The sequence below is a fragment of the Salmo salar genome, chromosome ssa15 (assembly GCF_905237065.1).
Source record: "Salmo salar chromosome ssa15, Ssal_v3.1, whole genome shotgun sequence".
NCBI classification, from domain to species: domain Eukaryota; kingdom Metazoa; phylum Chordata; class Actinopteri; order Salmoniformes; family Salmonidae; genus Salmo; species Salmo salar.
The window spans coordinates 91,763,340-91,824,287 of NC_059456.1; the positions used below are offsets into that span (position 1 = coordinate 91,763,340).

Here is a 60,948-nt window from a genome sequence, read left to right on the forward strand (position 1 = left end):
GCAAAATGACCGCAGAAACCTACCCACATCCTAATTTACTCTCTCCACCTGCCCGTTACTCTCGGGGTGAAAACCTGAGGTAAGGCTGACCGAGACCCCCAGACGTTCCATGAACGCTCTCCAGACCCTGGACGTGAACTGGGGACCCCGATCAGAGACTATGTCCTCAGGCACCCCGTAGTGCCGGAAGACGTGATTGAATAGGGCCTCCGCAGTCTGTAGGGCTGTAGAGAGACCGGGCAAAGGGAGGAGACGGGAGGACTTAGAAAACCGATCCACAAGGTCCAGGATCGTGGTGTTGCCCTGTGAGGGAGGAAGATCCGTCAGGAAGTCCACCGACAGGTGCGACCACGGCCGTTGTGGAATGGGTAGGGGTTGTAATTTCCCTCTGGGCAGGTGCCTGGGAGCCTTGCACTGGGCGCACACCGAGCAGGAGGAAACATAAACCCTTACGTCCTTGGCCAAGGTGGGCCACCAGTACTTCCCACTTAGGCCTCCCTGTGGCTCAGTTGGTAGAGCATGGTGTTTGCAATGGTGTTTGCAACGCCAGGGTTGTGGGTTTGATTCCCATGGGGGGCCAGTACGAGAAAAAAAAAATGTATGAAATGAATTGAGATGTATGCATTCACTACTGTAAGTCGCTCTGGATAAGAGTGTCTGCTAAATGACTAAAATGTAAAAAATGCACAGTCCGACCTATGCCAGGATGACCAGAGGAGGGTGACGTATGGGCCCAATAGAACAAACGGTCGCGGACAGCAGACGGAACGTACATGAGCCCAGCTGGACACTGGGGGGGAGTGGGCTCTGTGCGTAATGCCTGCTCGATGTCTGCGTCCAGCTCCCACACCACCGGTGCCACCAGGCAAGACGACTGAAGTATGGGAATGTGATCCATGGACCGCTCCTCTGTGTCATACATCCGGGACAGTGCATCTGCCTTAGCATTCTGGGAACCTGGTCTGTATGACAGAGTGAAATCAAAATGGGTAAAGAACATAGCCCACCTTGCCTGGCGAGGGTTCAGTCTCCTCGCCGCCCGGATATACTCCAGATTGCGGTGGTCAGTCCAGATGAGAAAAGGGTGTTTAGCCCCCTCAAGCCAATGTCTCCACGCCTTCAGAGCCTTGCCAGCAGCTCTCGGTCTCCCACATTATAGTTTCACTCCGCCGGGCTGAGCTTCTTCGAGAAGACATCACAGAGGCGGAGCTTTGGTGGCGTGCCCGAGTGTTGAGAGAGCACGGCTCCTATCCCAGCCTCGGACGCATCCACCTCCACTATGAATGCCAAAGAGGGATCCGGATGAGCCAGCACGGGAGCTGAGGTAAACAGAGCCTTCAGGTGACCAAAAGCCCTGTCCGCCTCAGCTGACCACTGCAGCCGCACCGGTCCCCCCTTCAGCAGTGAGGTAATGGGAGCTGCTACCTGACCAAACTCCGGATAAACCTCCGGTAGTAGTTGGCAAACCCTAGAAACCGCTGCACTTCCTTACCGTGGTGGGTGTCGGCCAATTACGCACAGCTGAAATGTGGTCACTCTCCATCTTCACGTCTGACGTGGAAATGTGGTACCCTAGGAAGGAGATGGACTGTTGGAAGAACAGACATTTCTCAGCCTTGACGTACAGGTCATGCTCCAACCAAGCACCCTGCGCACCAGGGACACATGCTCGGCGCGTGTAGCAGAGTATATCAGAATGTCGTCGATATACACCACTACACCCTGCCCGTGCAGGTCCCGGAAAATCTCGCCAACAAAGACCTGGAAAACTGATGGAGCATTCTTCAACCCGTACGGCATGACGAGGTACTCAAAGTGCCCTGAGGTGGTACTAAATGCCATCTTCCACTCGTCCCCTTCCCGGATACGCACCAGGTTGTAAGCGCTTCTGAGATCCAATTTTGTGAAGAAGCGCGTCCCATGCATTGACTCGATCGCACTGGCGATGAGAGGCAGCGGATAGCTGTTTCTCACAGTGATCTGATTGATACCTCGATAGTCAATACACGGGCGCAGACCCCCATCCTTCTTCACAAAAAAGAAACTCGAGGAGGCAGGTGAAGTGGAGGGCCGAATGTATCCCTGCCCCAGGGATTCGGAGACATATGTTTCCATAGCCACCGTCTCCTTCTGTGATAGAGGATACACCTGACTCCTGGGAAGTGTTGCGTCTACCAGGAGATTTATCGCACAATCCCCCTGTCGATGAGGTGGTAATTTAGTCGCCCTCTTCTTACAGAAGGCGAGAGCCAAATCGGCATATTCTGAGGGGATGCACACGGTGGAGACCTGGTCTGGACTTTCCACCGTAGTCGCACTGATGGAAACCCTCACACACCTCCCTGAGCACTCTCGTGACCACCCCTTCAGAGCCCTCTGTTGCCACAAAATAGTGGGGTCATGACGGGCCAACCAGGGTAAGCCCAGCACCACAGGAAACGCAGGAGAATCAATAAGGAAGAGACTGATTCTCTCCTTATGACCCTCCTGCGTAACCATGTCAAGTGGAGCGGTGGCCTCCCTAATCAGCCCTGACCCTAATGGTCGACTATCTAGGGCATGCACAGGGAAAGGCATATCCACAGGAACAAGGGGAATCCCTAAACTAAGAGCAAATGAACGGTCAATAAAATTCCCAGCTGCGCCTGAATCGACTAGCGCCTTATGCTGGGAATGCGGGGAAAACTCAGGAAATGAAAGAAACACATACATGTGAGCAAAAGGGGGCTCTGGGTGAGCCTGGTGCTGACTCACCTGGGGTGACATGATAGTGCCCTGCCTGCTGCCTCGACTCCCTGAGGAACCCCCCCAGCACCGACCAGCAGTGTGCCCTCTGCGGCCACAGATGGTGCAGGGAATGGCCCCTCCTTTGGTCGTCCTAGGTGCAGCACCTCCGAGCTCCATGGGCGTCGGAGCGGAGGTGTTGGGGGATGGAACCGACAGGTCCTGATCCGGACGTCCGTGGGCAGTCAGCAGGTTGTCCAGCTGGATGGACATGTCCACCAGCTGGTCCAATGTGAGGGTGGTGCCTCGGCAGGCCAACTCCCGACGGACGTCCTCGCGCAGACTGCACCTGTAGTGATCGATCAGGGCCCTGTTGTTCCATCCCGCGCTGGCGGCCAGGGTCCGGAAGTCCAAGGCGAAATCATGCACGCTCCTCGTCCCCTGCCTCAGGTGGAACAGACGTTCACCCGCCGCTCGACCCTTAGGCGGGTGGTCGAACACTGCCCGAAAGCAGCGGGTGAACTCTGCGTAATGGTCCAACGCCGCGTCTCCCTCACTCCATACGGCGTTGGCCCACTCCAGGGCTTTGCCTGAGAGGCAGGAGATGAGGGCGGGCACACTCTCACGCCCCGAAGGAGCCGGGTGGACGGTTGCCAGGTAGTGCTCCAGCTGTAGTAGAAACCCCTGGCATCCAGCAGACATCCCATCATACTCCCTCGGGAGCGCGAGTCAAATCCCGCTGGGACCAGGTGGAAGAGGGGTGGACAGTGGGACCTGTTGTAGTGGAGCTGGTGGAGGCGCTGGATAACCTCCTGCTCTCTCCCAACGATCCATCGTTTGCAGCACGCGATCCATGGCTGTGCCCAGACGTTGCAACATGGTCGCGTGCTGCTGAATGCGCTCCTCCACTGCAACTGGGAGGGCGTCTGCTCCTGCTGACTCCATTCTTCGGTTGAGTGATTCTGTAAAGGCGTCTGTGTGTAGCTGGTGAGATGAGTCAGGCGCAGGACAGCAGATATGAGTAATAAAATACTTCAAAAAATACCTCAAAAATTCAAACATAACACGTAATATACACGGCCAAAACAATACGGACCACAATACAACAAACAATCACTCACAAATACAACATGTAGAACAGGGGATAAAATAATACACAAGTAATTGATTAAGTGAAGCCAGGTGTGATAAGACAAAGACAGAACAAATGGAAAATGAAAAGTGGATCGGCGGTGGCTAGAAAGCCGGTGACGTCGACCTTCGAACGCCGCCCGAACAAGGAGAGGGACCGACTTTGGCGGAAGTCGTGACAACCTCAGCATTCTGCAGCAGTAGGCCATCCCATCAGGTTTGCACTTAGTGGGACTATCATTTGTTTTTCAACAGGACAATGAACCAAAAAAAATTCCAGACTGTGTAAGAGCTATTTGACCAAGAAGGAGTGTGATGGAATGCTGCATCAGATGACCTGGCTTCCACAATCACCTGACCTCAACCCAATTGAGATGGTTTGGGATGAGTTGAACCACAGAGTGAAGGAAAAGCAGCTGACAAATGCTCAGCATATGTGGGAACTCCTTCAAGACTGTTGGAAAAGCTGGTTGAGAGAATGCGAAGAGTGTACAAAGCTGTCATCAAAGTCAAAGGGCAGCTACTTTGAAGAATCTGAAATATAAAATATATTTTGATTTGTTTAACACTTTTTTGGTTACTAAATGATTCCGTATGTGTTATTTCATAGTTTTGATGTCTTCACTATTATTCTACAATGTAGAAAATAGTCAAAATTAAGAAAAACCCTTAATGAGTAGGTGTGTCCAAACTTTTGACTGGTAGTGTATATAGCCAAGCTATCATTGCTCATTGTCTATTTATGCCTCCTGTTACTATTTGTTTATATTATTATATATATTTTTTATTGTATTCATTATTTTTGGGAAGGGCCCGTAAGTAAGGGTTTCGCTGTTGTTTACGACACATGTGACAATGAATATTTGATTTGATTTGAGAGGGCTTACTATGCTGCTTTTCTGATGGACTATCGTCACCATCAGGCCTTTGTTTTCTCTCAAATTCATTGTTTGATTGAGTTACTTATTGGTGGGGGGGGGGGGTGTTGCACATTTGGGACTATTCCATTGGTTCCATTGTGCCAGGTAGGCTCAATCGAGCATAGAAAAAAATTAATTCAATACTATTTGAACCCCGGTCATGATCACCATAGGCTAATTAAAGAAGGGACCGGGCTGATCTCCTGCGGCCCCTCTCCCTACCCAGCACCAGCACCACCCACCCAGTAAACGTTTATAGCTCTCTGGCCCCAGATTGCATCTCAGATTTGAAGGATTGGCCCCCTGTTGACTCACAGCTTGATGGTGACTGCCTGGCTCTGTGTGTTTGCTGTGTCTCAATTTCTCTAGCACTTTTTTTCTCTCAGTATCCGACACCACATCAACCAATGCCAAGGTAGCTAGCGACACACCAAAGGAAAATGGCTTTATTTCAGTGATCACTATATCGGTGATACATTGTGAAGGCATTCACAAGAGCACTTAATATGTACTCTTTACTGTTTTTAAGTCTAATGAATGAGTATGCTTTTTCATTTTCTGAATGGAAAGACAGAAAATGGATCTCACATCCCATGCAGCCAGTCCATTCATGTTTTACTATTGGCTTGTAAATATAGACTCATAAATAATCTGTGGTCAATCATCCACTGGAGGTGAGAAGTAGGCACAGCAGGGAACCCTCCATACATACAGTAAGTCCTTGTTCCTTCAACACTTTATTGTTTGTTGATGGAAGTAGTTGTCATAGTCGTGCAATAACAAAAGCCTGATTATTAGTGTGTTTTTCTCTGGACAGGAACCTGGTGGGCAATTCTCCATTAAATTACAGCCATGTGTGGGATCCTGCGCTGATCACTCTCCCCCCACCTACCCCCTCCTCCTGTTCCCTCCATCACACGGTCACACTACCGACACACATTCACACACTCATGGGTGAGCTAGGTGGATACATGACTACTAACAGCACTGTAAATAAAAAGATAACAAATCACAAAGATCTTTTCCTTCTTTCACACGTGATATGACCTCAACCACTGAGAGAAAATTATGTCATAAAGTTTGTAGTTTTGTACTGTCCACACCCACTTACAATACTCAGACAGACAACTCAAAAGACAAAAGCCCAAGAGGTTACTGCTGAGTTGTTTGTGGAATGCTGTGGCACATACTTTCCTCTTGGAGCCCAACCCCCACATCCACCTCCCATTCAGTGGTGTGAGACAAATAAGCAGTCATCTTGTTATCTTTGAAGACTCACATCTCTATCTGAAGGCCTGTGTAAATTGCACTTCCTGTGTGGGACTCAGTTCACATCATGTTTCACCCAGGTGTTGGAACCATGTCTGCATTTATTAACTAGTTAACTATGCTATTGATCTAAAATGTTCCCTGTATTATGAATGTTTTGTATAACTCTCTGAAACTAGTCTTCCTTAGACCAGTGTTTCCCAAACACGGTCTTCAATGATGTGAAGAACAATACTATTCCACTAAGAAATACTGTGGTTCTATACAACAAATTCATACTTGAAACTATTTGGAAATCATTTAGACTTCCCTCCATGCCTCACAACAATGACATAGTACTGTTTTTTCAAACAATAGACAACATCCGAGCCTTTACACCTCAATGCCCTCAATCTCGATTCTGAAGTTGACCAACAAAATAACAAAATAGACCTACATGTGTTAAGGTTAAAGGGAAAAGTTACAAAGGGTGTTTTATGATCGATTGAAAACAACCTAACACTATGGATTGGTTGATGAAAGCCTTTGGATTTGCTGGATGGCACTTTTTTAAATATTTTTTTTTATTTCACCTTTATTTAACCAGGTAGGCCAGTTGAGAACAAGTTCTCATTTACAACTGCGACCTGGCCAAGATAAAGCAAAGCAGTGCGACAAAAACAACAACACAGAGTTACACATGGGATAAACAAACGTACAGTCAATAACATAATAGAAAATCTGTATGCAGTGGGTGCAAATGAAGTAACGAGGTAAGGCAATAAATAGGCCATAGTGGCGAAGTAATTACAATTTAGCAATTAACACTGGGGGGATAGATGTGCAGATGTGCAAGTAGAAATACTGGCGTGCAAAAGAGCTAAACATTTTTTTATTTTTTAAATATGGGGATGAGGTAGGTAGTTGGTTTAATAGGCTATTTACAGACGGGCTGTGTACAGCTGCAGCGATCGGTAAGCTGCTCTGACAGCTGATGCTTGAAGTTAATGAGGGAGATATAAGTCTCCAACTTTAGTGATTTTTGCAATTCGTTCCAGTCATTGGCAGCAGAGAACTGGAAGGAAAGGCGGCCAAAGGAGGTGTTGGCTTTGGGGATGACCAGTGAAATATACCTACTGGAGCGCGTGCTACGGCTGGGTGTTGCTATGGTGACCAGTGAGCTGAGATAAGGCGGTGTTGCACTATGTGTATAGATGGTTACACAATCATGGAGAACAGTCTTTCTTCAACATTGCCCGTTCGTTTCATGGAAATCAATTTTTGCATGTAAACTGTTGCTCTCTCCTTTCTGTGTTCTTAAAGGAAAACTCCACCTAAAAACAATAACTTGGTATTTGTTTCATTAGTCCTTTGGGACAATGCCAACAATGGACTAATGAAACAAATATCAAAAGATAGTTTTTGGGCAGAGTTTTCCTTTAATGATGTTATTTGTGTTTCTTGTGGGGAGGAAGGATTTCAGATGCAACCAAAGAAGGTACACCAAGAAAGGAGAAAATAATCAAAATACGATCTGGGAAAACACTCAAAACGGCAAGAAGAAAATCTGAAGTACGCCTCTGTAGTTTCCGGCACAGCTCCAGGAATCTAAGCATAACTGGTGAAATGGTCAGATGATCCTGGTAACTATGGATGTCTCAGTACTTCACACAAGGTCACTCGTCAGGAGAATGCTACTTTTCTTCATTTTTCTACACAATAATAAACTGCCATTTGACAGGCAACTTTCTGCATTCAATCACTCATCAAAGTATGTGATTAGAGTGCAGGAACTATGGACACAAAGAGACAACTTATTTAAAGAAATGTATAAAGCAGGCTGCTAGATTAACATTTTGATTATAAAGTGGGATTTTTAAAATACCACAGATACATCAACAAATGTATGGGCATACGTCAATAACACCCTATTGTACCTCAAGTAAACACGCTTTATTACAATACAAAATGAAGATGAATTACAAGTAATGCATTGTTTCCTAACATAAGAGGAAACATTCTTTACTTGGTTCACCTCTTGATGAAACCGTTTACAGTAACAAAACTGTAATGTGGTCAAAGAATAATCGTTAAAGTCATTTCAGTAGATGTATTTATTTCCGCTGTCATTATTTTGTATATCCTAGTCAAATAAGTACATCAAATATTGAGCTAAAGAAAGTTTTACTTTTCTTATGGTGTTGATGCTTCCGGTGCTTACAGTTGAGAGCAATACAATGCCTTAGTGATGCATGTTTATTGTTAAATTCATACTGGCACTAATGAAATGTTGTATTTTTTGTTAGCGTCCCTTTGGTTCCCACCCTGTCAGATTTATGGCACAAAAGCCAACAGTTTGAATTGTTTCATTTGAACGCAACAGAAACAGAGTGTATTCAAGCATAGTTTTCTTATTGGGGCTATAAAGCGTCTAGACAACACTCCCTTCTTTTTCACCTTCAGTCAGTCCCTAAGTAAAATACTTTGGTTTTTCTGGATATACCTGTATGGACTTTTCTTTGTCTCACAGTCATCGACAAAGACATTTTTTTTTCTCCCGTTCATCAGAAAGTTGTTACAGAAACAGCAAATAACCATAGACTTAGTGAATTTCTATGGTCTCCCTCAAATTCAAATTTCACTCTGATTACCATTGTTATTTACTGTAAATCAACTTTACTATCCTTCAAGGAAAAATGCATTGCTTTGGATGTAAAATTAACCTATTTCTCTCTGCCATGGCTAAAGTTTGTATGTGTCTTTTAGCTGTTTGATTTCTTGTCATCTTTCTACTGAATGGAATTAATTCCATGTCCACAGTGCATGGAAACCTTGAACACCTCCCACCATACCCAACGATATGGAGGGTAATGGGGTGGTCTGAAATCTGGGACAGAGTTACTTACTCATGTCAATTCTTATTTAAGCATGTTTGCTTTGAATACCCCCATCCCATTTTATTTTAGGGCAGTCCCCTTTTTGGCTGACAGTGGAAAGGGGGGTTGAGTAGGTAAAATAGGTTGGCCTATCCTTTTATGAGTTCAGTGGGCAATACATTCTTTACCACCTTGACATTTTACCAGAACTCACATGGTCTAATGACAAAGAGAAATATGTTAATTTAACATCCAAAGCTATGCATTTTTCCTTGAAGGATAATAAAGTTGAATTACAGTAAATAACGTGTAAATCAGAGTGAATCTTGAATTTGAGGGAGACCATAGAAATCTCCAGTCAATGGTTATTTGTTGTTGGAAAGAGCTTCAAGGATTGCAGCTCTGACAATGTGTTTGAGTTTTTGAAAGGGGATTGTAGATCACATGTATTTTTTTCCATCTGGATCACAGGAGGTTGGTGGCACTTTAATTAGGGAGGACGGGCTCGTGGTAAAGGCTGGAGCGGAATTAGTGGAATGGTATCAAACATGGTTTCTATGTGTTTGTTACCATTCCATAAGCCCTGTTCCAGACATTATTATGAGCCGTCCTCCCCTCAGCTGCCTGATCTGGATATCCTCTCATTGGATTGTACATCTATCTATATGCTATCTGAATTGTGGCACTGAACTGACATATGGCACACAAACAAAGTATATGCTGCTCAAAGACTTCTCCCAAAAATACTGTACTATAAAAAATACTGTATTATAGCATTTTAGTCATCATAGCAGTATGGTTCACCACACCTACAATGATATTACAGTTTCTGGATAGTATGGGTCTTGACCCTGACTATTATGATGGAAAGTCAGAGTGATTGGACTCTGGGCCAAAGGTGTCTCTCTTGAGGAAGAGTCTGTTGTCTGTCTGTACTTCTCTTGCATGTGATTTAAACCAATTTTAATGATAAGAACTATATTTTCAGTAACCAGAAATACTTTCCCTAAAGTTATTGGTATTTAAAAAAATCTATTTAACCTTTATTTAACTAGGCAAGTCAGTCAAGAACAAATTCTTATTTACATTGACAGCCTACCCCAGCCAAACCCTAACTCAGACGATGCTGTGCCAATTATGCGCCGCTCTATGGGACTCCCAATCACGGGCGTTTGTGATACAGCCTGGAATTGAACCAGGGTCTGTAGTGACGCGTCTAGCACTGAGATGCAGTGCCTTCTTGAACTGCACTGCTGGTTAAGGGCTTGTAAGTAAGCATTTCACGGTAAGGTCTACGCTTGTTGTATTCGGCGCATGTAGCAAATAAAGTTTGATTTGATTTTCATTTAGACTGCCACGCCACTCGGGAGCCCATGGGAGTAATTGGTAAATCAATGAAAAAAAATGATAATGTAAATACTTTAATGAATGATCTTAATACATTTTTTGGGGGACATTTTCACAATCATTTTATATTTAGCTCAACTAGATCACATTGCAAAGGATAGTGTGCAGAGTTAATGGATCAGAAATAATATATTTGACTGCATGTTGGAAGAAAAGGACAGATTGATATGAACCAACATGTCTGCATGGGAATAATTTTTTATCAAAGGTATTTAAAATTGTTCTACATTATGAAATATACTCTTCTATTGAGTACTCTAAACAAACTTTTGGAGTTGAATGATATTATTATGATTATCCAAGTGACAATATTTCCATAGATAAAGTATGGCAGATAAGGTAGGTTTAGATCTGTATCTCCTGTACCTCCCTCCATCACCGTCTATCTACTAGTATCGCATCTCACGCCCCCTTATGGCACTGCTCTTCTCATCAATGGACCCTATTTGAATAATGTGTAAGCACTTGGACTGGAGCCAATCAGCTGTCAGAGGACCATGATACATCGCAATGCATTATTGATACTAATAATTACGTTGACATGCGCATTTCTACTTGAGGAGCTAATTTTACAACCCGAAGAATTTGTAAAGAAGGGAAGAAAATTGTGTTACTGTTTGTTCCCGATGTTTGCACCATGTCGAGGCGCAAGCAAGCTAAACCACAGCAAATTAATTCCAATGAGCCCGGTTCGTCAGAAAAGGGTGAGTTTTTGTACTGATAAAGTACTTTTAGAAAGAGTCGCGCGGGGTTATATTTATACAATGCTGCAAGATATAAACATTTTAATTGGAAAGTGATGCATTGTTTCTCCTCGCACGTTGACCTGGCTGGATCATGACCCTTGGAACCGACCACGCTTTTTCATGAATAAACCTACGAGTTTAACTCTTTGTTTGTTGCGAAAATATACTACATGAGTTTCTTAATTGGAAACGTTTGACCAATTTGATGAATCGATTTCGTTTTTGTCAGTGAACCAGAAGCCCACTCTAAACAACATTGCCTTTTAACTTTTCTTTAACTTCAGTTGATTTTCCAAAATGTTACCTATGAAATACGAAACAGGGATAACTGGCTGAATGTCACTAACGTGATTGTTGGATATGAGTATCTGGTTGTTTGGTTGGCTATCTTTTAGAACCAGTTGCACGTCTTATGATTTTTTTTATTTTTATGTAGGCCTACTTGAACTATCCATTTAGGGCATTCGTTTTAGATTTTATTGCATGTGGGGTCTGAATAGCCTACTAATATACTTGCTCTGTAGGTAGCTTTACATCATTAGGTAGGTGTATATGGAATATTTGATGTAGTGTGTTGTTATGTGGCATTTTTTTAAAAGGTGTCGGACAGTATGAAATGTGACTCGGGAGTAAACTGACCTGAAAGCAATAAATCCCCCAGTTTAACGCATGACTGTTTTCTTTCCTACATATGTGGAGAGGTGGGGGATGGACGGACCCGTAGTGGTAGGTTTGTAGGCAAGTAAGGGGTGGGGGTGCGGTTTGTGTTGCTATAGTAATGAACATCACCTTTTTTGAATGATTATCGCCTACTAATGCCACTTACACGTAGACCGCGTTGATTGGGAGAGTGCATTTGTTCTCTAATCAGAGAATAGTTATGTTCTGTTTGGTACAATGTATCAACGTACACATTTTAACTGGCAACCCCTGTGGTTTCACCTCGTGCCATATTGAACTATAAGACCAGGTGACCTGATAGAATTTATGCGCCACCAAGTGGCCATGTGATTAGAGGGACACACGTGAAGTCAATATTTTCTGATCTTTGTTTTGTTTTAAATAATTTCATATCCCGACTTAAATCGAAAGTTTTTTTTCTTCAAACTTGTTTTCCCCCATTTTGCGGGTTGTTGAGGGTTCTTTGCTGCTTGTCATTATCGACCACTTTTGCATAGTGATTGATAAGGTAACGTTCTCCTCCCGCTGCGTTATTATGCACTGCAACATTGGCAACTTCTTTGACAATGAACGGATTCTGAATAGTCTACCTACAATGCCATTTGCAACTTTTTCACCCTCCCCACTGAGCGATTAGCAAATCCAGGAACAATTGCGTTGGAAGAATGCAGACAGGCGGTCTGCCCCCGTCCCTTCCCCTCCCTCAGTCGAGTACATTAGCATTTGAGTATGCGACTGGTTGTTAAATTGCCTCGGGTGAGCAGACACACTTAAAATTATCACTTTAGGATTGATACCGGTTCACGTGTTCCATTTTGCTAGAAGTTGCTCGAATTTACACTGCATGTAAATGAGACGTTGATATTCGGGCAATTTCCCTTGATCTTTTCTGGGTGTGAAAGTTAGACAATTCAATTGGTGTGAAGACATTGCCCTTACTGGGCAAAAGCATATGTCATTTATATAGAATTTGTTGTGAATTACATAAAGTGCCGGTTATGTAGACTATTGTTTAATAGTTCACACCTGACCTGCCCCTGTGTCAGTGCGTCAGCGATGTCGACGATGAGTGGAACTGTAGCGTCTCTTTAACGCTGAAAACAGATTCTGGGGCAGTTCATACCTTACTTTCATTATTGTGGCAAATTCGGGCTGGCTATTACAGGCCCACACAGTATGATATGGGTTCACATGTTAGCCAATCCTTATAAATAAAGTATAATTGCTATAGAAATGCATTTCAGTTTCTACATGGAAATGTGTTTCTGTAAAGCCAGGTTGCCCCTGTTTATGTCTCAAGTCAGATGTTGCCCTCTGCTGGGCCAGTTGTGCACTGAGCCCAAATTGCACTAAACCCTCATGTTCGCAATGCATTGACTGGAAATCTGATGAAATGCTTTTCATGAATGTAAAACTTTGATTCAAGCTTTGCCCACCAAAAGCAGACTTTCTATTGTAGATGAGGCCCATTAGTTATTGCAGTATTTGAATGCAACCTTTAGTATATTTAAAGTGTGTGTGTGTGACTGAAATTAAAGTATATAAATAATTGATTGAATTTAAATTATATACAGACTTTAAATTATACGCAGATATACAGACTGTAAGACTTAAATTATATCCTGACTGTAATGAATTTATACTTTGACTTTAGTTGGCTGTTATTTAATGGTTTTAACCTGATATTTCCCTGCTTATTTTCATTACAGGGGTTCTACAAGATGGTCAAACTGAAGAGGTTGGAAATGAGGCGAAGCGGTTTCGAATGGACACAGCGAAGGTCTGCACCAAATTCTGTGCTGAATTCTTCAATGAGGCTGAATTTCTCGAACATCAGAATAATTGCACTAAAAGTCACGAGGCAGTCATCATGAAAGATGGAGAGGGGAGAGAAGTACCAGGAGAGTTCTCACAAGGAGACTCCCCTGGTGACTTCCAGAATGACCACAGGGACTGCCAGCCCAGAAGTAATTCTCTATCAAAGTCCAATGCAGAGTCTATGGAAAGGATGGCTGATGAGGAAGAACCTAAAATAAACTGTGCGGAACAACCACCCAAACTAGACCAGGTAGAGATGTCTGACAGTCCCAGGCCTGAAATGAGTCACCATCAGAGCCAGACCTCATCCAAACTCCAAGATTCAAATGTCACCTTGGTGTCCATGCCTGGCACCAAAGTGGCCGTCACTCAGCATTCATCGAAAGTTGGTTTGAACAACCGCAGGTCTGCACAAACCTCCCAGGAGGCCTTGCAAGCCATCCCCATGATCCTGGAACAGTTGGTGGCTCTCCAGCAGCAGCAGATCCAACAGATCCATCTGACTGAGCAGATCCGTATCCAGGTGGCCATGATGGCTCCACAGAGCCTCCACTCGGCCAAAGGGGCAGCAGTTGACCCTCTTAAAGCCCTAGGAGCTCACCTCTCCCAGCAGCTCTCTGCTGCAGCAGCCCTGATCAGTAAGAGGACTAGCTGCCAGAGTCTCTCGATAGAGTCCCTCAAACAGGGCAAACTACCCCAGTCCAACAGCAACCCCACCTCACTGGCTGGTGGCCTGGGGCCAATGCCCTCCAAAGCCGATATGTTGAAGGGGCTCCCAGACCTGGCCAACCACCTACCAGTGTTACTGCCTCAATCACCAGGCTCCAAGGCCTTTCAAAGTCCTTTCACTGGCCTCTCGTCAGGGATGGATCCCTCTAAGAAAGTAAAGAGCAAGATCCCAAACATGCCTGAGTCTAAAAACGGGTCTGGTGGCGACAGCATGTACAAGCACAAGTGTAAGTACTGTGGGAAAACCTTTGGGAACGACAGCGGGCTCCAGATCCATTTGCGCTCGCACACTGGAGAAAGACCATTTAAATGTAACATCTGCGGAAACCGCTTCACAACCAAAGGAAACCTTAAAGTGCATTTCCAGAGACACAAGGAGAAGTACCCTCACATCAGGATGAACCCACACCCTGTGCCAGAACACCTTGACAACATTCCCACCAGCAGTGGCATCCCTTATGGCATGTCAATGCCGATTGAAGAATCCAACATGGTGGACATGAAGCCAATGCTTGGCATCCCATCTCCAGGCTTCCACCCATCAGCACTGCAGGGGTTCAAGCCTTCGTTTGAGGGTTTCAGGAGTGACCCGTTCTCCCCAAGACCGGCATCATCAGGAAGTGACGGAGCATCAATTTCCTCAAACGCGTTCAATCACGAAATGGGCTCTGATCAGCACCACCAGGTATCTAACGAGCTAATGGGAGCGATGCATCACATGAACGGCAAAGACCTTCCCGGCGACCATGAAAGCTCTGAAACGGCCAAATTACAGCAGATGGTGGATGGGCTGGAGAAGAGGACCAATGACCCAAATGAGTGCTACATCTGCCACCGAGTGCTCAGCTGCCAAAGCTCCCTGAAGATGCATTACCGTACACACACGGGTGAGCGGCCCTACAAGTGTAAGATCTGCGGCCGTGCCTTCTCCACTAAGGGCAACCTCAAAGCTCATTACAGTGTCCATCGAGCCAACACGCCCCTCAAGATGCAACACTCCTGCCCCATCTGCCAGAAGAAGTTCACCAATGCTGTGGTTCTCCAGCAGCACATCCGCATGCACATGGGAGGCCAGATCCCCAACACCCCCATGCCAGAGACTCAGTTAGAGGCCTCTGAAGAAATGAACCCTCCTCTGCCCGACGAGAAGTCCATGGACTTCAACGGCTTTGAGAGCATGGAAGACCAATACACAGAGCTTGACTCTCAGGAGAAGCCAAGCGAAACCTCAGATTCTCTCCCACCATCTGCATCTGAGGAACCGCACCAACCCCATCAGGCCCCTCCATCCTCTGTGTTTTCCAGCATAGCGGCACTGGAGAACCACATGAAGAACCTCACCTCAGCTCTCAACCTGCAGCGCCAAAGCAGCACCGCTTCAGAGAGCGATGGAGTGGCCCCCAAAGAGTCCACTTCAGCCTCCGAGAGCCTCCGGGAACAAGAGTACCAGAGCGGCCGCAGCCCCACCGTCTCAGACTCTGTCTCCTTCCACTCCTCATCCCCAGTCAACAGCCATGTGGGCAGCAGCAAGTCAAAGTCCCCCGAGTTAGCCTTCCCTGAGGATTACACCCGGAACAGGCCTAGACCAGAATCTGACGGCGGCTCTCAGGATGCCAATGAGTCCAATGGCGCTCTGGACCTGACGGCACACAGCTTCACCCCAAAAACCATAAAAGAAGAGCCTGGCCTGTACTTCACTAATGGAGAGTATGGTGAGTGTTTAAACAACCTTGTTTAGAGTGTGCTGCATTATAAATCAATGGCATTCTCTTTAGGGTTTTAAGCGTAGGTTGACTGGGAGTATTGTTTATTAACTGGAATCTTCTCCTTCTCAACAGCTCCCAGCCATTTGCCTCCTTTCATGAGGGTGCCCTCCAGTCTGGTCCAACTGGAGATGCAGATTCCCCCAGAGAGCTCCATGGGCATGAGCTCTCTATTTGGCTCCCAGATGCCCCAGGGAGCGGGAGGGCAGCCACGGGACAGCTCAAATGCTCCCCGTAGATCCAGCAAGCAGCACCTGTGTAACTCCTGTGGCAAAAACTTCTCCTCCGCCAGTGCCCTGCAGATCCACGAGAGGACCCACACTGGAGAGAAGCCCTTCGGCTGCACCGTCTGTGGCAGGGCCTTCACCACTAGAGGCAACCTCAAGGTAAGGTTCTTTCATAGAAGAGAAATGCTATAAAAGCCTTCATCTTTCATGGACTCTGGTCTGGTATGATACTTTTGTAATGTATATGCAACAAAAAGGAGGTATTAAGTAATTTTCTGTAGTAATCCATTCTGGATCATGCTTTTATGAACATTGGCACTGTTTATTTGTATTCTAATATGTATTTGTTTTAGGTGCACGTTACAACTCACATGTGGAACAGCTCTGTGAGGCGTGGCCAGCGCCTCTCTCTGGACAACCCCATGGCCCTGATGGCCATGAGCTCAGAGTCTGGCAACATTATGCCACCTCCCAAGGAACTGGATCCTCAGCCAATGAACTTCGACCAGTCTCTGTGGAACCAGTATGCTGCTGCTTTCACCAACGGCTTGTCCATGAAGACTAACGAGATCTCTGTGATCCAAAATGGTGGTATGCCTGGTAGCCTGGCCGGTGGTCCTCTGTTCCGCTCGACTGGAGGCCTGATGGAAATGGATGGGTCCCACTCTGGCCTGCCTGCCACCATGGCAGAGATGGAGAAGAATGGCTCAGAGAGCGTGGCCAAATCTCAGTTCCCACATTTCATGGAGGAAGGGAAAATTGCAGTGAACTAGTTTTGAAATGGAAGAAGGCAGTTTCTCTTTGATTGTGTCCAGATTTTTGAATGTTCATAGTAGCAATGTTGGCTAGAATTTGCCACTAGGTCCAGGTACAATAAACATGTGCTATTCCAACACTTTTAGGAGATAGTCCTTAACCCTTGCTGAACATTTCTGGTTTTTGCAAAGCCTATTTGGAACTCTCAGTAAATTAAATGATGCAGCTCTTCCCTAACCTTTCATTTGAACAATTCATCCCTTAATTGTTATATTTAGTTGAACTAGATATAACTACTGTAGTTGTATTTACTGTTTTTGTTTAATATTTCTCTCTCAATATATGCGGGTATTTCTGAGTGACCTTTTTAGTCTTGTATCCAGAAGTTGAATGTCTGGCTTACCTGAAACTGCTTTGATTCAGAATGTCTCCCTCCCTGATGGAAGAACCTGTACTGAATGATTTTGTCTAGTGTTAAACTGAAGATTTTCTATGACTGTGTACACCATTGTTTTAGTGCAGATAAACAAGTAGTTATTCTGATTCCTCTGCGCAGTACATAACTATTTGGCACTCCTATTGTGTGAAATACATTTTAGGAAGTTTATGTAATGGCCAACAATTTCTCCTGATGTTTGAGGGAATTGTTTGGAGGTGGTCTGAGAGTTCTGTCAGGTGTCATGTACTTTTGTTTGAGCCAGATAGGCCTACTGATTTGCTCAGTTGTCTGTTTTGGAGGTTAATAATTTTTCCAGATACGTTACACATGTTGAGACAAAGTAATTTCTTTGCCTTTCTAAAACTGAACCTCACGCCAAGTGCCTAGCTAGAATTGGAATTGTTGCTCTATTGTCTTTTTTTTCTCTTCTTTTTTTTTAAGCACCACAAGATTGTAATGGTTATTTGTCTGTTTTGACTGATACTGTTTGTCCATGTAGCATATTGCGCTGTTTCTGGATGTGCTTTTTTCCCCCACTCACATTTACAAAGATCTGTTCATTATTGTTTTTGTTATTTTTGCTTCCATTAACCTTTGTCGACCAGCAGAGCTTCTGCGTCTTTCAGTGGGTTGTTTTCTGAAGGATATGGGTGTGTTTTAAATGACACGGTATTCCCGAATGCACTACTTTTGCCCTGGCTGAAGGTAGTGCACCATATGTGTAATATGATGCAATTTGGGAGACAACCATATAAAGCAGAGTTCTCTCAATCATACCTGCACTTTAAATTTCTTCACATTTTGGTAAGCTTATTTTGATGGCTACATTTCAAAACCATCCAGCTTGACTTTGTTTACCTTGTTGGTCATATTAGAGAGGGCACATCACTGATTTGTCATCTTTTCTTACTTTGTTTGAGGACTTGTAAATGTTGACTTCAGAATTTGACTCAATTGCCAACCTTGTTAAGTGACATATTTCAATACTTCTCTCCATTGATTGATTGAATGTGCAAATCTACTATACATTATTTTATCAACTGTTGAATCTTAAACTTTTTGTTAATTTATATCGCGTGTCATGCTAGAGCTTTTGGGGGATGAGACTCTACCTCATTTAGATATTTGTTTTTCCTCCACCTACCTTCAAAGGTATATTCGCTCTCTGATACATTCGTAGTAAGCAATAATATGCTTTCATTCCTCTCATGAGTTGTACGTAATGAATGTATCACTGGACTCTTTGCACAACTCTGAATGCTCAGAAGAACTCTAGAATACTGTTGTACATTCCCCATTAAAATGCATTTACCAAGTTGTGCCTTCTTTAAAAAATCTTATGTCAGAACTGCTTTGAGGTTGTCTCTACAATTGAAATGTTGAGCTTGTTTACAATGTAAATGTCTTGTTTCCTTGTCACCTAAATGTTACTTTCTGGTCTTGTGAAAATAAAAATCAGGGTGACTGTTCCAACTTTGATTTGCATTCTGTTTTCTCTCCCCATCATGCCATGAATTATTCTGAAAACCGTGTGTTTCATTGTATGAAGTTGATCTCATTAGATCTGTCAATGAAGAGTTCGTTACAGTCCTGCCAACAAAATGCTATCTGTTCGGGTCAGGGCATGCACTTTGTGGATTACGTGGGTCTGTTCTTGCTACTTTTCTTTCATTTGCATCGTGCACACCCCTGATTTCCATCTCGTCTCCTTCTGATCACACACTTGGAGTTGTTGGTTTGGTTGCTGATCTCACTTGTCCCAGGAATGAATGTTTGCGCCCAAGATAAATTTGCATCTCCATCCAACTAGCAGTCTATTCAAAAATGTCCCCCCCAACAATGAAATCTAACAATCTGTTTTTGTGACCGATCAAGGCCTAGAGCGGTCAGTAAAATGAAATCAGCGTAATAACAGTTTATCGAACCACTAAGACAATTATCAACCAAAACGGGGCCCATCAGGTGTTGCAGGTATAGACCTAATCTTAAAGTAACTTATTCGAATTTGTGTCTCTTGAAATGGAGAGCAAGATGGAGCATACATAGGCTACTGGCTTAAAGTTATCTGCTCAGTGCATTACTCTGGACAAGCCGCTAGGCCTGTTGGAATGAAGAGAAAAAAACGAAAAATAAATGTTAAGACATTGGAGATTTGTATGTTATAGGCCATAACCTATAGGTTAATATTTTTAACTATTTCATCACACCAATTCTAACCTATTTGATAAAGCGAAATGGAATCAGCTATGATGGAGAAGAGCCAAGACACTAGCTGAATCAAGCCCAAAGCAGCCACTGACACACAGAAAAGCCACCGCCCAGAACACAGAGACAGCGAGGTGGACTTCGCCTGACGTCACCGTCAACTGGGGCTGCAGGAATGACGGACAATATTGCTTTGCAACCAGTGAGAGACAAAAAAAGACACGACAATAAAAACAGGAATGGGTAAGAACAAAAAATACGTTGTATACACTGTAAATGTTAAGAACGACGACGTTAGGCTGTTATTTTGCTCGATGGCTGATAACACTAATTGTTTTCAAAACCCGCAGACGAATATCTCCATTGTAACCGTATATTCTAAACGTTCAAGATGAAACGAACCTATTTTCGAAATGAACAATTGACGGGCTTGTTTAGGGAAATATGTATCATCCATCCTTGTTCCGGGTGCTGTCCGTCCTGTCGCTAGTACAATATTAATCGCCTATTGTTTGTTAAGTATCCATGGGACTAGATTGGCATATAGACCGATTAAAAAAAACACCCTCCGCATTATGCTTCAAAATAAGGTGGGGTAACGTATCATGGTTGACTGACATTCTTTGTGTCATTGCGTTGAACCAGCCCAGATAGCGCAGGCCTTACTATAAGAATCAGCACTTGTTTAGGGAAGGGTTTCCCAAACTCGGCCCTGGGGCACGCCCCTTGCACGTTTAGTTTTTTTGCCCAAGCACTACACAGCTGATTCAAATAATCTAAACTTGATGATGCGTTGGTTATTTGAATCAGCTGTGTAGTGCTAAGGCAAAAAACAAAACATGCACCCATGGGGGGCCCCAGAACCGAGTTTGGGAAACCATGGTTTAGGGGACAGCAAACCACCATGACTATCTATCGATAGACACATAATATGGATGATGTGACTTATTATTACACAGTGCATATTATATATAATAATAATAATAATTGTAACTCCTATTTCCTGATATGATATGCAATGATAATATTGCCCTCATAAAATTGCACAAATGTTAAAGTAAAACCTAATGCAGGTCACCCAAGTCTAGGCTACACACCTGTCTGGGCATCCCCTATTCACCTCTCATGTACCCATGATCCCCTCAGGCAGGAAGCATTTCGCTACACCCGCAATAACATCTGCTAAACGTGTGTGTGACCAAAACAATTTGATTTGAAGAGTCAATCTCAGAGATGGTGCTTGTCAGAGCATTTCAATGTTAAGATTGAAATGAATTGCAAATGAGTTGGCTATGTTAAGATAAGCAACAATATACACTAAGTATACCAAACATTAGGAACACCTAATACTGAGTTACACCCCACCCCCCTTAATGCATTTATTTCAATTGACTGATTTCCTTATGAACTGTAACTCAGTAAAATCGTTGAAATTGTTGTTTATATTTTTGTTCACTGTACACAGAGTATACAAAACATTAAGAACACCTTGCTAATATTGAGTGCACCCACCTCCCTTTTGCCCTCAGAACTGCCTCAATTTTTTGGGGTTTGAACTCTTCCAGGTGTCAAAGGTTTTCCACGGGAATGCTGGCCCATGTTGCCTCCAATGCTTCCCACAGTTGTGTCAAGTTGGCTGGATGTCCTTTGGGTGGTGGACCATTCTTGATACATATGGGAAACTGTTGAGTGTAGAAAAACCAGCAACGTTACAGTTCTTGACACAAACCGGTGAGCCTGGCACCTATACCCCATTGAAAGGCACTTAAATATTTTGTCTTTCCCATTCACTCTCTGAATGGCACACATACACAATCCATGTCTCAAGGCTTATAAATCATTCTTTAACCTGTCTCCTCCCCTTCATCGACACTGATTGAAGTGGATTTAACAAGTGACATCACTAAGGGATCATAGCTTTCACCTGGATTCACCTGGTCAGTCTGTCATGGAAAGAGCAGGTGTTCTTACTGTTGTGTGTGTGTGTGCGTGTGTGTGTGTGTGAGAGATAGATAGATAGATAGATATATATATATATATATATATATGAAAAATAAACTTTTTTTGTCCATTAAACTGATCAGAAATACAGTGTAGACATTATTAATGTTGTAAATGACTATTGTAGCTGGAAACTGCAGATTTTTTAATCGTATATCTACATAGGCATACAGAGGCCCATTTTTGGGTTCAATTACAGGCTCAAAATGGCCAGAAACAAAGACCTTTCTTCTGAAACTCGTCAGTCTATTCTTGTTCTGAGAAATGAAGGCTATTCCATGCGAGAAATTGCCAAGAAACTGAAGATCTCATACAATGCTGTGTACTACTCCTGTGAAGGGAGTAGAAAGGAGTAGTGATCTTCAGTTTCTTGGCAATTTCTCGGATGGAATAGCCTTCATTTCCCCTTGACTTTTTCAGGTTTTGTTACATTACAGCCTTATTAGTACAAACACATTAGTAAATCCACTACAGTCATGCAGTACAGTGTACAGTCAGCAGCAAGCAGTTGGCAAGGGTAGGTAACAACACATCTGCCACGCTGATCCTCAGCACGGGGGTCCCTCAGGGGTGCGTGCTCAGTCCCCTCCTGTACTCCCTATTCACTTATGACTGCATGGCCAGGCACGACTCCAACACCATCATTAAGTTTGCCGATGACACAACAGAGGTAGGCCTGATCACCGACAACGACGAGACAGCCTATAGGGAGGAGGTCAATGACCTGACCATGTGGTGCAAGGACAACAACCTCTCCCTCAATGTGATCAAGACAAGGAGATGATTGTGGACTACAGGAAAATGAGGACAGAGAATGCCCCCATTCTCGTCGTCTGGGCTGTAGTGGAGCAGGTTGAGAGCTTCAAGTTCCTTGGCGACCAACAAACTAACATGGTCCAAGCACACCTAGACAGTTGTGAAGAGGACACAACAAAATCTATTCCCCCTCAGGAGACTGAAAATATTTGGCATGGGTCCTCAGATCCTCAAAAGGTTCTACAGCTGCACCATCGAGAGCATCCTGACGGGTTGCATCACTGCCTGGTATGGCAACTGCTCGGCCTCCGACCGCAAGGCACCACAGAGGGTAGTGCGTACGGCCCAGTACATCACTGGGGCCAAGCTTCCTGCCATCCAGGACCTCTATACCAGGCGGTGTCAGGGGAAGGCCCTAAAAATGGTCAAAGACTCCAGCCACCCTAGTCATAGACTGGTCTCTCTGCTACCGTACGGCAAGCGGTACCGGAGCGCCAAGTCTAGGTCCAAGAGGCTACTAAACAGCTTCTACCCCGAAGCCGTAAGACTCCTGAACATCCAAAATCAAGTGGATAGCCAGACTATTTGCATTGATTACCCAGACTATTATTACATTTTAGTCATTTAGCAGACGCTCTTATCCAGAGCGACTTACAGTAGTGAATGCATACATTTCATACAATTTCATACATTTCATACATTTTTTTTTTGTGCTGGCCCCCCGTGGGAATCGAACCCACAACCCTGGCGTTGCAAACACCATGCTCTACCAACTGAGCTACAGGGAAGGCTAACTAACCGGTCCCCCCGCACATTGACTCTGTACTGGTACCCCCTGTATATAGCCTCGCTATTGTTATTTTACTGCTGCTTTTTTTTAGGTATTTTCTTAAAACTGCATTGTTGGTTAAGGGCTTGTAAGTAAGCATTTCACTGTAAGGTGAAATGCGCCGAATACAACACCTGTTGTATTCGGCGCATGTGACAAACCAAATTTTATTTGATTTACACCGGCGGCCCCCCGTGGCAATAAATGAATAAAACTAAAAGCTTACTTCGATTTGGAAGAGTTCCTGTGTTAGTTAGCCAGCTAGCTAACATAGCATCCCTCTGTTTGAGCCAGGTGTTTGAGTAGGCTGAACTAGCTGGCTGCATTCGTGAAAGTTAATAAAGATACAACTAAATATAGCTAGCTCTCTTTCTCTCTTGCTTCTTCTTCATTTTTGAAGAAATTAACTTGTAAAAAAAATGTCAACTATTGTCTCTCTCTTTGATTAAATTACTCACCACATTTTATGCACTGCAGTGCTAGCTACCTGTAGCTTATGCTTTCAGTACTAGATTCATCCTCTGATCATTTGATTGGGTGGACAACATGTCAGTTCAAGAGCTCTGATAGGTTGGAGGGCGTTCTCCGGAAGTTGTCATAAATACTGTGTAAGTCTGGTAATGGGTGAGAACCACAAAGCCTCCTAGATTTTGTATTAAAGTCAATGTACCCAGAGCTAGAACGGAAACTATTTGTCCTCTGGCTACACCATGGTGCTACACTACAGAGTGCTGTTGAGGCTGCTGTAGACCTTCATTGCAAAACAGTGTGTTTTAATCAATCATTTGGTGACGTGACTATATTTAGTATAGTTTTATCTAAAAAGGATAACTTTTTAATATTTCACTATTTTTAATTTTTGAAATTCACTAAGGGGGATGGTCCTCCCTTTCCTTGGAGGAGCCTCCATATGTGTTCTTGAAATGTAATATTTCCTTTGTGAAATAAAGTAGGCCTACTGTAGCTTGACTTCTTAATGTAAACCTCATTGGTTCACATATTCCATCTTTTGTGAAAGTGAGCAGTATGTCTTATTTTATTTCAATATGAATCAATTTGGCATGCATGCTTTCACCTAACTCCAATACAGAGGGGACTTTTCTGAAGTTGTTGTCTCGCGCATCTGAAAAGGTAACTTCATTTTACTGGATATCTTGAAAAATTAGGTGCTGCATTCATCCAATTAATAGCAAGCAGTCAGCCCTAGTTTGATCACAGCTTCCTATTTTGGGAATTGAAGGGGTTACATTTCTCACTTCATCCACGGTCAGTGATTCATTATCCAAGTAATTATATCTAGAATATGTATATAATATATACAATATTTGATCTGAACATTATGACACATGGCAAGCCATAAGGTTAGGTTACCTGCTGGCTGCTTGCTTAGATGAAGTGGAATGTTTAGTTTGAGAAGGGTGTATGAAACTAGGGCCTTGCTGCCTAACACATAATGCCAATATTTACTGACTCAGAACCCACCTCTATGGCCCTATTGCTTGACTGAAGCCATCCACACCACCGTAGGAAACATACAGTTGAAGTTGGAAGTTTACATACACTTAGGTTGGAGTCATTAAAACTGGTTTTTCAACCACTCCACAAATTTCTTGTTAACAAACTATAGTTTTGGCAAGTCGGTTAGGTTAGTGTGCATGACACAAGTAATTTTTCCAACAATTGTTTACAAACAGATTATTTCATTTATCATTCACTGTATCACAATTCCAGTGGGTCAGAAGTTTATGTACACTAAATTGACTGTGCCTTTAAACAGCTTGGGAAATTCCAGAAAATGATGTCATGGCTTTAAAAGCTTCTGATAGGGGAATTGACATAATTTGAGTCCGTTGGAGGTGTAGCTGTGGATGTATTTCAAGGCCTTCAAACTTGCTTGACATCATGGGAAAATCATAAGAAATCAGCCAAGACCTCAGAAAAAAAAATGTAGACCTCCAAGTATGGTTCATCTTTTGGAGCAATTTCCAAATGCCTGATGGTACCACGTTCATCTGTACAAACAATAGTACGCAAGTATAAACACCATGGGACCACGCAGCTGTCATACCGCTCAGGAAGGAGACGCATTCTATCCCAGAACAACAGCAAAGGACCTTGTGAAGATACTGGAGGAAACGGGTACAAAAGTATCTATATCCCCAGTAAAACGAGTCCTTTATCGACATAACCTAAAAGGCCGCTAAGCAAGGAAGAAGCCACTGTTCCAAAACCAACATAAAAAAAGCCAGACTACGGGTTGCAACTGCACATGGGGACAAAGATCTTACTTTTTGGAGAAATGTCCTCTGGTCTGATGAAACAAAAATAGAACTGTTTGGCCATAATGACCATCGTTATGTTTGGAGGAAAAAGGGGGAGGCTTGCAACCCAAAGAACACCATCCCAACTGTGAAGCACAGGGTGGGAGTATCATGTTGTGGGGGTGCATTGCTGCAGGAGGGACTGGTGCACTTCACAAAATAGATGGCATCATGAAAAAGAAAACGTATGTGGATATATTAAAGCAACATCTCAAGACATCAGTCAGGAAGTTAAAGCTTGGTTGCAAATGGGTCTTCCAAATGGACAATGACCCCTAGCATACTTCCAAAGTTGTGGCAAATGGCTTAAGGACAACAAAGTTAAGGTATTGGACTGGCCATCACAAAGCCCAGACCACAATCCTACAGAACATTTGTGGGCAGAACTGAAAAAGCATGTGCGAGCAAGGAGGCCTACAAACCTGACTCAGTTACACCAGCTCTGTCAGGAGGAATGGGCCAAAATTCACCCAACTCATTGTGGGAAGCTTGTGGAAGGCTACCCGAAATGTGTGATACTAATTGAGTGTATGTAAACTTCTGACCCACTGGGAATGTGATGAAAGAAATAAAAGCTGAAATAAATAATTATCTTATTATTATTCTGACATTTCACATTCTTAAAATGAAGTGGTGATCCTGACTGACCTAAGGCAGTGACTTTTTACAAGGATTAAATGTCAGGAGTTGTGTAAAACTGAGTTTAAATGTATTTGGCTAAGGTGTATGTAAACTTCTGACTTCAACTGTAGTATTTCCATATTATTGTGGTGGCATTTCAGTGAGAGGAAAACTCTAAAAGGGCCAGTTTCCCGGACACAGATTAGGCCTAGTCATGGACTAAATACCATTGTATTGGAATTTCTTCATTGACCATTCTTTTTAGTCTAGGGCCAGTGTTCAAAAGCATCTCAGAGTAGGAGTGTTGATCTGTCCCCCCGTGTCCATATACTCATTATGATTAAAAATGCAAAACTGATCCAATATCTGCACTACCCTGAGACTCTTTGTGATGTACAGGTCTAGGAGTGAGCTTAACCTGCATCCAGGAAACCAGCCCTAATGATGAACTACACTGGTGTTCCTCAGGTGCTGCCCGTGGTCGAGGTGCTGCGGCATGGGGGACTTCCGGCCGCGGACGGTGTGGCTGGGCCACCCAGAGAAGAGGGAGCAGAGGTACCCCCGGAACTTCATTAACAACCAGAAGTACAACTTCTTCACCTTCCTCCCAGGGGTGAGTGACAGGTACTCCGGGCCAACCAAACAATCGTCATCTGCTCCTCATTCACAACACAACAAGACAGAATTAGTTTAGTGGCAAAGTGGAGTTATTGGTTTAGTGGCAAAGTGGAGAGTGAGCAGTAGAGCTGACCCCATAGATTCGAATCGTTAGTTAGTGGACACTGATTCTAATCAAATGAGTACTCATGTTAGCCTGTGCCGTATAGACTAGTGTGCCTCTACTGTAGTTGTTGAGTCTCTAATTAAAGCTAAACCATGGCAAGAATAGTAAGGATTTTTTTTTTTACTTTCTGATTTTCTGAGCCTAATTTTAATATGAATTTGGATTTCAGACATTATCTAGTCTTAAACATTGTGCCTTTTTTGGATATTAAGTCATGCATTAAAAGTAGGAAAAACAAGAAGACCAGTCCTTTTTTGCATTGCAAATTCACACATTCTCAAATCAACACATTATTCTTGTTGTGTCAGTGTTCACTGTCACCTGTCAGTAGTTGAGGAAATGACTCACAGTAGCAATGAGAGAACACAAACTTTCCCTTTGTAGTAATCTTGCACATTGGTGGTAATGAAATTCAGCTATGTGTGACTGTTAAATCTATACTTGACTGTGGGTGGCACTGAAAAAGTTGATGTCCGTCTGTGTTGAGATATATCATGTATACGGTACCAGTGAAATGTTTGGACACACCTACTCATTCCCGGTTTTTCTTTATTTTTACTATTTTCTACATTGTAGAATAATAGTGAAGACATCAAAACTATGAAATAAGACATATGGAATCATGAAGTAACCAAAAAAAGTGTTAAACAAATTCTTCAAAGTAGCCACTAATTGTCTTGATGACAATTTTGCACATTCTTGGCATTCTCTCAACCAGCTTCATGAGGTAGTCACCTGGAATGCATTTACATTAACAGGTGTGCCTTGTTAAAAGTTGTGGAATTTCTTTCCTTCTTAATGCGTGTGAGCCAATCAGTTGTGTTGTGACAAGGTAGGGGTGGTATACAGAAGATAGCCCTATTTGGTAAAAGACCAAGTCCATATTATGGCAAGAACATCTGAAATAAGCAAAGAGACACGACAGTCCATCATTACTTTAAGACATGATGGTCAGTCAATGCAGAAAATGTCAAGGACTTTGAGAGATTCTTCAAGTGCAGTCGCAAAAACCATCTTGCACTATGATGAAACTGGCTCTCTTGAGGACCGCCACAGGAAAGGAAGACCCAGAGTTACCTCTGCTGCAGAGGATAAGTTCAATATAGTTAACTGCAACTCAGATTGCAGCCCACATAAATGCTTCACAGAGTTCAAGTAACAGAGCTGGCATCAGATGACCTGGCCTCCACAATCACCCGACCTCAACCCAATTGAGATGGTTTTGGATGAGTTGGACCGCAGAGTGCAGCCAACAAGTGCTCAGCATATGTGGGAACTCCTTCAAGACTGTTGGAAAAGCATTCCTCATGAAGCTGTTTGAGAGAATACCAAGAGTGTGCAAAGCTGTCATCAAGGCAAAGGTTGGCTACTTTGAAGAATCTCAAATATAGAATTATGTAGAAAATAGTAAAAATAAATAAAAACCCTTGAATGAGTAGGTGTGTCCAAACCTTTGAATGGTACTGTATATTAGAATGTGTGTTTGTGTGTGGATATGTCTGAAACTATAAGCTTATTTTTGTCTCAACTGAACTCTAAGTGATCAATGTCTTGTCACGTGCATATATTACAATGCCCCTAATGTACGTATATATATATTTGTGGTTGGCTGATTTATGTGAAATCATATTGTTCTGTTTTGTTTTCTCAGGTGCTGTTTAATCAGTTCAAGTACTTCTTCAACTTGTACTTTCTGCTCCTGGCCTGTTCTCAGTTTGTCAATGATCTCAGGCTAGGTGCTCTGTACACCTACTGGGTTCCTTTGGTAAGCAGTGTATTTTGCATTTTGCATTTTGTCAAAGTAATGTAGCATCAAGTATTCACATGATCCACCAATCACTTTCTAAAAACAAGATACTTGTTATAATTTGTAATTTTACACATTTAGAAGGTTTGTCTTATATTTTTGTATTTCAGGGAATTGTTTTGATTATTACCATCATGAGAGAAGCAGTTGAAGAGATCAGATGTTATTGTCGAGACAAAGAAGTGAATTCACAGATATATAGCAAGCTGTCAATAAGAGGTAAGGGTTTGTTTGCAGTTGGTACCCAATAAGAAGAAATAAACAACAACATAAATATGCTTATAAACAGATCCAAAGTAAACACTCCAAAATGACCTACAGTAGTTTTCTGATGCGTCTATTCAGTATAATATAAGTACCTGAATAGTGGGTGTCTCCAATAGAGTTGGGGTCTATTCAAATTTAATTTGAAATCCCAGTTAAATTCTTGAATTCGAATTTCAACAATCTTCATGTTATGGAATTGAAATTGTATTGGGTTTAGACTGTTTGGACTGTTTGAATTGGAATTGTAAACACATTTAATCTTTGGAATTGACTTGAATTGGATTTCCCAGTGAATGGAATTAACGCATTTAGAATCAAAAGTTGATTGCAAGATTTATTTTAACGTGTATTTCTATATTTCCTGTATAGTGAGGCAGTCTGAACAGTGACATGATCAGCTTGAAAGCCGGAGGGAATTTCATTCTAATTGGAATTGTTGGCGATTAATATTGAATTGGGAATTTAATTATTGGAATTTACCTAACATTGAAATTGAGAGGAATTGAATTATCTCTGAATGCAAAGACTGACCTGGAATTTGAATGAAATGGAATTTCCTGGGAGAGGGAATTGAATTGAATTTGTGGAATTAACCCCAACCCTGGTCTCCAGTCCAGTTAACTGTATGAGCTTGGTCCGGTCCTGTTTAAGCTGACAGGGGAGTGGGTCCTGGGTGGGAGGGGAGTGGGTCCTGGGTGGGAGGGGAGTGGGTCCTGGGGGGGAGGGGAGGGGAGTGGGTCCTGGGTGGGAGGGGAGTGGGTCCTGGGTGGGAGGGGAGTGATGGCTAATTCAAAGCAGGGATGTACAAGTGTACACATAAGAGGGCTTGGAATAAAGTGCTACTAGCAATAAAAACCTGGAGACCTCTTGCGGTTTCCATCACTTTTCCCCTTTGAACTGGCACCTTGTTTTATCAATAAACACAATAAATGGTTGCTTCCATGATAGTGGCCCCAGTGGCTTGTCTTGTTGCACAGGGTGAGAGAGATAATGGCATTAAATGCCTGTAGATTGTTTTGCTTTGAGAAAGTAGCTACTTTATCAAGAGCAAAACATCATGCTGTTAGTTTATGTTTTGATGTCAGTTGTCCACCAAGGATTTGTGTGTCATCCTGTAGGAATGTATGATTCATCATTTTAAAGTAGTTTCTTTCTCCTCAGTATTTTGACTTTTGACCAATTATTTCTGAAGCTTATTGGGAAAGTTTAGTTTGTGTTAGCAGATTTGTGAATGAAGTAGACTAAACTCAGATAATAAAACTAAGTGAAACAGAATGGGTTTTCAAGCCCAATAAACCTAAATGCATAGCAATATTAATGTATTACATATGCAAAAGCCTGAGGTCACAGCAAAGGTCAAGGGTGAGTGACCCACTCCAAACAATTTTGCCTGTTCATACCAAATGGAATGAGAGAACTCCCCCAACCCTCCAAACATTCTTTCAGATCTGAAGGCCTACATGGAAAATTACTTTCCCTCCACATTTAGTGGAAGGAAATCTATAACAACAGTTGTCTACATTTGCAAGGTAACCTGGAGGAGACAGTTTGGCGTAAACCGTGAGCTGAATAGTGTTTCTGTATGTATGGACCATGAGAAGAGAAGTAGGGAGAATGAAGCCTAGGGCTTTAACAGTGTCTTTGAATGATGTTAATGGTACCAGGATGTCGCACTTCCATAAAAAAACCTGTGTGAGCCATGTGAATGTTTACATGGATGTTTTAGATTTTTACTTGTTTGGGTTGTTTTACTCTATTCTTCCCCTCCTAAGAGGCATGGAATGTCCATAAAACAACATTCATTCTTAATTTCTGATCTAACCACAATACCATTATGATTTTCACACTGAATTTTGTCAACTCAACATTCTGCAATCTGAAAACACTTATTGAATATGCATTTTACGTTTGTTTTTATTTCAGGCACTGTGAAGGTGAAAAGTAGTGGCATTCAAGTTGGAGACCTTATAATCGTGGAAAAGGTTTGAATCACTTTGTAGATTTCGCCTTGACTGCATCAATGAATTAGGCATACTACATACCAGGATAGCAAAGTTGCCAAATATGACAAATAATGATTGGTCTGTTAATCTGCTAGACTGGTGACTTGAGGTGAAAGGAGTTAAAGATTTTGTAATCTTGTGATCAATGTTTCTGAGCTTGAGTCTGTCAAGCTCAATGCAGACGTAACTGACACAAACTTTAAATGAACTTAATTGGATCAGAAAACCAAACATTTGACATTTGGATTATTGATGACATTGAAAAAAAATTGAAGGCAACACTTGTAGGATATTAATCTCTCGTGGACAGGCTACATAAATGGTACTGGAGATCTGTCATGATAAAACGGGATGTGTGAGATCAGCAGCCTTAGTTCCAGTGCTTGGGTTTTTCATCACTGGTTATTTGGACAAATCACGATTTTGCAGGTGTTAGCATCTTTCGAATTTTGGAAGGAGAGGGGACATTTGGCCCAAAGACTTGCCCGTAACTTGCAAAGAGAGAGGGTGGAGCTCTTCATTCCGGTTCTGCTCGTTGTTTTCTATCTCTTAACACGTATGGACCCAGAACTTAATCGAGCATCTGACCAATTACGCAAGATTAAAGTTCTGGGTTAGCCGAGATTAGTTGGATATAGACCACCCAGAAAATACCAATGCATTCTTACCAGATAGTTAACTTAAAACGCCATTAAGTTGGCATATCCATGTGGGAAAGTTAAAACAAGGCAATCAATTGTGTCATTCAAATTAGCGTCACAAATGGCATCAACATTGGTAACATTATAATAAATTATAATTTGTTAGGTTATATTTGTCCTATTTCACACATGTACAAGTATGTATTATACACGTGTGAAATTGAAATATTTGTTGCATATTCCAACTCCCCCTGAGAGTGGGGTCATGGCCAGGGTCAGCCATTATCAACAGGGACCTTGGAGCAATTAGGGTTAAGTGCCTTGCTCAAGGGCACTTCAAAAGATTTTTCACCTTGTAGCTTGGGGATTCGAGTTAGCGACCTTTCGGTTATTGGCCCAATGCTCTAACCGCTAGGCTACCTGCCGCCACTATGTTGTTAAAAGTATCTTAAGTAATTCTAATAGACATTCCAACTCCTAACAGTATTTTTTACTGGGTACTGTAGAAAGAGTGGATTCTGGGAGTCTTTGAAGGATAGGTCACACATGTTGTTCTCTTTATACTGTTGATATTTTTTATCCATGACTGAGGAGACATTGAAAGTAAATCGAACTCTGAATTGTTATGATCTTCTGATTTTGAAATTTGTTAAAACATTTAAAAAAAATAACGTTCAATATGTGTACCACCCCATGGATCTGAAGTGACACAGTGAATCTTTATTAAACCCATCGACCACTTAAAATAATCAATGTCCAACTCAATGTTTTGAAATCTGTCAACTTAAATAGTGTTGAGAATTCATCTTCCAATTACTCTGACCAGGACTCAGTCACAGTGGAGTCTGGGTCAAACAGAGTGTAAAGCCTGGTCAGGCTCCTATTCAGGGTAAGGCTGGATGATTTGCTGCAGGGATTATTATTGTGACTAGCTGAATGCAGGTAATGTAGCACATTAAAGCAAAAGTCTGAACGTCTACAGTTATAGAGGGGGGGGTTAGAAGAACAGGATGCAAGTTGAAGTCGTGTTTTTCTTTATTTCTGTCTTTTCTTTGTAGAACCAGCGAGTTCCTGCTGACATGATCTTCTTAAGGACCTCTGAAAGAAATGGTAAACATCTGCTGGTCATTCATTCAAATCTCCAAAACAGGATAGTTAGGGTAATGGCATGTTTAAAAAGGGTGGTGAGGTGAAGGGATTAGCCTAGAGCCAGGACAGGAAGTGTAACAATGTCTAAATTGTAATTGGGTCCAGTAGGCTATCGTTCAAAGTGGTGGTTGGGGGGGACGGGTTGTGGTAGAAGACAGAAGAAGCATGGTCCATTCATTTCCCCTGACCATTTTTGTCTTTTAAATTGCAAGTTAGTTCCTAAGGAAAATCACCAAGACAGGCAAAGTGTAGAATAGAAAGAACATAGAAAACGGGGGAACCAAGGTACAAAGACTGAGCCTGATCTGAATAAACAAATGTGGAATTGGATGAGATTTGAAAGAGTGGTGACAGAAACAGAATGAATTGCTCCCATGCAAAACAATGCCATCTCCAACAGGTTTGTTGTTTTCTAAACAAGTACACCACCACCCCCTCGATAACTAGCAGCTGTTAGGCTCCATCGGAAATGTGCGATAAAAAATTTGGAGTACGACAACCTTACACTTTTATAATCTTGATTTGGAGTAACACAAACTAGATGAAGCATGCTTGGTTGTGGTTGTGCTTTCCTGTGGGGGGAGGAAAAACAACATGTTTATTTTACTGGAAAGAGTGGTAAGTTGGTTATCTCTCTGACACATGGAGGCCATTAGGTCAATTATGAAGAGGCTAGCTAGGCCCAGTGTTCTCAGCTATAGACAGGCAGGCAGGATGATGCAGACCAGGAGGAACTGGGGTTACTGGAGGCTGTGGGGGGATGAGGGTTGGGTTGGCATGGATACCTCTTCACTTTCTTGTTGATCCCCAGAGTAATGTGCAGTTGGGCACCATTCGTATTTAAGCACTATTTTGCAGTAAGTAATTTGGTAAGATATGTTTATGTTGAAAGATTGAGGGATGCACCAAATAAAAGAATGCTAGAAGCTGACGCATGTGACAAAATTGACAAGTTTTTAAATTATCATTATTTTCATAGGGTAACACATTTAGTTTTTTAGATGGACAGAATGTAGTTATTTGTACCATGGAGGCCCTATAACTCTGAATGCTTCTGTAATCTCTAAAGCCTACACAACGGTTCCCCCTAGAGGTGTCTGTGACTCCATTCTGGATCAGTTACTTTCCTCACTTCTGCCCTGTTCTAGGCTCCTGCTTCCTGCGTACTGACCAACTGGACGGAGAGACAGACTGGAAACTACGCCACCCAGTGGCCTGTACTCAGAGACTGCCCACTGCTGCTGTGAGTCACCAGACCAGATGGCTGATCTATCTTTTAGTAGGACACGATGTTGGCACTGCACTGACTGCAGAAAGATTTAGTAAAGTAATGCCACATCTCATGTTTTTGGGGTCTGTTCTTGGAATTGTTATCGCTTATTGATAAGCGACCATGTTGTGATTGCTCCTCCAGGATATTCTCCAGATCAGATCCTATGTGTATGCGGAGGAACCAAACATTGACATCCACAACTTTATTGGCACGTTCACCAGGGTGAGTGTTAGTGCCTGGACAATTATATTTTACTTTTCTTGTTTAAGACTTGCATAAAGATAATTGCCACCATATATAGTGAACTTTGATGAAAGACTTTTTGTTTTCATGGAGTAATGTTCCATACTCTGTCTGTGTTTTGTGTCCTCTGTGCTGTGCTTTAGGAGGATGGAGACCCTCCAGTCAATGAGAGTCTCAGTATTGAGAATACCCTTTGGGCCAGCACTGTCATCGCCTCTGGTAAATACCAACTCCCCCAGTGGTTTGCTCTTTCTCTCTCTCTCCACTGAAGCAGCTAATAACATGGAAGGAACCAGTACCAGCCCTTCCTCCATCCCTCTCTCCCTCCCTCCATCCCTAGAGCCGTGATGAGGCATTACTCCCTCCACGCTCGATGTGCTGATGATTTGTCCTCCTACACACACACACACACACACACACACACACACACACACACACACACACACACACACACCGGCGTAATCAGACATTTGGTCATTTAAAACTAGTTCAGGGGTAGTTAACCATAAGAGCCAACGTTTCCCTAAAGGGAAAAAACACTACATAGAGATTTCAGAGTCTAACGTACTGTATATAGCATATGGTAATCATTTGGCAAATTGGCTAACTCTCATGTACTACTGTCGTTATACATTTCAAAACATGCATTCACATCAAGGGAAGTCTTCTACATGCTTTATTATATGGTATGGTTTATGATTCGAGACTTGTCAGTTTAAAAGTTTCAGTCCGTTACTTGAATGTTCTGTCTCTGTAGGCACTGTGGTAGGAGTAGTTATTTACACAGGCAAGGAACTCCGGAGTGTGATGAACACCTCAGACCCAAGGCACAAGGTATATTAATGTTAAACACCCTGCCATGACGCTTTCCTTTAGTACATAAAGTCATGCAAATATTCTGGTAGCACTTTATTTTACGGTACTGTTTCCATGGTAATTAATAGTTTATTACTGTGTTGTTACTGTTTTTCAAGGTCTTAAATTGACCAGGGTATTTTCTTTTTTTATGTATTGTAAAATAAACCGCTACCAATACTCAAATAATCATATAATTTCAACAGTTGTTCCATAATATTGTGTTTAGAGTGTTTTGACGTGTACTGCCTGATGTCATTCTCATTAATCATCTCTTGTAGGTTGGCCTATTTGACCTGGAAGTGAACTGTTTAACCAAGATCCTGTTTGGGGCTTTGGTGGTGGTGTCTCTGGTCATGGTGGCCCTCCAACACTTTGCCGGCCGTTGGTATCTGCAGATCTTCCGCTTCCTGCTGCTTTTCTCCAACATTGTCCCCATCAGGTAGGAGTTTAACACACTTTCTATTTAATTTAAATTAGCAATTAAGAAATCCATATTTAACAACATTTAACAGCATGTTTAAGACCAAAAGTTGGTATTTTCAGTTGAGGCCTACATTTACATAAAATCTATCCTTGCTTAATTGTTTCTACATATCCGTATGTGCATGTTTGATGGACAAGCTAAACCCATTAATATCCACATTTTATTAAATGAATAAAATGTGAACTTTGTGTCCAGCTTGCGTGTGAACCTGGACATGGGTAAGATGGTGTTCAGCTGGATGATCAGAAGAGACTCTAAGATCCCTGGTACAGTGGTCAGGGCCAGCACTATACCTGAACAACTGGGACGCATCTCCTACCTGCTCACTGACAAAACAGGTCTGCTACTTTTGTCGTTTATAGACATAAATATGTAATTATTGACCGCCAGACTATCACGGCTGTGTGGCTGTGGACTCTGTATTGAGCTTAAGAGGTGAGAGTGCCTCCATAAACTGTCAGCTTAGTCAATTCACATAAGATGTAACTATGGTAATGAAACATGACAGTAAAGTATAAGGTTTGCATAAAACTGCTAAATGTTGTAGTGCACAGGACGAGTAGTGGCTAGTGCTACAATATAAGACAATGCCAAATGTATGTATCTTGCTTTAGTAGTCAGAAGAGGACATTGCCCCAACATGTCAGTCTGTCGTATGAGAGTTGATAGTGTTGAAGATTTGCTAAGGTTATGTTCATTGTGATAGTGCTAGGGCAAGCCTGTCCATGATCAGGGCGATGGGGCCTAGGGGTCAAAGGTCAGTCTAATGTAGGGGCTGTAGGGGCTTCTCAGGTCATCCTGAAATACTAGCTACAGAGAGGGGCTTTTAAAGTGTGAGGACAGTCAGGACACTGACTGCATGGAAAGATACTTGACTTGTAGATCATAGTGTGACTGTACTATAGACTGTTTAAAAATCACTATGTTTAAATTATGATAATAATTTTAACACCAACACTACCATCTCGCTTCCAACACTTCTGACACCAGTGCATATAACCCCACGATCAGTAGAAATGTTACAAATAGTATGAATTGTGGTTGTGTGTTTGATGCAGGGACTCTTACCCAGAATGAGATGGTGTTCCGTCGCCTCCATCTTGGAACGGTGGCCTATGGAATGGACTCCATGGACGAGGTGCAGAGCCACGTGTTCAGTGCCTACACACAGGTAAACAATAACCATCACCACCGAGCCATATTGAAATAGTTGTGGCGCACATAGAGCGTCATTGACAGAAACGACAATGGCCAAACTCTCTATGTAGAACTGTGGCTCTGCATCAGTCCATATGGGCTGTGGGCAACGAATGTATTACTAATTGGTGAGACAGTCAATGCTTGGAAACTCAAAATAATTCTGTGTGAAAACCAATAACAACCCTTGTCTTTAGGGCATATCTTTTGGACAGCATATCAGCTATGTGATTATTGTTTGGCTGAATGCTTCCTGACCCCTAATGACATTCTTTGTCCCTTTGACACCAGAGGTTAGTGGAGAAGGAAACCGGATTAGCCACTAGCCCCAGAGCCCACTAGCACTGACCTGCCCTAGTTTAATGACTCCACCATTAACCCCTGTGGAAACACAACCCCCAGCCTAAAAATAGCAGCAGCAAGATGCTAAAGCTAATTGTTCATATTTCTTATTTTGTTACACACCTGGTTGTGTTTACTTTCTGTGGATGGTATGAATGAGTAGGGTAGGATTAGTTAAATGACTTGGTTAGTAGTCATTTTAGAACTGAGTAAGTTCAGAGAAGTGTTATGTTTTAACATTACAAAACGCATATATTCCATATACTTTGTTGCCATAGTTACTGAATAAGGCAGCTCACAGGTACATGTACTGTATATATAGTATATATTCCCCACAATTCATTTATTTATGTGATGACTGTTTGTCAATCAATGGCTGAGAGAAAAAAAGTTTATTATTAAAAAACGCTCTACTAATTATTGAAAACCTTGCAGGTAGACAGATGCTCCAACTCAGTCGGCTAACTTTTCTTTTCTGCACCTTCCTCCCCACAGCCCTCTCATGACCTCCCAGCATCCAGAGTTCCGGCGGCCACTAAGGTTCGTAAGACCATCAGCAGCCGTGTGCATGAGGCGGTGAAGGCCATCGCCCTGGTGCACTGTGTGACGCCCGCGTACGAGGCCAACGGAGTGACGGACCAGGCTGAGGCAGAGCAGCATTATGAGGACACCTGTAGGGTTTACCAGGCCGCCAGCCCAGACGAGGTACACAACAGCTCACCCTAACTACTAGACATAGCTGTCCAAAAATATAGCAACCAGGGGTTGTTAGTGTTTTATACAAGTCATTAATTAACAGTTGACATTTGCTCTGCGAGGTTATAATATTGTTTTTTGTTAAAGATACAGTAGACCAACATATACAAAAATTGCCTGAGGAAAATGTGAGTTGTTTACTCAACACCCTCAGGAAGGTTAAATGGAATTGTCACTAGGCCCATTACAGTAGGTATTGCGACAGTAGAATAATAGAGTCCAAGTTAAATGATGGAGAGGGTCACTTCAAGTGATTTTGAAGATTGAACCCTTAGCGGTTGTTGCAGTGGACTACCTGCTGCATGCTGCCTTTGAAGGAAACCTTGAGGAGACAAATAACACGTGTACCTAGCTATGTCATTGATCGCTATGAATCATTTGAAGTCCAGGAAGAAGGCTGAGGAGGAATTCAGCTTGATCCATTTCCCGTAGTGTAAATACACATTTCCTTAATGTGCTCCCCAGTCTATTGTATTTCAGCTAACCTATTCCCTCTTTGAATCTCCTACGTTAGTATTAAATACTTTGATATGGCCCACAACTTTTGTTTTATGGTGAGCTGTGGCTTATTGTATGCTCAACTTCATGCAATACAAGCATTTATTTATTTTTTTCTTGCAAATATGTTTATGAGTCTTGAAACTCCTGTCCTGTTCCAAGATTTCTCACAGGTTACAATATAAGTCAATGTGATGCTATTTCCTTTCTCGATTGAATGTTTTTGCAGTTGTTAAAATAGGTATATTGTATCAGCTTGATATGATCTTGGCTCAAATTCAGTTTGCTTTCCTATGGCTTCTCAGGAAGTCTATATATAGATATGGTGTTGACTGTTGGCTGCACGGTGGTAGTGGTCACAATGGCAGTGGCAGTTGCATGCATGGTTTATAGCAGTCCAATCTTAAGCCATTTATCTAACTTGCTTTGTTGGATGTGATACAGGTAACTGCCAAAATAAAGGAAATACCAACTGAGTGTCTTGATAGGGCGTTAGAGCCACCAGAACAGCTTCAATGCACTTTGGCATAGATTCTACAAGTGTCTGGAACACTATTGGAGGTATGAAACGCCATTCTTCAACAAGACATTCCATAATTTGGTGTTTTGTTAATAGTGGTGGAAAACACTTGTCTCATGAAGAATCAGCCATAAGTGTTCAATTGGGTTGAGATCTGGAGACTGAGACGGTTATGGCATATCGTGAAACATCAGCAAGTTGAGCAATCTTTGTCACTGAAGCTCCTGCCAAACGTGCCCCAACAATCACCCCTCTTTCAAAGTCACTGAGATTTCTTCTTCTAGCCATGGTAGACAAAATAATGGGAAACTGGGCCTGCCCAGTATTTTTATACATGACTCTAAGCATGATGGGATGTTAATTCCACACCTGTGTGGCAGCACCTGTTTTGAATATACTTTGTATCCCTCATTTACTCAAGTGTTTTCTTTATTTGGCAGTTACCTGTACATGTTTGGCAGAAATAACCCGTTTCTTTCTGAAATCAAAATGAATAGTCCTGGTTGTTGTGTGGAGATATTATTCCAAAACTTGTGCTTTTACATCTGCTTATTTAGTATATCATATGTATTATGTCTAATATATTGATTGTGATATCGACTCAAGAGAAGTGTGTTCCTATAAAAAAAGGCAGAGTATAAAGTATTTCCTGAGGGTTCTACTTCCAAGCAGGACCAAGAAGAATTTTAGCTTCTGCCAAGCTGTGGTTTTGACTCCAGACATTTGCCAGTAGCAGATCCAGCTCAATTAAATCCTAGACATTCCCATGACTAGGTGGTGTTGTTGGGTTGGAGGCCGATTCACTGCACATCTCCATAGTGAATGTAGCCTTACTAATGTTACCATGACTAAGTCAAACACCTCATTCTCCCCAACTTGTATGACCAACACACAAGGTAGTCAGAGCTTTGTTGATCATTATGGAGTTCAGCTCAAGACTACCATTAGCCAAGCATAGCCTCAGGCCAAATATTAGCATAAAATAAGTATTGTTTGTTAGCTGGAAGAGGCTTGGTTTGGGACCGGACTTTGGAAGTGTTTAGGGTCCAATTGATGCCTCTTCCTGTCCATCTGAGATTGAAATTAGAGACCGGTCAGTGTAGGCATGAGGGATGAATTGTGTTTTTGATCTTGTGCTGGTGGTCTGGAAGTTATTGGGAAAAATAACTTCTGACCCCCCCCCAAAAAAAGTGATTATTTCAATCATTCCAAATGTCGTCTGTTTGGCATTATCCTCATGTGCCCTTCAAAAGAGACCAGAAAGAACATGTGGCATTGTCTTTTAAAATTGTCTTTCTAGTTTGTCAATCAATACTCTGAGTGCAGAAAATGCTTTTATTATTGATTTGAGCTGAAATAGAGCTGTGCTCTTTGATGTGCTTCTCAGATTTATATTTCCTGTTCTTTCATTTGTCCTGTGAAAAGGTACATCATGTTAATCTCTCGTGAAAAGACTACGTAAACATAAATGGTACTGTAGATCTGTCATGATAAAACGGGATGTGTGAGATCGGCAGCATTAGTTCCAGTGCTTGGGTTTTTCGTCACTGGTTATTTAGACAAATCATGATTTTGCAGGTGTTAGCATCTTTCGAATTTTGGAAGGAGAGGGGACATTTGGCCCAAAGACTTGCCTGTAAATTGCAAAGAGAGGGGTTGGAGCTCTTCATTCTGGATCCGCTCATTCTATCTCTTCTCTTAACACTACGGACCCAGAACTTCATTGACTATCTGACCAATTACGCAATACTTTAGTTCTTGGTTAACCAAGATTATCATCATGCTAAAATGGTCCATTCTCCTTTTACCTCATCAAATTGATGTATTTTTATAACCACCCATTCACCAAACTGTTGCTAGGTTTCGCTGGTGCAGTGGACAGAGAGTGTGGGTCTGACCCTGGTCGGACGGGACCAGAACTCCATGCAGCTGAGGACCCCTACTGGACAGATCCTGAACTTCACCATCCTGCAGATATTCCCTTTCACCTACGAGAGCAAGCGAATGGGAATCATAGTTCGAGTGAGTGCTGCTGACTAGGATATGAATTTGATTTGAAAATTCTAATTTGAGTCATCCCTTTACAGTTGCCAGAGGTGTATGCTTTCCTCAGCTGATCTAATGTATTGTGGAAGATCATTTGTATTTTGCTAGATTGCCGGCCAACTGTCTGTGTTTTGATGTAACTACTCTTTTGAAAGATCCATTGTATAGCTGATATCAGTAGGGCCAACTGTTTGGGACCAATTGCTCTTTTTTAAGATTCATTTTATGGCTTTTGATCCTGGGCATTGATCCATTTATCTATCAAGACATAGGCTGATCTAAGACAGACTTTACCCTGCTATGAACTCCGATGACTAAGTCTCTGTGCTGTCTGCATGACTAACTATTGTTGTTGGCTTGGATAGACCTGGTATAACTCTACTTCAGGAAGGTTGGGATTAAACTTGGCTTCCTCAAGAAAATATTTTCAAACATGTTTGAGACCCCTTGTGAACATTTTAACACTAAAATAAGTTTCCCTTTCTAAGCAACCAACCAACAATAATAAACTAATCCTTTATGTGCATCTCTACACAGGTGCTGAGAGTAGGAGGGGAAACCCCTGAGTCCACCTTATTGATTGATGTGAATGTTTTTCTTCAATTTTGTTTGTCAAGCATTGAATTAAGGTAATGCCAGTGAATGGTCTGTTTTACAGGATGAGTCTACGGGAGAAATGTCCTTCTACATGAAGGGTGCAGACGTAGTGATGGCAGGCATCGTCCAGTATAATGATTGGCTGGAAGAAGAGGTATTTTTGGTTTCCTCTATTAAAACACGTCATTTTAGTTTTAATAAACGACCACCATGAATTGATTATAGCGTGTTGCGGTCATCTTTAGGGTGTTGCTGTCAATTTTCCCTTTCTTGGGAAGGTTCAATCCTTGTGTATGTTTGAACATTCTGATATTAATGTTTTGGTATTACTTTTGCTCTTTCTTCCAGTGTGGAAATATGGCCAGGGAAGGCCTGAGGGTCTTGGTTGTTTCCAAAAAGTCTCTAACAGAGGAACAGTACCAAGACTTTGAGGTTAGTAGCATGCCCTCTCTGTCTTTGGTCGAGCTTCAATGTAACTGTCGTCACATTGTTCCATAGAGTATGGGACTGTGCAGTAACCCAAGCCAACAGAAGGAGGAGGATGTTTAGATGGAGAAGGAATTGACTGTCCTGAGTAACCAAGCCCACCGTTAGCGACCTTGACATTTCAGTGTGTCATAGCCATTTGGCAAACTCATTAGTGAGGCTGTAGCTTAGGGTATTCATCTTGGTTTGAGCACATCCACATAGTGTCATAAATAGAAGGGAAATTCCTTTTGATCAGCGTCTGGGTATGACATGTGAAACCAGGTGTGGTAATATTCTTACAATAACATGAATTTACTAGTTGCTGCACCTCCCTCTGCATGTGTTGTTTTTACTTTACCAGTATATTATTATTATTAGTGCCACTCCTTATGAGATTAAAGAAATGTACATTTGTGTTGGATGACAATATAGCACTAATTTGTTTATCGTCCTACACAAAATACACTCTTTCCAGGTGTTGTCTTGGAGTTGTCATGTTCTCTCAAGTCTTTTATATCTGCTAGGTAGCCTACCTGCCAACAACAACAAATACAAAAACAAAATAGTTTCCACAGATACGCACCATTGTTCTTAAGATGTCAAGTGTGTTGTTTGATACTCGGATATCCCTCTCTCTCTCACACACACACACACACACACACACACACACACACACACACACACACACACACACACACACACACTCCCATTTTCAATGCAGGGTGGGAGGGCTGGCAGATGGGCAGTGTCTCCCCTGCAGCCCCACCAGGCCCATTGCCTGAGTGTATAATTGTGAGAGCTGGCTGGTGGGCGGTGGTGACTCACACACAGATCTTGTGTTCCTGAGTGAGTCACTCAGATAGAGCAAAAAACGATCTCCTCTGAGCTGGAGACTGCTGGACATTTACTTGCTCCTTCTAAATCCTTCTCATCCAAAACATGTTACATTTGACGATTTTGTATGTTTGACAGTTAATAAATCAAACTAGCTAAACTCCAATATGCTATATTCAGATAATGTCTTACAATCCAAATATATTCACCACATTTCTCTCGTTACTTTCTCCACAGGCCCGATATGTCCAGGCCAAGCTGAGTGTGCACGACCGGTCTCTGAAGGTTGCCACGGTGATCGAGAGCCTGGAGATGGAGATGGAGCTGCTGTGTTTGACAGGGGTGGAGGACCAACTGCAGGCTGACGTACGGCCTACCCTGGAGATCCTACGTAATGCAGGCATCAAGGTCAGGGGTCACCGGGGCAGGGGGGTAGACGGCCTCAGCAACAATTCACTTCAATACATTTTACATTGACGTTTTAGTCATTTAGCAGACGCTCTTATCCAGAGTGCATACATTTTCATACTTTTTTTCAATACACTTTATTTATGCCTGGGCTTTATGCCCTCTGAAACTGTTATGTGTTGTGTCATTGTTTGAATGTGGATAAGAAATGTAAAATGTGTTAATCACACAGAAAAGTAATTTTAAAACTGTTTTACCTGTGTAGGTGTGGATGTTAACTGGAGATAAATTGGAAACAGCCACGTGCACGGCTAAGAACGCTCATCTGGTGACGCGCAACCAGGAAATCCACATCTTTAATTCGGTGAGTGGAGAAGCAGTAGAGGGCATTTTTCTGTTCAACCACTGCACTTTCAATATAATGTTTATTGTGAATTGGAATAAATAGCTTTAGCATAAGGGGTCATTCCTAGTTCATCGGATCATCCACAGTTTCCTGTCGTCTACACTGACCTCATGCGGACATCCATCCTCTGTGTGGTGAAGGCCCATAGCTGTGCTTATGTAGTCCCCCAGCCATGTAACCCAGCCCAGCCCAGCCTGGATTCGCTGGCTATTTGGCTGGCCCGACAATAAATCACCTCTCACAAGAATATGCATTCAAGCCAGTGTCAACCAGACCAGAGCCTTCCAGACCTGGGTTCAAATACTATTTGATATTGTTTCAAATACTTAAGCTGTGTTTGACTAGCACTACAGGCAGTCTAAAACAAACACTTATAGTACATATATTTGAATGATTTTAAATGCTATTTGACCCCAGGTCTGGAAACAGGCCTGTGAGTACCAGCTGAACCACTTCCTGAGGGAACACAGACAGAGAACCTAACTTTCTAATTTGTTTTGCAGGCTTAGCTCTCAAACAGCACAATTGCTTTGATAGTCTGTTGACTTCCCTTTTGGCCTTCGTCCAGCTGCAGAAAAGCTTGCCTGCCGTAGGAAGGTTAGGACTTGCGTACAACAGTTGTTACTGGAAGAGGATAACAATGGCTGGCACAGCATGAAAACAATCCCTTAGCTTCTCCCAGCAGAGGAGGGCAGGCAGGGGCTGTGACTGTTGAGTGGTCCAATAGCCAAGGCATCTGCTATTGGCTTCCTGGTTCGACACAAATGGCACTGGGTTGACGACTTGACGTATGAACACGCAATAGGAGAGTAATATAGACATACCAGTGCATAACATTGGTTGACAGATTGATGTCTTGTTGTCATTTCCAGTTCCACATTTTTGGAATTCCGAGTCCACATATAAGTTTGACACAGTTGCAGAAACTATGGGATGTTTTCTTCATAATATGGACCTTAGGTTAGACAATTTTCCCTATTGTAATGTCCACACAATCAACCTCCATATTTCATTAGAAATAGTAGTCTATATAAATCCACAAAATCATCCATGTATTAGTGGGTTCATGTCCTGGTCGTCCTTATGGTTTCCTACCTTACATATGTTCAACATTTGGCAGTTGATCAGTTCACCCTGATGCTAATCTAGAGTGTGGTTGACAGTTGCAGTCAGGAGAGCAGCTACTCCTGCTGCTGTGGGTTAGATGGCTATCTGTGTGTCTCTGACATGATGGTAAGCCATGTACTGTCTGTGGTCCTAGGTGACGACGCGAGGAGAGGCCCATCTGGAGCTCAACGCTTTCAGGAGGAAACACGACTGTGCTCTGGTCATATCAGGGGACTCACTGGAGGTAAGCTGAGCACCGTCCTCACTCTGAATACTTTACCTTATCTGTGTAAACCAAACCAAAGCACTGTTACTGAAGAGGCCTTTGGTGGTAGCTGTGGTATTGGTAATAGTCAGTCTAGCATTGGTTAAAGTCTAACTGAGACACTTGAGAAACGTCAGCCGGTGTTGAGTCTTATCCATTCACACTGCTGCATTGTTTTGAGTCTCAATTGACAACTGCCTAGATAAATGTAACAGAAGTTAAGGAAGGAGTCTATATCAATGATAAAGATCCAGACATAAACCACAGTTGGTCGTTGGCCAAGGTGGTTGTTCAACCCTCGTCTGTCATACTCTGCTTCTCCTGCAGGTGTGTCTGAAGTTCTATGAGTATGAGTTTATGGAGCTGGCGTGTCAGTGTCCTGCCGTGGTGTGTTGTCGCTGTGCTCCGACCCAGAAGGCCCAGATAGTCCGCCTGCTGCAGGAGCGCACTGGCAAACTCACCTGTGCTGTAGGTGAGTCTGCTCAGTGTCAGCCCCAAGCCTTAATCTATTGGGACATTACAGTATACAGAGTTACAGAGTTAACAAATAGCCTACTCTCAATTCAGCTCACTAAAACTCTCCAATTACAGTTAACTGCAGGGTTACTGACCTGTACATTTTAAGATATTGGATGGTATTGTTTTCATGATATAAACTTGATAAACAGTTTGCATCATAGTATTTTCTTATGGTAATGATTGAGGGAGTCGCACGCACACACAAACAGGCAAGCAGACACAGACAGACACACGAACATACACACACATACACACACAAAGCCCTCTCTGCTGTGAGTCACATTAACAGACGTGTTCCTCCTGACACTTCCACCGATGTCTGTTTGTTTTCTCTTAGGGGACGGAGGAAACGATGTCAGCATGATCCAGGAAGCCGACTGTGGCGTGGGAGTGGAGGGCAAAGTAAGAACCTCTCTGTCCCTGTCGCCCTGTTGCTCTGCTTTCACACACACACTGTCGCTGCTGTCTGTGTCGTGTGTTTCCTGAGAGCTGGCCCCCCTCTGGCCAGAGCACCTTTTAACATACATTTGTCACTATGTCATATCATGCACAGATGATTCCTTTTTGACTGTGTGAAAACATGTCATGGGTGTAAAGGAAATGAATGTGACGTTGTCTTCTGACAATGTGGTATTGTCATGTGTTCTGATTGGGACTGCTTGAACTGTAGTGCTGACAGGGCAACCATGTAGAGTTCTTACTTTATGGACACCTTGCTCCTTCAGCAACTATGGACCAGAGCTCCACATCAACTCAATAGTTGGTAAATATTGATTTAACTGTGGCAGAAATAGGGAACTTGTTTACTCAAAGTGGCAGTAGTTGAAACTTTTCCTCTAAACTTTTCTTTATATACACTCGTAAAAAGTGTTATTCTGGTTACCAAAGACCTTTGCTAACCTTTTCTAAATGTATCTCAGAATGTCTTAAAAATTCCACCACCATGTTGTTGGTTGACAGGAAGGGAAACAGGCATCGCTGGCTGCGGACTTCTCTGTGACTCAGTTCAAGCACTTGGGCAGACTCCTCATGGTCCACGGGCGGAACAGCTACAAGAGATCTGCCGGCCTCTCCCAGTTCGTCATCCACCGGAGCCTGTGCATCAGCACCATGCAGGTAGGCAGGACCAGGGTACCAAATGGTGGAACGGGGTGGGGAGTGAGTCAGGACCAGGGTACCAAATGGTGGAACGGGGTGGGGAGTGAGTCAGGACTAGGGTACCAAATGGTGAAACAGGATAGGGAGTGTCAGGACAGGGAGTGCCAGCAGCTTCCCTGGAAGCCTAGTCACCATGCGGCATCAGCCCCAGAGCCAGTGGGTAGTGAGAGTACCTTGGACCAGGCATAGAGCGTTGGAGCAGGGTGGGGAATGAGTCAGAGCAAGGGACCCCAGGAGCTCTTCAGGGGGGCCCCAGCCTTCAGCCCCCCTCCCCCCTCCCCCTCAGCCCTAGTGAGTACACAGCCAGCTCTTCAGCCCTCTAGTCTCCCAGACCAGGCCATAGACTAGTTTGGGAGGCCTCCAATGTGTCTTGGATTAACACTGCCCACAACCACAGCTGTTAACCCCATAGAGTCGATGTCTGCTCCCCAGCAGAAATTGAATTAGCATAATAAAAAAATCCCCATAGAAATCTGTCATTTTAAGATAGAGATATGCAGGGTTTTTTGTCGCACTTCCGCATCTGCTGTGAAAGGTGACAGAGCTAGAGCAATGTTTGTCAGACCATGAGAAATCCCCAAAATATGTCTTCTCACAAAATCGTCTGTAGCGTCCTTGTGGTTTGGCCTAGAAACTATTATGACCCCTCTATGGAAAGACACGATGCTGTTCTCAGTTTTGCTCTATGCCCCCCACAAGCATCTTAGGAATTGTCCGAAGTTGGTACAGCCGATCTGCCAACTTCTGTCTGTAGCTACACACTAATATGACCCCTCTGTGGAAAGGTGAGATACTCACAAACACGTATGTCAGTTGTTTTGCTCTAGGACACCCACAGGCCTCATAAGACTCATCTGAAGGTCCCCCGGTACAAGTTCAAAAAATGAATGGAAGTATAAATGGGGACTGTTTAATGCCACAAATAAGGGGTTCAATACATATAAAAATGTTTTTAAAAAAATCATGATCTTTCTTATATTTCTCAGATATACAGTGCCAGTCAAAAGTTTGGACATCTACTCATTCCAGGGTTTTTCTTTATTTTTACTATTTTCTACATTGTAGAATAATAGTGAAGACATCAAAACTATGAAATAACACATATGAAATCATGTAGTAACCAAAAAAGTGTTAAACAAATCAAAATATATTTTAAATTCTTCATAGAAGCCACTCTTTGCCTTGATGACAGCTTTGCACACTCTTGGCATTCTCTCAACCAGCTTCATGAGGTAGCCACCAGGAATGCATTTCAATTAACAGGTGTGCCTTGTTAAAAGTTGATGTCTTCACTATTATTCTACAATGTAGAAAATAGTACCAAAAAAAAGAGAACTTGAATGAGTAGGTGTGTCCAAACCTTTGACTGGTACTGTAGGACAGAAACTTCAGAACAAACTTCCTTTAGATTTTTTTTGGGGGGGGACTATCTGTTGTTCTGTGTAGTGAATCTGTTATTCAATGCATTTGTATGGGTTAATAGCAGTAAGGCCAAATTGAAGGCCCCCCCCGGCTTAGACATGGCTTAGACTGTAATGGGTTAACTCTTTGGTATAGAGCAAGAGCTCTAAACTACGTAGCAGAAGTAGTGCCTTGCCAGAATGATAATAATAGCTTTATTATTTCACTTTTATAATCAATTCTTGGAGCTATTACTCAGATTACTAACCAATTTTTAAATGAAAGTTGTAAATATTCAGTTTTGGAAATGTCAATTATGATTTGTAGTAGTGTATTACAGTTCTCAATATGAAATGAAACACTTCAGCTTCAATGTTGCAGATAGATTTGGGGTTCTATTAATTTAATTGATTGCATTTGTAATCCCCCTTACCATTTTTTAAAACCTTTTTTTTGTCCTCCCCTCACCCCCCAACCCTACTACCCCTCCCCTGATTTGGTGAAACTACCGGACAACAGTACATCTTCCCTTTTTCCACATTTTGTTACGTTACAGCCATATTCTAAAATGTCTTAAATAATTTTTTCCCCTCATCAATCTACACACAGTACCCCATAAAGACAAAGGGAAAGCTGGTTTGTAGACATTTTTGCAAATGTATAAAAAAAAAAAAAGTAAACTTATTTACATAAGTATTCAGAGCTTTGCTGTGAGACTCGAAATTGAGCTCAGGTTTATCCTGTTTCCATTGGTCATCCTTGAGATGTTTCTACATCTTGATTTGGAGTCCACCTGTGGTAAATTCAATTGATTGGACATGATTTGGAAAGGCACACACCTGTCTCTATAAGGTCCCACTGTTGACAGTGCATGTCAGAGCAAAAACCAAGCCATGAGTTCAAAGGAATTGTCCGTAGGGCTTCAAGACAGGATTGTGTCGAGGGACAGATCTGGGGAAGGGTACCAAAAACATTTCTGCAGTATTGAAGGTCCCCAAGAACACAGTGGCACATGACACCCTGCTTGGAGTTTGCCAAAAGGCACCTAAGGACTCTCAGACCATGAGAAACAAGATTCTTTGGTCTGATGAAACCAAGATTGAACTCTTTGGCCTGAATGCCAAGCGTCACATTTGGAGGAAACCAGGCACCATCCTGTGATGGTGAAGCATGGTGGTGGTGGCAGCATCATGCTGTGGCAATGTTTTTCAGCAGCAGGGGCTGGAAGACTAGTCAGGATTGAGGGAAAGATGAACGGAGCAAAGTACAGAGAGATCCTTGATGAAAACCTGCTCCAGAGCGCATAGGACCTCAGTCTCGGGCGAAGGTTCACCATCCAACAGGAAAACGACCCAAAGCACACAGCCAAGACAACGCAGGAGTGGCTTTGGGGCAAGTCTGAATGTCCATGAGTGGCCCAGCCAGAGCCCGAACTTAAACCCAATCGATCATCTCTGGAGAGACCTGCAATAGCAGTACAGCGACGCTCCCCATCCAACCTAACAGAGCTTGAGAGGATCTTCAGAGAAGAATGGGAGAAACTCCCCAAATAGATGTGTGCCAAGCTCGTAGCGTCATACCCCAGAAAACTTGAGGCTGTAATCACTGCCGAAGGTGCTTCAACAAAGTACTGAGAAAACGGTCTGAATAATGTCATATTTCTTTTTTTTTTTTTTTTAAATACAAATTTGCCAAATTTTCTGAACCTGTTTTTGCTTTGTCATTATGGGGTATTGTGTGTAGATTGATGAGGGGGGAAAAGTATTTAAGACATTTTAGAATAAGGCTGTAACAAAACAATTTGGGAAAAAGTCAAGGAGGCTGAACACTTTCCCAAATGCACTGTATTTCTAATTTCCTCTTTCTGCAAGTGCTGGATTTTCACCCACAGCAGCCAATCCACCATTTATTCTGATATTAACGCTAACCCTCCGATATACACAGATGAACTCTTTCACAGTATAATACCATTTTGCTATGATGATGACTCATTCATGATCTCTTCTTCCCCCAGGCTGTCTTCTCCTCTGTCTTCTACTTTGCGTCTGTCCCCCTCTACCAAGGATTTCTCATTATTGGGTGAGCTGAGCTGATCTTTTCTCAATAGCGGTGGCTTATCAGGATGGCATTTCAACTGTTAGTCGGATTGCTATGACATTGAGATTGTGTTGATGTATTGTTGCATTGGGTTGAATGTAGAAAAAAATGAAATTACTTTAACCCTGCTTAGTCATCAAAACCTCATCAAAATACCCTCTTTTCAGCCTTAGAAAGGAGCTCAAATCGATTTAGCGAAATGTCAGGAAATTAGATGCCTGAAATGTTCAATCATTTGTGGAAAAATGTAATAACTGTATTTTTTTACATTTACCTGGACAACTTCTCAGATAAAACATAATTTTTGTGTTTCATTTCTTACATAAATCATTGATCAATTTCAATTAAATAGTTTATGTTCTTTATTCTAGCTACTCCACCATCTACACCATGTTCCCTGTGTTCTCCCTCGTGTTGGATAAAGATGTGAAGTCAGAAGTAGCTATGCTCTATCCTGAGTTATATAAGGATCTCCTAAAGGTAACACACTGTCTTCATTATATTACTTTATTGGCTATCGAATATGGCAGTATAATATGGCAGTATAATATGCATTATTTCAAAATGATGAACTGCATAAACCTCCATAACCTTCAGAGTAGTATATCTACAGTATACACACACATTTATTTTGAACTCTATTCAGCTTTCATTTAATGTCACTGTTATCCTGAGTGTATTTATAAATAATTATATTGTATTAAATGAAATGTGTTATTTTTCTATTCCTCTCTCAGGGTCGACCTCTATCCTTTAAGACCTTTCTGATATGGGTCCTAATAAGTATCTACCAAGGTAAGAAGACATTGATGCAGTGTGTAATGGAAATAAGTGGAAATAAACGCTTGAGTAGCTATTGATAGGCATTCCTATAGATTCTTAGGAATTTGTTCTGTTTTTTTGTTAATTCCTTTAGGCCTCTCTCACTCAGATAGTAGTTTAGAAACTGCCCTGCCCTGTGGTGTACGACCCATGATGCTCCCCACCAGCCCACACACTTTCTTCTTAATTGCTAGTAGTGGAGTTTATTTATGTCTGTGGTTTGTAAATGTTAAATAACAAGGACTATTGGTATTGCAAAGGCGTTGCCAGAATCATCCAAAGCTACACCCTAAACCTTTAGTCTACAGCTTAGCGCTCAACCCCTACCTCCCACCTCTCCCTCTCAAAACAGATGTGGCAGAATATTCTGATATTTCCTTTGCCGTTATCCTTTTTATCCTTATTTGCTATTGAGTAGGCTTTGGTTTCTGTGTTTAAGGACATTGGTGGGTTGTTTGGTATCGATTTCATTACAGTTGTCCATGGAAGCAATGTTTTGTATGCTTTTATATGAATAATATAATTGTATTGTCCAATGTACCAAATGTCCAACGGAAAATGTACATCTGGTTTATCCCAACAATGTGAAGTACAATGTTGCTGTATTTTATACATAACTGTGATAGAGTTCAGTGTGTCAAATCGGAGGGCCTGCTGTCCGGACCTCTGGCAGTCTCTATGGGGGTACCACAGGGTTCAATTCTTGGGCCAACTCTTTTCTCTGTATACATCAATGATGTCGCTCTTGCTGCTGGTGAGTCTCTGATCCACCTCTACGCAGACGACACCATTCTGTATACTTCTGGCCCTTCTTTGGACACTGTGGACACACAAAACTAAATGCATGCTCTTCAACCGATCGCTGCCTGCACCTGCCCGCCTGTCCAGCATCACTTCTCTGGATGGTTCTGACTTAGAATTTGTGGATAACTACAAATACCTAGGTGTCTGGTTAGACTGTAAACTCTCCTTCCAGACTCACATCAATCATCTCCAATCCAAAGTTAAATCTAGAATTGGCTTCCTATTTCGCAACAAAGCATCCTTCACTCATGCTGCCAAACATACCCTCGTAAAACTGACCATCCTACCAATCCTCGACTTCGGCGATGTCATTTACAAAATAGCCTCCAATACCCTACCCAACAAGCTGGATGCAGTCTATCACAGTGCCATCCGTTTTGTCACCAAAGCCCCATATACTACCCACCACTGCGACCTGTACGCTCTCGTTGGCTGGAACTTCGCTTCATAATCGTCGCCAAACACATTGGCTCCAGGTCATCTACAAGACCCTGCTAGGTAAAGTCCCCCCTTATCTCCGCTCACTGGTCACCATAGCAGCACCCACCTGTAGCACGCGCTCCAGCAGGTATATCTCTCTGGTCACCCCTAAAGCCAACTCCTCCTTTGGTCGTCTCTCCTTCCAGTTCTCTGCTGCCAATGACTGGAACGAACTACAAAAATCTCTGAAACTGGAAACACTTATCTCCCTCACTAGCTTTAAGCACCAGCTATCAGAGCAGCTCCCAGATCACTGCACCTGTACATAGCCCATCTATAATTTAGCCCAAACTACTACCTCTTCCCCTACTGTGTTTATTTATTTTATTTATTATTTTGCTCCTTTGCACCATATTATTTATATTTTAACTTTGAACTTTCTTCAAATTATAATTCTACCATTCCAATGTTTTACTTGCTATACTTTATTTACTTTGCCACCATGGCCTTTTTTTGCCTTTACCTCCCTTATCTCACATCATTTGCTCACATTGTATATAGTCTTATTTTTGTCTACTGTATCATTGATTGTATGTTGTTTTACTCCATGTGTAACTCTGTGTTTTTGTATGTTGTCGAACTGCTTTGCTTTATCTTGGCCAGGTTGCAATTGTAAATGAGAACTTGTTCTCAACTTGCCTACCTGGTTAAATAAAGGTGAAATAAATAAAAATAAATAAATACTGTATGTCCCATGTCAGATCTGTTGGTATTAATTACATTTTCAATCGCAGGAAGTGTATTTTTACGTTCCGTTTTAAGGTCACAATAACATGGAGAAGTGTTACACTTCCTCTTCCCGTCACAGCTACAAATCCTGACATCGATGCCCTTATTTTTTTATGCAAAAGATATAGCTGTGGCTGTACTGTACTGACTTCACACTCTCTTCATTGTATTTCTGTAGTCCATTCCTCTGATTGTAGCGTTGGAATAACTGGTGTATAACAGAACAGTTAGAGCCAAGGTTCAGGTTGAGCATTAAAGTTTGCCAGTCATGCATTTAAACGGCACCATAGAGATGTCTGTTGATTGAAAATAAAAGCACATGCACATCCATACAAGCAGTAGCAGTGCTTTTGACATTGTGCTAACCTATTCTCTGTGCTTCTCAGGCAGTATCATCATGTATGGGGCGATGCTGCTGTTTGAGTCAGAGTTTGTCCACATCGTGGCCATCTCCTTCACCTCTTTGATCCTCACGGAGCTGTTGATGGTGGCGCTCACCATCCAGACATGGCACTGGCTCATGATCGTAGCCGAGCTACTCAGTCTGGCCTGCTACATCGCCTCGCTCGTCTTCCTCCACGAGTTCATAGGTGGGTAAAACACATACTTAACACCCACACACATTTGATGACATGTTTCTGGCCAAGGAATTCCGATGCCAGGAATTTTGATACAGATGAGACATATAATAATGTATCAACAATTGTATTAACCTGTACACAGTGATAGATTGATAGTAATGGGCTTTCACTGCCCTTGGAGTTGTACGTCAGCATTCAGTGATGACAGGCTCTTCTCCATTCATACTGTGCCCTTGGGCTGTCTGAGACCTGGAGGTTACTGACTGTAGGAAGTCCTGCGAAAGGTGAATAAAGTGACAAATAGTACCAGAGGAGTGCAGCCAGCCACATGCATGCAAGAGTGTTGAAGTGGAAATGCCAAAGCCTCGTGTTAGTTTCCTGCTCCCACTACCACACACACGCTGGCCAAGGTCTTTGTGTTTATGACTAAACAGCCTGCTGTAGTTTAGAAACGATTGTACCACATGTAGAACCTCACACACTGCTGCTGATGTTTGTTATGGAATTTTATGTCGGCTGTATTATGTATTGTATGAAATATAGACAGTGGTAGGCGGCAGACATTTTTCACTTAAAAAGCCCAAGTAAAGCGAGAAATGTGACAAATTGACTAGTTGCATAGATTCCGATCAGTTACTTCAGTATCAGTTACTTCAGTGTCAGTTACTTCAGGATCAGTTACTTCAGGATCAGTTACTTCAGGATCAGTTACTTCAGTCTCTAGTTGCGTTTTCCAACTGTTATTTTAGGCCTTTATGTGGGGTGTGGAGGTCCATTTTCAGACCACAGCATTATGACCTGAACGTGGTCAAAAGTGCCCTTCTCATTCTTCTCTTTCTTAAAAGAGAGGTAATTTTAACATTTAACGACACAAGTAACACAAAGGGTACATAATGTCCCTGAATGGAACAGCTTGAATCCAAGTCCATTACATGGTAATCCATTTCACTCATCTGCTGTATTGGCAACATGCTAGGTCTCCCTAATCTCCTGTTTTTCAAAGGCCCAGTGCAGTCAAAAACGTGATTTTCCTGTGTGTTATGTATTTCCATACTATGAGGTTGGAATAATACTGTGAAATGATGGTAATGCCCTTTTTAGTTTAAGATGATTGAAAAGACCGTCTGTTTTAGTGGAATGGAGTTTTGGCCTGCCTGGTGACATCACCATGCGGTAAATTAGTTAATAGATCAATAATACAAAGAGGTCTAAACCGCTCTGCAAATAACAGCTAGTTTTCAGTTTTCCTCTCGCCACTGAGAAATTGCTCTTTGCTAAGAAGCTATGTTTGTTTGTTTTCTATTAAAATAGTCAAAAATAATCACAGTAATGTACTAAACCCAGCAAAAAAAGAAACATCCCCTTTTCAGGACCCTGTCTTTCAAAGATAATTAGTAAAAATCCAAATAACTTCACAGATCTTCATTGTAAAGGGTTTCCCATGCTTGTTCAATGAACCATAAACAATTAATGAACATGCACCTGTGGAAACGTCGTTAAGACACTAACAGATAACAGACGGTAGGCAATTAAGTTCACAGTTACGAAAACCTAGGACACTAAAGAGGCCTTTCTACTGACTGGAAAAACACCAAAAGAAGATGCTCAGGGTCCCTGCTCATCTGCGTGAACGCGCCTTTGGCATGCTGCAAGGAGGCATGAGGACTACAGATGTGGCCAGGGCAATAAATTGCAATGTCTGTACTGTGAGACGCCTAAGACAGTGCTACAGGGAGACAGGACGGACAGCTGATCGTCCTCGCAGTGGCAAACCACGTGTAACAACACCTGCACAGGATCGGTACATCTGAACATCACACCTGCGGGACAGGTACAGGATGGCAACAACTGCCCGAGTTACACCAGGAACGCACAATCCCTCCATCAGTGCTCAGACTGTCCACAATAGGCTGAGAGAGGCTGGACTGAGGACTTGTAGGCCTGTTGTAAGGCAGGTCCTCACCAGACATCACCGGCAACAACGGGCACAAACCCACCGTCGCTGGACAAGACAGGACTGGCGAAAAGTGCTCTTCACTGACGAGTCGTGGTTTTGTCTCACCAGGGGTGATGGTCGGATTCGCGTTTATCGTCAAAGGAATGAGCGTTACACAGAGGCCTGTACTTTGGAGTGGGATCGATTTGGAGGTGGAGGGTCCGTCATGGTCTGGGGCGGTGTGTCACAGCATCATCGGACTGAGCTTGTTGTCATTGCAGGCAATCTCAACGCTGTGTGTTACAGGGAAGACATCCTCCTCCCTCGTGTGACCCTTCCTGCAGGCTCATCCTGACATGACCCTCCAGCATGACAATTCCACCAGCCATACTGCTCGTTCTGTGCATGATTTCCTGCAAGACAGAAATGTCAGTGTTCTGCCATGGCCAGCGAAGAGCCCGGATCTCAATCCCATTGAGCACGTCTGGGACCTATTGAATCGGAGGGTGAGGGCTAGGGCCATTCCCCCCAGAAATGTCCTGGATCTTGCAGGTGCCTTGGTGGAAGAGTGGGTTAACATCTCACAGCAAGAACTGGCAAATCTGGTGCAGTCCATGAGGAGGAGATGCACTGCAGTAATTAATGCAGCTGGTGGCCACACCAGATACTGACTGTAACTTTTGGTTTTGACCCCCCCCCCTTTGTTCAGGGACACATTATTCAATTTCTGTTAGTCGCATGTCTGTGGAACTTGTTCAGTTTATGTCTCAGTTGTTGAACCTTGTTATGTTCATACAAATATTTAGACATGTTAAGTTTGCTGAAAATAAACGCAGTTGACAGGGAGAGGACGTTTCATATTGTTACCCAGAAATTATTTGATATTGAGATAAAATTGGCTGCATCTAACATAACCGTTTAAGTCACGAAATGAACTGAGTAGTGGCAACTGAAACTCAAACAGTAGTCATACTAGTCTGATTACATTCAGTTATACTTACTAATTTCCTCATATACAGTGCCCTCTGTAATTATTGGGACTGTGAAGCATTTTTTTCTTATTTTGGCTCTGTACTCCAGCACTTTAGATTTGAAATTATACAATGATGATGAGGTTAAAGTGCAGACTGTCTTCTTTAATTTGAGGGTATTTTCATTCATATCGGTTAAACCATTTGGAAATAACGACACTTTTTGTACGTAGTCCCCCAATTTTTTTTAGGGGACCAAAAGTATTCACTTAAAGTAAAAAAATTAATTAAAAAAAAGCAAATGCATCCAGCAAGTTTGTGGAGTCACAAGCTTGGTGTAATCATTGCATGCTAGGAATTTGGGACCAAATACTAAACTTTTGACTACTTTAATACACATATAAGTTAATTTATCAAAGTACAGTTCACCCGATATGAATGAAAATACCCTCAAATTAGCGCTGACAGTCAGCACTTTATTCTCCATAGTCATTGTATCATTTCAAATCCAAAAATGCTGGAGTACAGAGCCAAAATAAAAAACAAAATGTCACTGTCCCAATAATTACGGAGGGCACTGTATAAACATTTCTGTTTGAATGACCCACCATCCTGCCCTCTGTTTCCTGTACTGTTTCTAGATGTATATTTCATTGCCACGATGTCATTCCTGTGGAAGGTGATGGTTATCACCCTGGTGAGCTGTCTGCCCCTCTACATCCTCAAGTACCTGCGCAGACGCTTCTCACCTCCCAACTACTCCAAGCTCACCACTTAGAGAGGGACGAGGAGGCAGCTGTCCCCGCCGCCACCACCATCACCATACAGTACCTCCATCCCTGATTCTATGCACTGGGAGAGAGGTCTCTGCTTTCACTCCTCCCTACCTCTCTCATCTAACAGAGCATATCTTTATTAGGACCTAAAGGGTTCACTTCCCCTTTAATTTATTCTTAAAGGTTATTGTGTAATTGGAAGAGATGGTGTGGGAAGAAAAAGTTTGATTTGAGAAGAGAGAAAGTTGTGCAAGTCTACAATACTTCCCTTGTTTAGATGTAGAGACTGAGTATGTTTCCAGGCTGATTGGATTGGTGGTTGGATTGACTATCGCTGGTTGGGAATTCCATACCATGTAGACTGAAGCTGGAACCGGAATTCTGTGTTTTGTCATGGTAACATGTCTAGAAATGTGTGAATACCATCAGGAAATACGTTCCATAATGTACTAACAGAGGGCTATGTGTGCCTCTTAATCATGGTGATTCATTAACAATTTAGGGAATATAGAAATCCTGTTTGGTATCTAAACATCAGGCCTATAGAACTGTAACAAGGAACACCTGCATGGATTTGACTAACATACTTGCATAAAAAAATAATACATGCTTGTCAGTCTGAAATGCATTGAATTGGTAATTATGTTTTAATTGCACATATTTCTTAAAAGTAATTGTTGTAGTTACATTGGAAATATAGTGTGAAATGTAATTCTTTTATATTCCCCCTAAAATTATGACATGGTTACATTACAGATTCAAAAAACTTTACGGCACAATCTGTTAATGGATAACATTGGTATTGAAGTAGCATTTCTCAAGGACTTTATGCAATTTGATGTTAAAAACAGTCTGGGGTTTAAAGATGGATGAGTGAACTGATCAGTTCTGTTTGTGTATGTGTTTGTGCGTCACTTAACGACTACAACCCAGCCAAGTGGAGGTGGCTTGGTGGTTCAATTTAGCATGATAACCCACAGGCTCAGATGTCAACGTGTGTGTGTGTCTGTCATTTTGTACGTCGGGGCGGCGAATGGTAAAACAGTTTGTCCAAACTGAAGAGCATGGTCAATATTCAGCCACTAACAGGATGCTATTTGTATCCACTTTGGCCCCCGGATTAGCTGTGTCCTCTAGGCCAGGGAGTCCGAAGGCTACCCTGTCATGTGGCCACTGCCCACTCCTGACGCCAGTTCTGGCCACACAGTATCATTGCATGATTCACTTTAGCTGTGACATGAAGCCAATTCAAGCCATAGCTGAAAATACTCTGACCACTGTCCGTCTGACCCCTCACCTCACCCAGAGCCTACCCCCACAATTCCCACTGCTTCTCCCCACAGACACAGACATGTCTGGAATAGAAAATAACACTTCACCTGCTCAGAGTGGATGGCCCAGGAGAATGTGTTGATGTTCAATATGTATTAGTACACATTTGAAGAAGAAAAATGAATAAATTCCTCCCATACTGTTCCTCCCAATTCCTACCATTCAGTAAATTCAGAGACTGGTACTAATGACATTGTGTTGTATTATCTCCATTTATATTATTTTAGCTAATTTGACGCATTATAAAGATGTAGCCTAATACCATGTTACTGTTAAAATGTGTGAATTATTTGAGTCAAAGAATGCATACAGTGTGGCATAACTACTAATTCACTGCTTTTAGTGTACAGTTCCCACAGTACACAGATGTACATTTCATTGAAATGACATGAAAACAACATTGATTGAACCAGTGTGTGCCCAGTGTGTTGGAATTACAGGCATTTTGTATTGTGTATCCTACTGTACATCTCCTTATTTTAGTTGACGTTTCAAACATTATTGAAACCCTTTGAATTTTGACATGCCTTTTTGCACAGAATTTTGTTAGCACTGACAACTACTTTCTTTTGTATAATGTGGACTTTGGAGGTTTCAAACCATCAATTGTGGTAGAATGACACTGCATAATTGTAAATAACCTGTTTTTATTTATTAACCTTGATCATTTTGTGTTGGTATAATTGCACTCTAATCAGCAGAACAAAAAGGGAGGATAGTGTTGAATTGTGGATATCAGTGGTGATCAAATAAATCTGTTTTTTCCTTTCTAGTCACTGAACCTTCATTGTCATTAATCTGAAATCCTTTTTTAAAGTATATTAAAATATATATGTTTAGCTTTGTGTGAGTATGTTTTTTTTTCCTCAAGTAAAACTATAAGACAGGCTGTCCTGTAGTGGAAATCTTCCTTATGTAAATCAGTGTGTCTCATTTTCACCAGAGGAGGGAGTCCCTGACACTCAACACAGTCAGCCACACTTTCCGACAAGCAGATCCTGTAGCCTTCACTGTGGAAGGGTCAGTCTATGCCCTGTCACTTTGACCATGTAATGTCAGATAGGGATTTTAACATGATAGGGAACTAAATGGGAGTTAGTTCATCTGATAAAATTCAGTTGGTATAAAATACATTTTACACCATAATCTTCGCAAATAATAATTGAATCTCACACCAAGTTAGAACATGCACAAGTTATAATGTATTGAATCTCCCAAGATTTTGCATTCGTCCCAGAAATGATTTTAGTTGGAACCAAGCCTCAGCCCAATCTGTAAAACATGGAGTCAAACCCCACACTACTGTGTTCATAATAAAATCCTGCTTCTCCATCCAATGTTTTTTTTGTTTTTTTGCCCGAATGCGTAGGTTATACCAATAAAAGAACCCATTTAAGTTAATCAGCCCAATGAAAACTGAAATTCCACCCCAGAATCAACAGCAATGACCCCTAACCTTAATGTTTAAACTCTTTCCTCTGAGCTTCAAGTGTTCAACAGAGCCCCTGGTTGCAGCATTGCCAAACCTACAATTCAATCAAAAGAGGAGAGATATAGAGTACCAGTATGGCTGAAGACTCATTCTGATGTCAGGAAGTCCTCAATAGAGAAAGACAGCTTGTTAGGGTCAATTGTACTCTCATGGGGGGAAAAAATTACCCTTACGGAAAAACATAATCATGATTTTAATAACATTATTTTGTCAAATAGAAAATGTCAAACCCTATTCGCCGTACTGTTTGGATAAATCAAAAGTGACAGATCAATACAAAAAAACAGTCAATATAATTCAATCTGTTACACATTCTATTATGCCCACTGTAAACAAAGGATTTTGGTGATGACAGGTAGGCTCCTCATAGGAAAAGGTGCTGAGCATGCACACACCCTCCTCAACAGCTATTTATAACCTGGCAGGACTGGAACGCTTCGATTGGTCTTAGCACCTACTACTATTGCGAAGGAAGGGTCGCTGAACTATTTCCCCTCCTACTGTAATCCTCTATAACACCTAGTGAGGGAGAGTGAAGTACAGTGCTGTTAAAACAGTATCGTAGGGAGACAATTCAGATGATATACAGTAACTGTCAGTTAATGTTTTTTTTCCCATTGCATCATTAGAAGAGGAGGAGCTATCTGTTAAGGGAATGGTAGTACTTGTATTTGTAGTAGTTGTTGTAGAGGTAGCAGT

The 60,948-nt window shown here is 42.3% G+C and overlaps 2 protein-coding genes across 3 annotated transcripts; both read left to right on the forward strand.

The window, feature by feature from the left end:
• Positions 1-10,771: 10,771 nt before the first annotated feature.
• LOC106572630 (sal-like protein 4) lies at positions 10,772-18,944 on the forward strand. Of its 2 annotated transcripts, none has more exons than XM_014146985.2 (4): positions 10,772-11,010; positions 13,443-15,992; positions 16,119-16,429; positions 16,624-18,944. In XM_014146985.2, the coding sequence occupies exons 1-4, from the start codon at positions 10,944-10,946 to the stop codon at positions 17,041-17,043; spliced, it is 3,348 nt and encodes a 1,115-aa protein (XP_014002460.2). In that variant the 5' UTR covers positions 10,772-10,943; the 3' UTR covers positions 17,044-18,944. The 2 variants fall into 2 exon arrangements, with proteins under 2 accessions (XP_014002460.2, XP_014002462.2); XM_014146987.2 differs by lacking the exon at positions 10,772-11,010 and adding an exon at positions 11,477-12,489.
• A 657-nt stretch (positions 18,945-19,601) lies between these two features.
• On the forward strand, positions 19,602-59,596 carry LOC106572629 (probable phospholipid-transporting ATPase IIA). The gene is made up of 28 exons (XM_045696284.1): positions 19,602-19,913; positions 26,667-26,811; positions 28,634-28,747; positions 28,900-29,008; positions 30,980-31,038; positions 32,759-32,810; positions 33,998-34,092; positions 34,264-34,344; positions 34,509-34,584; positions 35,123-35,199; positions 35,502-35,662; positions 35,903-36,045; positions 36,766-36,878; positions 37,742-37,951; positions 40,881-41,042; positions 41,725-41,817; positions 42,012-42,095; positions 43,203-43,373; positions 43,639-43,737; positions 45,041-45,130; positions 45,479-45,623; positions 46,008-46,072; positions 46,631-46,786; positions 50,244-50,308; positions 50,698-50,806; positions 51,064-51,121; positions 53,548-53,751; positions 57,291-59,596. The coding sequence occupies exons 1-28, from the start codon at positions 19,846-19,848 to the stop codon at positions 57,425-57,427; spliced, it is 3,141 nt and encodes a 1,046-aa protein (XP_045552240.1). The 5' UTR covers positions 19,602-19,845; the 3' UTR covers positions 57,428-59,596.
• The last annotated feature ends 1,352 nt before the right edge of the window (positions 59,597-60,948 follow it).

What these genes read in the sequence shown, in the direction of transcription:
- LOC106572630 (XM_014146985.2), top strand. Translation starts at nt 10,944, where the DNA reads ATGTCGAGGCGCAAGCAAGCTAAACCACAGCAAATTAATTCCAATGAG. An exon ending in CTTCACTAATGGAGAGTATG is followed by an intron (nt 15,993 to 16,118) that starts GTGAGTGTTTAA and finishes CCTTCTCAACAG; the next exon opens with CTCCCAGCCATTTGCCTCCT. An exon ending in CCACTAGAGGCAACCTCAAG is followed by an intron (nt 16,430 to 16,623) that starts GTAAGGTTCTTT and finishes TATTTGTTTTAG; the next exon opens with GTGCACGTTACAACTCACAT.
- LOC106572629 (XM_045696284.1), top strand. Translation starts at nt 19,846, where the DNA reads ATGACGGACAATATTGCTTTGCAACCAGTGAGAGACAAAAAAAGACAC. An exon ending in AGAGACTGCCCACTGCTGCT is followed by an intron (nt 34,093 to 34,263) that starts GTGAGTCACCAG and finishes TTGCTCCTCCAG; the next exon opens with GATATTCTCCAGATCAGATC. An exon ending in CAGCACTGTCATCGCCTCTG is followed by an intron (nt 34,585 to 35,122) that starts GTAAATACCAAC and finishes CTGTCTCTGTAG; the next exon opens with GCACTGTGGTAGGAGTAGTT.